This window comes from Rattus norvegicus, chromosome 5 (genome assembly GCF_036323735.1).
Source record: "Rattus norvegicus strain BN/NHsdMcwi chromosome 5, GRCr8, whole genome shotgun sequence".
Lineage (NCBI taxonomy): Eukaryota > Metazoa > Chordata > Mammalia > Rodentia > Muridae > Rattus > Rattus norvegicus.
Genome location: NC_086023.1, coordinates 26,995,422 through 27,067,510, shown reverse-complemented (window position 1 = coordinate 27,067,510; position 72,089 = coordinate 26,995,422). Strand labels below are relative to the sequence as shown.

The 72,089-nt window shown below is 44.8% G+C and overlaps 1 long non-coding RNA gene across 2 annotated transcripts; it reads right to left on the bottom strand.

Moving 5' to 3' along the window:
- Positions 1–21,910: 21,910 nt before the first annotated feature.
- LOC108350931 (uncharacterized) lies at positions 21,911–46,431 on the bottom strand. 2 transcript variants are annotated; one of them, XR_005504626.2, is made up of 3 exons: positions 42,090–46,428; positions 36,624–36,684; positions 34,189–35,642 (listed from the first exon to the last, which is right to left on the bottom strand). It is a non-coding gene; the product is annotated as an uncharacterized LOC108350931 (long non-coding RNA). The 2 variants fall into 2 exon arrangements; XR_010051704.1 differs by lacking the exons at positions 34,189–35,642; positions 36,624–36,684 and adding an exon at positions 21,911–23,709 and having other exon boundaries at positions 42,090–46,431.
- Between the last annotated feature and the right edge of the window lie 25,658 nt (positions 46,432–72,089).

Here is a 72,089-nt window from a genome sequence, read left to right as displayed (position 1 = left end):
CATGTGTCCAAAGGTTTTCCTTCCTGAAGGACTGATGGATGTGGAACAAAGATGACAGACAAGCTCAAATGAGGCCAAGTAGAAAAGAGCGAAGGTGCATAGGGTAGACAGGCCAGACTTGAGGATAAAATACAAACTTATGCTGTCAGTCCCATAAAATCCTCACAATGGGATCCTAACCCTTTCACTCCAGCTAGCCCAACCCACATCACTCCAGTAGTCTTTCTTTTCCCGGGTTTCAATTACCTGACCTCAGCCACATTCGGAAAATGTTAAGTGGAAAGTTCCAGACATAAGAAAGTTGTACGTTTTGAGCTGCATGCTGTTCTAAGTGGCACAGTGAAATCTCGCAGTACTCATCCTATCTGGTATGCAAATCGCACCTTTGTACTGTGTATCCACACCGTATATGCTACCTTCCCGATAGTCAGGTGACCATAGATTGACGGTTGCGGTTTGCGCTCAAGTAAATCAGATTTACTTCTGTGACAGCCCCTTCGAGCAAGAGAGGCAATGCTAGAAATTTGGGCGTGCCGGAAATAAGCTGTAAAATGCTTTTTATAAGTGGAAAACTGTTGGGTTAATAAGAAAAAAAATCTAGTAACATTGTTAAGATCTACACTTCCCGTAAGACATTTTGGAAAAAGAGAAAGTGACTATTAGAGTTTGTTGTAATTTTTTGCTTTTATATTACCTTTTTACTGAACCTTATTATAGGTTGATTTACAGATTTAACGTATTAATTTATAAATTAAATTCTGTCATGGTGTGTATATATAGAAATATATCAAGTATACATAAGGATATATGCATCAATATGATGAGTAGCTTCAGGCATCCTCTGAGGGTCTTAGAATGTAGCCTTCATGAATAAAGGGGGGGATGCTCTATTCTCTCTGCCTCCATTGGAACTGGGCTGTGGGAAAATCTCAGCTCCTCTCCCTCTCCATTCCATACCTAATCATAGCCACAGCTGATGGCTGCTAGGTGTCCCTGCCTTCAGTCGTGCCTTCTCGGACCCATGCTTCACATCATGGCGAAGAGATCTGTGCTGAACAAGTGAACTGACGGCATGTTCTTAATGTGACATTGGAGAAAGACTACATTTAATTAAATCTGTTTACCCAGTGAGTGCTTTTAAGGATTCCCAATGGGCTGAATAAGATGTCAACAGGGTATGGTGGCACATGCCTGTAACAATGGAACTCGGGCAGGAGAGGCCTGAGACAACTCAAGGTTGGCTCAGCTTCATAGCAACTTAGAGGCTGGCCTGGGCTAGTTGTAAACATGTCTAACAAAGGAGAAAACAATTACAAGTGAAAATCATGCCTCTGAGTGATTTGATGTCAGCCTCATTTTAAACACTCCCAACCCTACAAATCAGGTATTTTTCCTCTTCTTGTGCCTTGTTTGGTTTCATTTTGCTTCTGTAAGGTCTCAAGATGTAGCCCTGGTTATCCTGGAACCCAGTCTGGAGTCCAGGCTGGCCTTGAACTCACAAAGATCTGCCTGTATCTGCCTCCTAATGGCTGGGATTCAAGTCATTTGTGTCACCACACTCGTCTCTGTTGCTGCGATAAAACCAAGACCTAAAGACTGATGGAAGAAAGGGTTCATCTTGTCTTCTACAGTTCCAGAGGGATGTGAGTTCTTCACGGTGGGGAGGTATGGCTGCAAGCAGCCAGCATTCTGGATAGGTGACAGCTTCTACCACAAGCATGAACCAGAGAAAGCAAAGTATAAATGGGTCCAGGCTGTAAATACTCACCACCTGCCCCCAACCATACCCTCCTCCAGCAAGGCCACACCTCCCCAAATAGCATTGTCAGCTGGGGACCAAGAGTTCAAAGATCCCAGGCTATGAGAAATCCCCATTCAAAGCAGCAGGCTGGCATTATGGCTTTCTGAGTTTCCAAAGTATATCTGTGTCTGAATCTCCGCTGTTAATAATGCTGCCCTTGCCTTGAGCTGGCCCTCTCATACCTCACATAAGAGTTTGTCTTTCAGGACTTTCCCCAAAGCATCTTCCCTATGAGTCCCATTGATTTAGATGTCTACTCTGCATGTCCCCAATACCCTATTCTTCCTTACAACCTCTTTGCGGAGTTGCTTAATAGTCTGTGTGTCCATCTGCTCTCCTCCTCTGAGCTTCCGGAGCGTCAGCACCATCTGATTCACCTTCATGTCTCCTGTAACTAGCACAGAACATGAGTCACACCTGAGTAATCTCTTCCTCTTCATCACTCGAGTAAATAAAGGCAGGAGGAAATGTTTCCTAAGAGGAAGTCTCAGATGTACCCTCTAGCCCCAGCCGTCTGCTTCCTCCTACCTGCTGAAGCCTACTGGGCTCCACTGGGAGTTAGAAGGGGCAAAGCAATTAAACTTGGAAGTCTCTGGCCTGTCAGGTTCACCTAGAGCATCAAGCTTTAATTAGATGGCAAGGTAGCATTGAGCTTAGCGCTGAAAAAGAAGGCTATCATTGGAGGAGAGGGGAGAGCAATTCCAGAGGCTTGGGACTGCGGCAGAGATCCAAACTGACAGGTCAGCAATACTGAAGACCCAGGAGGGCCACATCAGTGCACTGGGCACACAAGAGAAGGATATTGCAGAAGTTAATGATAGCTCGGGAAAAGGAAAACTCACCTGAGTGTATTTTGTGTACTAACATCTTGCATTGTGTTTCAGACTCATTTTGTTGCTATCACAGAATAGGACAGAATGGATAACTGATAAACAGCAAAAAAAAATCGTTTCTTGAAGTTCTAGAAGCCAGGAAGTCCAATGTCAAAGTGCCAGCATTTGGTAAGGACTGTCTTGCTTCCAACGTAGCAGAGGAACCCACAAGGCAAAAGAACGCAATATTGCTCACAGGAGGGCCTTCCCACCACTAGATCCTTCCTTTTGTTCCCATTTCACCTTAATTCCCTCCCAAAGACCTCACATCTAAAGACTATCAGCATGTGAAATTAGGGAGTGAGCTTCTAACACGTGACCTTTGGAAGACAAAGTCCAGCTGGCATGTATTCCTTCTGAGGCCCTGTGACAAACTAGAAAGACAGGCAACCTCTGAACACAGCTGCTCAGATGAATCTCATTCTGTATCTTGTGCCACCACCTCTACTGGCACAAGAGGGTGTGCATGCGTTCATGTGTGTGTATGTGTGTGTGTGTCTGTATGTGTATGTGTATGTGTGTGTATATATGTGTATGTGTGTGTATGCGTGTGTGTCTGTATGTGTGCATGTGCACATGTGTTCATATATGTGTGTATGTATGCATGTATATATGTCTGTGTGTATGTGTGTATGTATGTGTTTGTGTGTGTATGTGTGTGTTTGTGTGTGTATGTGTGTGCATGCATGTGTGTCTATATGTGTGCATGTGCACATGTGTGCGTATATGTGTGTATATGTGTGTATGTATGCTTGTATATATGTCTGTGTGTATGTGTGTATGTGTGTATGTGTGTATGTGTGTGTATGTGTGTACATGTGTGTATGTGTGTGTATGTGTGTGTATGTGTGTATGTGTATGTGTGTGTGTATGTGTGTATGTGTGTATGTGTGTATGTATGTGTATATGTGTGTACATGTGTGTATGTATGTGTATATGTATGTGTATGTGTGTATGTGTGTATGTGTGTATGTATGTGTATATGTGTGTACATGTGTGTGTATGTGTGTATGTGTGTATGTGTATATGTATGTGTATGTGTGTATGTGTGTGTATGTGTGTATATATGTGTATATGTGTGTATGTGTGTATGTGTGTGTGTGTGTATGTGTGTGTGTGTCTCTCTGTGTGTGTTGCTATAGTGATTAAGGAGACCTGATAGACAAACTTTAACTTCTAGAAAAAGGGGGAGTGCGTCTTAACCTACACCACAGAGTCAAGTTCTTGCAGTTGCAGGGTGAAGCAAGCCCTGGAAACTGAGTACCAGTGTTGATAGTTTTCAATAGGGAGATTACATCTCAGCTCTATCTTGACCTCAAAATCCACTCGATTTCACGAGCATCCCATGAAACCTGTTGACAGTGCTTGATCTAGAAATAGTCAGAAAAGGCAGCCTAGAGCCGTGGTTCTCAAGCTCTTGACTGTAGTGCAGCATGAGGGGGACTTCTTTTAAAACCACAGAGGCTGTGGTATCTCATGACAAAACTTCCCATTTCAGAGCAGTTCCCAAGTGATCCTGAAACTGCTGGTCCAGGGCTCCGAAACTCCAAAGCAACCTTTTCTCTTTTCTTCACATACGCCATGAGAGCCTGTTAGAGTCCTTCAAGTTATCCCAGACCTGTGGCCTGAGCTTCAATCCTGCCTTCCTCGGCGAGGCTGTCCACTGAGGTGGCTCCCAAACCAAGCTTGAAAATTGCAATTTCCATATTGCCAATTTTGCCAACTCATTTTTTTAGCACTGCCACGGGTCTGACAGAGGTCGTTCTTTACCCTGCTGCCTCCGAGGTAGTGTTTCCAGCTGCTTAGCAGGGTAACAAAGTCCCTCAGAACCTAGCCATGCCTGGCTGGCCAATTCCTACAGCTCCCTCCTCACAGCCTATGGCTAGTAAGGGGCTATGGTTGCTTTCACTATGCATGGCTGGTTAATGCCAGGTCCTCCACCAATACCAACTGCACAGGGTCTCCAACCCTTATGTAATACTGTAGTGTTCGCAAGTGACCTGCACACACCCTCCCACAGGCTTTCAATCACCTAAAAATAAGCTATCTATGTTTGACACAGTGTAAATGCATTCTGGTTATTACACTGTGCTGGTTAAGGAGGGGGACATCTCTGTGTATTCAGTATAGATGCACATTTTAAAGTATCTTTTGTCCTAATGGTTGGATCCAGGTATGCGTGCAAAGGTACCACAACATTCACCGCATTCAACCACTTCAATATTATTCACAGCGGCTTCCTCCTGGACTTGGGCAGATAATTGCTTATGTGGCTAATTTACGCTCATTCTTCAAGACCCTGTGGAGAAGCCTGTGGATACAGTGCAGTGGGAGAACTCTTATCTAGCGTTCAGGAGGCCCTAGGTTCGGTGGCTGGCGCCATAAAAATAGAACACTATGGGAATACATCCCTGGTCCTAACTCCTCTGCAGGCAGAATGAATGGTTCCACTCTTTGGGCACAAGAGGGCATGTTGTGTGTTGCATTTAACTTACGTTTTATAGCTTAGTGTCTGACTCCACTGAAATGGTTTTCTCTCCTGTCTGCCTTCCCAGTAGGCTGGGAGACTCTTGAGAACTATGCATGGTGGTTGTCCCCGGGTCATCAAAGCCCTGCCCTTTCAAGAATGCTTCTCTGACATGTGTTAATGATATACGCTGTGGACTCACAGAAGCGCCCTCAATACAGTCAGGGAAGAACTCTGGCTTTTGCATGTCTCAGACGCTGTCACATTATGTCCTCTATCCAGATCAGTGCTGTTTTGCATCATGAAGAGACAACTGTTAGCCAAGTTTGCAGATAAGGGAAGTTTCTCCCTATGGGGCCTTCCTCATTAAAGACTCCATACCATGCTTGGTTACAGTGAAGCAGCAGGCTGATACCTGGTCCTGTCAGACAGAGGAAACCAAACACCCTGTGTCACCTTACAAGGTGACATGCTGTGTGCATTCTAAACCATCCCTTTGGTATTGTTTACTCATGAACATGAGCATAGGGTCCCAGTAGGGACACCAGAGTCCCCATCACTCACCAGCTAAATCAGCCCACACCCTGCTGTAAGGGCATCTGAGGTTCTGCAGGACTGAACAGCTTTGAGCTTCAGGGCAGCACTGAGTCAGTCACACAAGGTTCATTACTCATTAATCCCAAGAGAAAGGCTGCTCCCCTGAAGAAAACAGGAAAGAAAAAAGAGAAAACCCTGAATTCTGAGACACAGAAGGGCAGATGCTACAGGAACTGAAATATATGGCTGAAGGAGGAGGGGGGCAGAACATTAGACAGAATTCTTCTTCCAGCTTTGTGAAATTTGAGGGTTGTATCTTAGGGGCAGGTGCCAACAGTTCTGAAGGCCCGTCCTGACCCCTAAGCTCAGTCTTCAGGGGTCCTGCCCTCATCTTCAGCCTAGGAATCCCTGGGGAGCATCCTTCTGGCCACTGGAGGTCTTAGAAATCCCTCCAAACCCTGTTAGCTGTTTACGATTCCTGTATCTTCTCTGGTTTCCCATCGATACACTCCCCTGCCTACTGACAGTGTTCCCTCCCCCGCACTGAATCTCCTCTCTGGCCATATTTTAACCCTCCCTCCAAAAAAGTATTAGCTAAGATTGGACCAGTTCAGGGTTTTTATATCTTGGTCTTGCTAATTCAAAAAAAAAATTGCAATAAATCTTCCTATTACTTAAGGGATCCCAACAATGGTCTCAAGAGGGGGGTTCATTTGGTCAAGTCTGCCCTGTTCTTTCTCCATTGGCAAGTGCAACGGGTCTTCATGAGTGGCCAGATCACTTGTTATCTAAGATAAGCTGACAACACTCTCAGCCAGTCACTGTGGCAAACTCATGACCCATTCACTTCTCTAGGCACCCTGTAGTGTGCTAGGGGAGCTCCCTTCCCTTAAAACGAAGCCCATGTGGTTTTGAAATCTCCACGTCATAGTCACATGCATTTCTTCTGGCTGAGCAAAATTTGACCTACCCATGAAAAGTAAACTCTTCGTGTCCCGACTTCTCCCTTCGTTCTCACCTTCTAAGGTGGTTCTGTTAGCCAGGACCACACCATGGTTGTAAAGTCCCTCCGCTTTGCATAAGCTGTGACAATTTCCAAAACTAAAGTGATTTGGTTTTTGCCACCTGTGTAGTAAGTTTTCTCTCTAGATTATTGTCTTCGCTCCATTTCACCTTCCAGGAACGAGCAGCCAGAAGAAATGCTTATCCATCACCCGACACAATAGAACTCACCATTCCCTGGTTATGCCTGGCAACAGAGTCAACTGCACACCGAAAGAAACCGTCCCATCTCCTTCTACCCCCACACCCATTCTGCAATATGGGTACCATTGTCTGTAAGCAGAGCTTGGCATACCCTGATTTTTTTCATCAGCAGAATTTTACCCCAAACTAAAATTTGTATTGAAGCTAGATCACCCATTTTCTATCTTTCTTCCCCAACACCTTTATAAAGTCTTCATTTTAAAAAGGAAAATATCAGGACCAGAAAAGACTATTTAATAAAAAACAAAAAAAAAAAAAACAATACCAGGCATGAGAAGCCCTCTTCTGAGTTCTTGGTGGGTTGTCCAAGAGACTCCCAAAATACTGTTATCGCCCCAAGAGGCAGAAGGTAAGTCCCTATTGCTGAATACACCTCTCACTTCAGAAGCAGGGCCTAAAGAGCCTTGAACTAAACCTGATCTGAAAGTCTCCAGGCTAAGAACCAGCTTTCGTGTCACCAAAAGGCACTGTGCAAACTTCCAAAGGCAGGAGGCAGCTAGCAGTCCTACCCAGATACGATGTCTGTGAACTGCAACAACCGCCAGCCTAGCACAGTAACTCCCATGGCACATTAGTAATATTCATATCTTGGCAGTGACCACAGCTCTCTAAATGGAGTTCAGACCTGCTCACCAAGAGGGAAACCATGTATGGTGTTGGAAACCAACCAACTACCCAGGACTAAGGAAATCATAGATCCTGAAGGAGAACCTACCACCACTGATGAACTAAGCCATCATAATCCCAACCACATTCTAAATATTTGTCCTTATACCCAGAAATACCTGCAGTCCTCAGCCCTCATAAAGGGACCTTCTCTTTGCAACAGACGGAGATCATTAAGGAAAACCATAGCCAATCTGAACACAGAGTGGTGGGCCCCGGTCCTAATGTACACATCTACCAAACACTGTCACAACTAAAGCTCAGGGAACACCTCAGAAGTGAGAATAAAAAAAGATTGTACAAGCCAGAGGATCTGGGAATTTTCTGTAAGATTGTGTCTCCTAGGGATGTCAGATGCTACACCCACAGAGTCTCACCAACATGGCTGCCCAAACATGAGCTGTACACAGAGAAGAGCAGTGATCATGCTTACATGGATAGGGAAAAAAAAAAACCACAAAATCCTACACAAAGAATTCCAGGTCACTCAGGAGCTCTGAGAGTGGGAGAAATAGTCTTCCCTGGGGAAGGGTATACCAATGGGTTACCCAACACCAAATTGTCAGCCCTGGGAATGTACATACGGTAAGCATTCTACAGACCAAGTAGGTTCTATGTACAAATATATATATTCTGCCTCACTCAAAGAGAAACACTGTCAGATCTCTCCCCAACCAGCCGTGTCCCTCTCTGCCCCAAGTAATGGATATCACTTCAAAATTGACCCACAAACTTCACTATATGGGCACTGTTGGCCACCTACAGAATCAATGCCACCTGGATTCTACTGTAGTGACTCTACCTGTGGTGACAATGTATCATCCGTCCCATCTCCAAGCTCTCCCCACTGCTTCCAGAGAAATTTACCTGAAGTGTCAAATGTGTTCGGTAGCAAAGTCTTTTCATATATAGGACTGTAACTCAAGTTGAGAACACAGTTGTGAAGATATCCCTAGAGACCAATGTGGGTGTCTTCAGACAGGGACATAATAGTAAGGACCAACCATTGGGAGCCCAGACACCGGACCCTTGCATATATAGAGCATTCCCTGGTGTGGCACTTGGAAGTCCTAAGAATAACCTGAGTGTAGAAAAAAACCCAGGATAACGATGTGTAAATGGGGCCAGACTTTAAAAGAAATCCCTCTAAAACCCCTTTGAACCTTAGGGCCAATGAAAATAGTGTGTTATATGTCTAGAAATTTAATAACTCTGTAGTCTTCTGCTCTTGACATCAATTTTGCAGAGAAGGAAGAAGCACATGGGGAACCCCCATGAAACCTACAACATTATCAGTATTGCAAGCTTCCCTCCCTCACGGTGGGAGGGCTGCAGCCCGCGCACTACAGATCCTTGCCAGGAAGCCTCCAAATGCTCTTCAGGAGATATTCTCTTCCCTCGTGTCTCTCATCAAACCAGACAGTTACTTGAGTGTGTATATTTAACTGCCTTTTAGCTAAATTACATGTGCAAATAAAACAAAACAAAGTAAAACAAATGCTACACTAATTATGTTTTAGAGACATATTTTTTTCACCCAAGGTGCCAAGTTATAATTCATTCTTGCTGGCTTCTAACCTATTCTGCTTAAAGCTCCGTTTGATTGATGGCAGATGTGTGAACTCATTCATTACATATTCATTCATTCATTCATTTGGTTACTTTTCGCTAACTGTCCACAGAGTGTCTGACGTGGAAATATTCAGAAAGGATCAGCAATCCTCATGCCGTGCCCCTGACCTGCCATCCTGCAATGGAACCTTACAGTAAGAGTGTGCTTTTAAAAAAAAAAAAAACTCTTTAAATCAAACGATCCACTGGGATCTTTTTTAAAGGAGGAGCTGTTGACATATAGACTAAAGTGAAAAGAACAGGGCCAGTGAGGTGGCTCAGTGGGTAGTCACGGCAGGATGGGAGTACAAGCCTACAACCTGAGTTCAATCCCTGCATCCCACAAGGTGGCAGGAGAGAACAGGTTCTCCAGCATTCTCCTCTGATCTCCACATGGGCACCTTGGCCCGGGGCACCTGCATCGTCATCTGTAAGCGTGGGTGCGTGCTCACGCTCACAGACACACACACACACACACACACACACACACACACCACACCACACCACACCACACCACAAGCACACACATGGGGACACACGCGCACACACACACACACACACACACACACACACCACAAGCACACACACACACACACCACACCACAAACACACACATGGGGACACACGCACACACACACACACCACAAGCACACACACACACACACATGCACACACACACACACACACACATGCACACTATTTAAACTAGATGTACTGTCTGGTTTTGTATCAACTTGTCACAATTAAAAGTCATCAGAGAGGAAGGAGCCTGCATGAGGAAATGTCTGCATGAAATCCAGCTGCAAGGAGTTTTCTCAATTAGTGATCAGTAAGTGGTTTCTCAATTAGTGACTAGGGAGGGCCCAGCCCATTCTGGATGGTGCCATCCCTGGGCTGGTGGACCTGGGTTCTGTCAGAATGCAGGCTGAGCAAGCCAGGGGAAGCAATCCAGTAAGCAGCACCCCTCCATGGATTCTGCATCAGCTCCTGCCTCCAGGATCCTGCCCTGCCTAGGTCCCTAGCCTGACTTACCCTCAGTAACGAACAGCAATATGGAAGTGTAAGACAAATAAACCCTTTCCTCTCCCACTTGCTTTTTGGTCATGAGGTTTTAGTCACAGCAACAGGAACCCTAAGACACGTATGAACGTTGTGTTAGAGAGGTTGGGTACTTTTCACATACCTCTGCAAACTCTTTCTGAGACTGAGAACTGAGAGATTGACAGTTCCCCCTACAGCCTGACCCACTGTCGGCTTGCATGACTGGTCAATAGGTTAGGGCGGAAATTGCACTTGGTCTTGGGAGGCTTAGAAAGCAGTAGGTTCTAGGTGACCCCTGGAGCACTCACTAGGTGTCCACTTAATAATTCTAGCAACCCCAAAGCCACTGTGCTATAGGGGGACTCAAGCTGACCTATACAGCCAGGCTACATGGGAGTCTCTGAAACTGCCCCAAGGGAGAGAAACGAAAGAGGTTAGCCCTGGCAATCCCCCCACCCCGCCGTCCAGCTCCCCAGGGTTCTAGTTCCAGCTTTGGTCTACCAGTGGCTGGGCCAGGTTTACAAATGGAGTCATCCTGAACCTTGACCTTTATGACCGGTGATTGCTTATAAGGTGATTATTGTCAGAAGCCATTAAGTTTGGGAGTGGCTTGTCACATGGAAATCTACACGAGAGACCAGGGAGGGGGTGGGGCTAACTAAGACTTTCCTGAGATCAGCAGGATTGATCCAGAAAGTGTTTTCTCTCAACTGCAGCAAAACCTATACCACCTTTCTCTTCTAGTATTTGATCAACTCTTCTCTGAGTAAAAGCTCTTTGCTCCTTAGGTAACACGGGGTCTCTATTTATTAATTCTTGAGGCTAAGAAAAATGTTCACAGCAGGGAGATTCTGTTGAGCTCTACATGCTTGTGTTGTCCTTAAATTCAAATGCTGAAACCGGATGCCTGGGATGGTGGTAAGAAGAGGTGGGACCTTCAGAAACTGAGGTCACCAGGGTGGGGCCTTGATGCACAGAATTAATGCCCTATAAAATGTCCAAGGAGTATTGCTTGGCCTTGAGAGTAAGGCTGCGGGTGAAAGTGTCCTCCCTCCTTGAAGAGCAGACCCTCACGGGGCACACACCCTGTTGGCGATGGGATCCTGGGCTTGCAGCCTCCACAACTGGGAGGAAATTGTTTCTGTTTCTTTACAAGCCACTCAATTCTAAGTCTGGAAGATCATTGCAGCAACTCGATGGGCCGGGAGCAGGTTCCAACCTGCTTGCATTTTAAGGAGAGACAGATTGGGAGGAAGATGCAGTAGCTGCAATTCTGGCCAGCAAGTTCCTGCCGGACCAGAACAGAGATGGGGTTATGGGGTGGGGGGGAGTACAGGGGGGAGTACAGGGAGGGGAGAGGGGAGGAGGAGGGGGAGAGAGGGAGTAGGGGGAGGGAGAGGAAGAGGGAGAGAGAGAGAGAGAGAGAGAGAGAGAGAGAGAGAAAGAGAGAGAGAGAGAGAGCATGGAGTGCTTTGTCCTCCACAGAACAGCAGCACAGCAGGCACAGAAATCAATGCTCACTAATCACTGCACAACCTGCATGGCCAACCTTCATTCTCCACTACACACACACACACACACACACACACACACACACACACACACACAGAGGAAACACTTCGCTCTGCCTCTCCTCTTCAAAGGCAGAGTGACTGACTTGACAAATGGCTGTTAAGGTGTCTGGGCCACAACAGCCATGAGTTACTATCAGTGCAGTTCCATTTAGCTGGAGACAATTCCATCTCACCAGATGACTTGCCTGTGGCGCGCCTACCAACAAACGAGCGGGCTGAAGGCCATCAGTCTTAGGAAATCTGATGTGCCTCAGAAACGGCAACTTCTTGGTGCAGAAATACAAGCGGATAAGGAGTGTCCCGGAAAAGGCTGGAACTGTGTCCAGTGCAATAAAAAAAAGTCTCAAAGGCATCAGAAATACTGATAACAACCAAGAAAAGCAATGGGGAGAGCTGTGGGCTTAGTCTCTGATAAAGAGAGCATAGGAAGACTGAAGGCCTGTCTTTCGCAGTGACGCTAGGAGCAGACCAATTTGCTGCCGTAGGAAACAAACGACCCCACCGAACAGCTTGAGAGGAAAGGCACTGGTTTGGCATCGTAGTTTTCAGGGGTTGGGCTGGAGAATGGAAAGAGCTGTGTTGCAGAAACTCTAGGCATATTTGCCTCTAAGTGAAGCTTCAAAATGTCCAGCCTAACCTAAGCACTGGAACAGGCTGAGAACACAGATGGAGAAGACCACGCCAGCACCTGCCCTGGCAGGAAGCCTGGTCTGATCTTGTCCAGAGCCCTGGACGTCATGCCGTGTTACATAACTTCCTAACCGGGCTCCTTACTGCAGGTGCCTACAACAGACTCTAACAATAGCTAAGGCAAAAGGGATACACGCAGAACAGTAGCCTCATGTGGGGGACATATTTTCAGGGAAAATAAAAGGCAGAGATGATGAAAGGGAAGTGAAGCCAACTGGGGAACCAGTTCCAACTACGAGACATTTATAAAATACAGATGCTCCCTCCCACGTCATAGCTGCACACGTGGCTTTTTACTCTTCGGTGATGTGACCACACACCCATGAGGCCGTTCCCCTCACTCCGTCCAGCAGTCAATTGATCAAGATAGTCACGCTTCATTCTGACGCAGGCTCTGTGTCACGTGATTCAGCCTAGCGGTCGACTAGCAAAAGTGTTCTGAGAGTGTTGGACACAGGCTAGGAAAAGCCAGGATGTGCAGTCGACTAAGTAAACTAGACATATTTTCTTTCCAAAGTAAGATATTTTCATCTTTCAGTGGGTTGATGGGGATGTGACCCCACCGTAAATCCAGGAGCACCTATCATTCATTTGAAAGGAAGTGGAAGACCGTCCGTGGCGAGTGAACACTGATGCACGTGAACACTAAGTGATCAGTTTAGGCCTCACCTTCTATGCCCAAGTGATTTTGCAACAATTTCCAGACCAGATGTGTTCATACATAAGCCCCTGACATCACTACCAGGGAATAGCTTTCAGAATACTCAACTTAGTGGTATTCTGCAGTACTCGCCAGGAACTCAAAATACACGAGATTGGCTATGTTGACACCAAAAATGGTGTCAGTTGCTAAGTAAAAAATTTTAAAAACACAGTGAAATCAATCATGTTAAATGAACAGTCTATGGCAGCTGGTTAGTGTCTTTAAAAATATATTCTTTCCTTATTGCTTCTTTCTGTCACTTCCAAGGGCAGTGAAACCCACCCCACGAGCAGCCAATTGGCCCTGAGGTTGAGATCCTAAAGAACAAATGTCTCCTAGCTCGATGGACAGATGGGGACAATGGACATTTGTGAAAAATGATGACACCTAGGCTTCCACAAGCTAGGTTTCATAACCCTCCCACCTGCTACCATGGCTTACAGAAAAACTGGTGAGAAGAAGCTGTGATTTTCTGGACTGGGCAAAGGCACTTTCTGCAAACGAATAGCCAGTTGGACTGCGTATAAAGTCTCCAGAGTTGGGTAGCTCACCGAGTTACCAATTCAGCTGAAAATAGTCAGTAGATTATCAAGCGTGAAGGTAGCCTTCTAGACGAAAGCCAGTGTTCCACAATTAAAAATCATTATTTCCCTTCACTTCATAAACATCTTTTTTATTGTAAAGCAGGTCAACCTGAAATGTAATCCTAAATTGAATCCACTTAAGAAAAACTCTTCAGGGCATAGTTCATTGTTTAGCCCATGGACCTGCAAGTCTTCTCTCTTGGTTCCTGTGGAGAAAATCTCTACTGTGGCAAAGTCATTGTTAGGTAATGGAGGACCACCAGCAGCCAACACCTGCCCGTCAGGAAGATAGAGTCTTTAGCTAATGTCAGAACCATACTCAGAAAGCAGGATTAGTCCAGAGTGGACGGCGACCTCAGCTAGTCAGCTTTCCACATTGCTAGGAAGTTGCCTCCTCTCTCTTGGGTCCTAGAAGGCACGGCTATCAGCCCTCAGCAATGTAGGGGAAGGGAAAAGGAAGCATGAGACACGGAAGGATAAATCTAACGAGTAAAACAAAGACACAGAAACAAGTAGAGATGGGAAATGGGAGGAAGAGACAGACAGGAGGGGATCTGTAGGAGGCGATGCCATTGGACGAGCAGAAGAGTGAACCTTCCTCTGGACTTCAGGCTAGAGCGATCAGCAAGCCCTCTGCCATGATAACATTGTTTGAAGTTGTGTTTCTGGCTACTATAATACAAAAGTCAATACGGCTTATATGAGTGTTACATGACTATTCTACTTCACCGCTTCTAAGAACCGTCAGTTTCACTGGACGCAAAACTAGTTATCGTCTATGACCTCAATATTTGAAAAAATGATGCTGTATGTAACAGGTTGGATGACATTGATAAATTATTGACTATTTGATCTGTGCTAATGGTGTGTGCTCTCATGAGAGAGGGATAAAGAAAAGGAGGAAGGAGAGATGGGGAGATGGAAATGGAGGATAGTCTCTGTCAGTAGGGGAGGGCAAACTTCCACAGAGCTCACAAAGCCTCAGAGCAGGTAATCTCTAATTCCTTGTGTGCTTACTGAAATTCATGGCTGAATCTTAATCTGCGTTACACTTGGAGTCAGAGAGGGGAAAAAAATTCATGCCCTTGAAAAACAGGCTGCTCCATTTATCAAGCCTACAGGGTTGTTTCCCCATTAATTGTTGTTTTAATATTAATTAAGAACATTTATATAGTGTTGAAAATTCAAACTGAAATATATTATCTGTCACCATATTTCATCCTGTGTGGCTCGGAGCTGTGTCTGCACCGTATTTGCATATCCCCTGTTAAGATGCCCTCTTAGCAAGCCTTGTGGGTACTAAGTCGGAACTTGTTCTGACCCTGAAATAAAACAATGACCCAATGAAGCCTTTCTCATTAGGAAAAAAAATCCCTCTGGACTAAGTTAAATGAGTGCTAAAAAAAAAAAATTGCTGACTGTTTATTTCAGACCCAGTAACAAGAGAGGCATTTGCCTGTTTTGAGAGCCACTGTACTTGGGATGTTGGACTTCTAAAGGGACTTGAGAGAAAAGCTCAGTGATGTCTCTTTCCATTAGAACTTAGTAAGGAAAGAAACATATCTGAAACAAACAAGCCAAAATGTGGGGTTAAACAGCTATTGCCTTCCTACCTCTAGTTTTGAATAACACTTTCTGCATAAGTCTTGTTGAGTGGGACTCTCTGAGCCTAGCCGCCAGGAAATGTCCTGCTCCCACTTTGTCCCAGCACCCTGACAACCACAAAGGTCACTGGAGTGCTTTTAAGGGCTTAAGGGGAGGGCAGCAAACAGAACAGGCTGCAGAAGAGAGCTCCTGCTTTCTATTGGTCCAGCTTGACCCTATGACCCCTCGGGGGTTGCTTCATCTCGGTAGGCTTCCTCATCCACGTCAACAGTTTGGAGATGTTATGTTAGCTGCCGAGAGGCATTCTGGAGAACTGGGATGCAATGTCCCTGAAATGCCCGGCACACCACTTCTGTCACAGTGAGCCAGCATTTCACCCACATCTGTCCCTGTTCACTGTCAGCTTTTGCTGAAGCTCAGCTTGGTCCTGCTTACTTGGGAGTGGGGCATTCTACGAGCCAGAGTCTGGGTGTTCTCCAAAAGATCTCCATAAATAAAATTAATTCACCTGGAATCCTAGAGAAAACGGACAAATCTAAGAGAAAAAAAGATCAACAGTTAAAAGCGATGATTTTTTTAAAAGATAAAAACAATTAAGTTTGATCAGATATGGGGACGGAGCAGTGTTCCATGTACAAGCAAGAAAGTTCCTATCAAGACAGGACCTGCGGTCTTGAAGATAATGAACGGCAGTCTTGGCCAATCAGACAAGGACTACCTCCCCCCTCCCCTGCCCTCACCCCCCGCCCCCGAAGACAGTTCACCCTGTTCCACAGAACACCAGCATCGGGTCCTGTAATCTATGAGGTGCTCACCGTTAGTTAGAATCACGGTTTTAAAACTTAGTCAGTGACCAAGGGTTTTCCAGTGTTGTTAAATTTCCAGATTTAAATGTGGAAAGGTAGCCCCCAGGGGAAAGTCATCCTGCTTGCTACTAGCGATGGAGATATTTTACTGGCTTAGTGTTTTTTAATGACTGCCTTGTATCCATTTCTGTTAAGGTAAGTAACCTTTGCACTTTGTGCTTTCATTGTCAGAACAAGATGTTTTTAAAACCCGTCTCTGAGAATCAAACCGAAGTCCATTCTTTCTTCTTATTATGTTTGGAGTGAAGAAAAAAATCGCCATTGCCCCCCATCTCCCACACCCACACCCAATCCCCCACACCCACACCCCCCTCACTGCACCCCACCCCTGCCCTGCTCCAACTTGCTTTTTGTCTGGTGTGGTCATGGGGCCACTCCAGCACCAGGGTAAAGCTCTAGTGTAAACACGGATCAAAAGACTAGAATCCCCGGCTGGCCAAAATACAGCTGTGGTTGCTACCACGCACTGGACTGTTCTCTGTTTGGCTTTAATCCCTGGGCGTTATTGGGTCCAGAGGAGCAGAAAGTCTGCGGTGAGCTTGTGCCTCCTAGAAATGACACGGAAACTTCATAATGATACCTCAACAATATGGCTGTAAAAATGAGACCCGAAGAACAATAAATATCAATAGACCCGGTAAGTGGAAAGGGGAAATCTGTGTGTCACCCCTAGACAAAGAACTCCAGGCAACTCGTGACTGTGAAGAGAGGGAGAAGTAACCGCTAGGATGAGCTTCTTAGTGGGATATATATATATAGATATAGATATAGATATAGATATAGATATAGATATAGATATAGATATAGATATAGATATAGATATAGATATAGATATAGATATATATAGATATATATAGATATATATAGATATATATAGATATATATAGATATATATAGATATATATATATATATATAGAGAGAGAGAGAGAGAGAGAGCGCCATCAATTTGAAATGAAGTGGGAGGGGAAATGGGAGAAATTGGAGGGAGGATAGGGATAAAGTAAAGTGATGTAATTGCATTTGAATTTATTTTTTAAATAAAGTTGAAATAATAAAATCCAGATATTCTGCAAAGGAATGATCAAATCACCCTGGCAGATACTTCGTCGATTTGAAAGTGTAAAAATCTTTGTTAAACTAATAATGGATTATTTCCAGTGATTTCAGAACCGTACAATTAAAAAAATTAAAATGTAAGGCTGGAGAGATGGCTCAGCGGTTAAGAGCACTGACTGCTCTTCCAGCGGTCCTGAGTTCAAATCCCAGCAACCACATGGTGGCTCACAACCATCTGTAATGAGGTCTGATGCCCTCTTCTAATGTGTCTGAAGACAGCTACAGTGCACTCACATACATTAAATAAGTAAATAAATCTTTTTTAAAAACTAAAATGTATTTTTTTCTTTGAAACATTGTTCATTAGAAGTGAAAGTTTGAGGAATGGTTTAAAACATTACTATTTATACTTTTTTTAGCTTGCAATAATAAAAATCTATTTGTTGCAATTTTCTGGTCATAAAATGTCAATGACTTTTGCTCTTTATCAGGAGCAAGAGATTTAAGGAAGTTACCATTTTTTTCCAGACAAAGAGGTCTGAATTATAAACTTCTTAAAACATCACATGTCTCTGGCTTTTACTAATTTGTGAAAAGCAAACAAACTTGTAAAGCTAGAAGAAACCACAAACGTTAATAGGGAAGACGGGGACATTTCGATGCTTCAGAACAGTCAGAGTATTTTTTCAGAAAGGGCAACAGATGCGGGGGAGGGGACGTGGCTCCTCTCAAGAGCCTTCCCTGGATGACTAATCCCGTCTAATCGCATTCTTTCTGAACTGCCCCTTCCTCTGGTGGGAAAGCCTTATCATGTTCACAGCCTTCTGAGAAGTCACGAGATCAAGCTCTCCATCACCGCCGTTCATTTCCTAGTTTGCGGTTCTTCGGTTCTTCGTTCCTCTTCCCCGCCCCGCGCCTCCACCTAAGGTGTCATTCTGTAGCTCAGGCTGGCCTCAAACTTGCTGCTGCCGCCCGCCCGCCTGCCGAGTGTCAGCCTACTCAGGGCTGAGTTTGCAGGTGTGAACCAGGACATCTGACTTCTTCCGACTCAATATAGGTCAATATTCTTTCCTTGTAAGAAATCCATAAGTAAGATTCAGGAGACAAGGGAGCAAACTGATGGATGGATTTGGAAAGATTGTCACTAAGTTGCTAGAAAAAAAAATAATGCATTTGACAGGCGAGTTCTACTCCCAGCCCTGAGCACCTGGAAACAATCTGAATTTTGCCACAACTCTGGGACCATGAGCACAGATCTTACTTACTCCCCTGCAGCATCAGTGGCTGTGCCTACTTTGCATATGAGACCGTCCTGGTGTGTTGCACGTGAGTTCTGAGTGACAGGAACTTGTGACAGAGCCCCCATAATCTTTCCCACAGTCTTTCTGCTTCCTCTGCTCGGTCCTTAGGAGGAGACACAGATTAAGAGTAACTCAAATTATCTCCCTTTACCTGGGTCATCTCTGAAACTTGATTCAGTCCCGCTAGAGCCAGTAGACATCAGATACCGGAACCTGGAAAGTGTCGCCGGAGGCCTCAGCCTGTGCGTGGCACTGTTGGGAGGTGGTAGAACTTGTAAGAGTGGAGCCTGGAGGACGTCAGCTCACTGGGGATGCGAGCCCCTTGCCCTCTCTCGTGAGGGGACCCACCTTATTCAACACGTGCTCCTGCATGCTAGGAAGTCAGGAACTCCAAACAAAAACAAATGCCAAATGGCCTTACATGGAACCCTCCAAGAGTGGAATTCAGAATGACATTCTTCCACGTGGCAAGCTGATTATCACTCCACTATGAATGGCTTCGGTCTCTTCTGAGGTTCTTAGCGTTTAACCTAGAAGGGATCTGTACCAAGGGTAAACGCTCACTTCTCGTGGGCACTGCAGTGTCTTCGTTTCGATTCCTCACCGTTCACTGTATCAAGTAGTCCTTTTTGCTGCTGCATTCCGATGACTCTATGTCCCCAGCCTTCTCCCAGAAGGCAAGTTTTCCAATCTGAGTACACTCCATATATTTGTGCATTTCTACTTCACCATAAACCTCAAGAAATTCCATGCTGTGCAGCCTTAAACGACAGAAGCACAGAGTCAACTTCCAACTCCATTAGTATACGTGAATGGATGGCATGGTTTCCGCCACAGTGGCTCGGACACTTCTGTATGCAGTCTGACAGAAAAGAACATGCTTGAAACACTCCCTTCTTTCTTGGATCCCACAGGCCACGTGTCTGGTCACTCAAATCCTGACTCTTCACAGATGTCATGGAGCCTTTATGAGAGTCTTATTTCCCAGAGTGGTTCTGTATTTGTTTAAGGGTCACAAGTTTCAAGTCTCAATGATTTTTGGGGGACATATTCTGACACATGTATGAATGTACACATACACAGAGGCACACATACATGGACACACAGGCATGGTTGTACATAGTAAATGCAATCATCGAAATGATCAGAGCTATCATTTTTACCAGGTACCAGACACTGTACTAATTATCTTCACTAAATATCTCATAGTGTTTAGCCATATTGGTAAGAGACAGCTATCGGCCTGTCGGCCTCATTTCACTCGTGAGAGCACCGTGGTTTAACTAGTCCTAGTGCCTAAGTGCTACGTAACAGGACTGTTTTTAGGAAAACATTCTGTCCTGCCAGCTCCTGTGTCCTTGTGCCTTAATATGTTTCCTACCAAGGGCTGAGGTGTTTCCAAAATTGTCTACTGGGGGAAATGTGCAGTTCTTTTGGAAGGTTACAACTGTCGAAGTTCTTTAAAGCCATCTATGATAAAAAAAAAATGGCAACCCAGAAGACTGCATAATGCTTTTTTGGAGCTCAAAAAGTACCTTCTGGCTTCTCAGCACCATATATACTCATAAAGGCACCAGAACTTCTGTTCTTTTGCTTTTGATTTTTTTTAATGAAGAATGACTTAATCGAATAACTAACTCTCAAAGCGCAGAGATGAAATGTTTCTAGGGTGCTCTCTATGTCAGGAATTCTTTGGGTGATTCCTGAACCTCTTGGTAGATATGTTTCATTCACAACTATTTCCTAAGACCTCAGAACGATGCATGAGGGGGTCACCGTCTTTCTCAAAGGGAAAGAAGTGTTGTTTAGCAAGTAGCTTGTTAAAGAGCGGTTTCATCCATACCCCAGGCAACTGAGAGGTGATATGGTTCACTGGTAGCTGCACAAGGCTCAGTAGATGTGATCTACAACACCACAAAACAAAACCAGAAGATGAATGGTGGTTTCTTTGTCTTCTCTTTCGATCCATTCTCTGACTGCAAAGTGGCTCGGGCGTTGGTCATTTCTGTGAAGTCGTTCCCTGTGAGCAACTGTGTAGAAGGTCTGGTTGGCTCAGAGTGGGGGAGATTTCCTGGCAACTTGCCATCAGTGGTGCTTTGCTGGATTTGCATCAAGATCTTCAGCCAATGAGTTTTACATCCGTGAGTACAGTCGATTCTACCAAGGAATTGTGTAGTGGCTGCTAAAGTGGGGATCAACAAGAGTGTGTTCCAACATCTATTGTTGCATGGCCTACAAGCTACAAGTGGCTTTCGACCCCCTATATAATGATTGAAGGAGGCAAGTATAGATTTCATGACATGAAAATTATCCACATTGCAGTATCCATAAAGTTTTCTTCAGCCTGAGGACAGAGGTGAATGTCTCCTAAAGGTCACAAAACCAAATATTTACTACCTAGCCCTTTTCACAGAGAGTGAGCTGACACCTGGTGTAAATAACACACACACACACACACACACACACACACACACACACACACACAGAGACTTATATGAACATCTCTTTTTATAATCTGGAGCCTTGAGTTCTTTGTGTTTGAGAGTCTTTAAGGGTGTCTTTATTATTTCATATGTATGTGCTGTGTACTTAAGTGTGCAGATGTGCTCCACATGTGTGCAGTGTCGGTCTATAAGGACCAGAAGGGGCATAATCTCTTCTAGAACTGGAGTTATAAGCAATTGTGAGCTACTCAATGTGGCATGTCCTCTTCAAACACAGCAAGTGCCCCTAACCACTTTGCCATCAAAGTACACACTTTGGCATTGCTCACCTTTATCTATGGCTAAGTGGCTAAAATTTTAGGATACAAACTGTTATACAAATTCCAGAGGAGTAAACTCTGAGATTAGAAAAAACTCCAACGTCTGTTGTCATACGTGATGTGCATCCTTGTCTTCTGTCTTAGTTTGCTATAGCACCTGTAGGGTAGTGTTTGGGAGATGTTCCCATGGCCCAGAGATGCTCTGGGTGTTATAACAGTCAGTACACACGGATGCAGGGATGGGTACCAGAGACTGTCAGATGAACGTCGTGTTCAGATGAGGCTGGGTACACTTTGTTGAAGGATGTGGCTCCTGGCAGGTCTCACGTGCTCCAGTGGATGATCACACACCCAAGAGTACATGGGCAGCATCGGTTAGACTGGATGGATTAAAAACAAGCAACAAATAAATGAAAAAGGAGAAGAATGAGGACATGGAGTTGGGTGACCACAGAGGGGTGGATCTGGGAGGAGACGAGGGAAAGAACGGAAGTGGTCAAGATGCAATGCGTGAAATTCTCAAAGATTTAATAACAATATGTTTTTAAACCAGCTTGTTTGGTTATCACTTGCTTCTGTGGGCTACCCCCATTCCTCTTGCTGTGACCCAGGGCTGGGCCTGGTGCCTGCATTTGCTAGGTGAATGCTACCCACTGACAGCACCTCCAACCTTGCCATGTGTGCCGGTTCCATGGCTGTCCCCACTTTACAGATTAAAACGAGCTCCTCACAGAAGCGAGCCAAGTCATCTGGCAACGGTAGACCCCAAACCAGATCCAGAACGCACCAGGCCTGCTGCCTCTCCAGTCTCAGACACTTCTCTATCCTTTAAATCTGTGAGAAGCCGATCTCTGCCCTGAGTCTTCTAGAAAGTGAGGCAGCCAGCCAGGGTGTTGGTTGTCATTTACAGTCTGTGTGCGCTGTTCTATCTACAGGGCTTCGCTTGGCTAAGTACTTCAAGCCTTTAAAGAAAATGCAGTCTGATCTCTCTGCCTACTTGAATTATCCCAAAGCTTTCCAAATGGTAGAAATGTTCATTACTGCGGAACCAGCACAGCAAACTCTAATAAACTATCTTACAAATACCGAGAGAGCAAACGATAGGCGGACTCTTACCTGCAACAGAAAAGAAGAAATTGCACACAGTGTTAGCAAATTTAATAGTGAAATGTGGCAAATTTAATAAAAGAACGTAGCAATGAATCTAATACAGCAAGTTCCTGGGTTTGTCTGGGAACATTCTTATGATTAGAGCAGAGATTCACTAGCGTGTGTTTGCAAACGGTGTCTGCACACGTGAGTGTGTATTTGGGGAGGACTTTTAATAGCAGTAGTCATCTTGTAATGGAATACGACTGTATAATATCAATTTCTTTTTCTTGTTCCTCTAAAAGAAAGCAATTTGAAGCATAATGACATTTCAGTCGTAAAAGGCAAGAGAGTGACAAACATTCTGGTGTACTCCTAATCCCACCCACCATATGAGAGTCAGAGGTAGGAAGATTAAGGGTTCAAGACCAACCTCAGCTCCATAGGGAGTTTGAAACTAGTCTCATCTGCATGAGATCCTACCTGAAAAGAAAAGGAGCAAAGAAGACTGGTCTAGCAAGTGTTAGGGCCTGGGTTTAGCCCCAGCATGGCGGAGAAGTAAGAACAATCAAAAACACAAAACGCCTAGGTGGTACTCAATAAGAAATCTGCAGGGCTCACCTTAAGGGACTCCTGTGGTAACTTATAGCAAAATTCATTACCAAGTCTCTTTTAAAGTCTATAAATTTAATGTAACTTCAATCAAAATTCCATATAAATACTTTAATAGCTGTAATATCTTATGGCTGTACTTATGCAAGGCACTTAGAGTGGCCAAGTTCCTAAAGATGCAAAGCAGTTAGGGTGGTTGCCAGCCCATGGGGGAGGCAGGAAATAGAGAGGCTTGCCTAATGGGTCCGGAGAAACAGTTTTGCAAGCTAAAAACCGTCTAGACGCTGGTTGCACAACACCGTCAATACACATAACACAACTGAACTTAACATTTAAGAAATGGTTAACAAGAGAAATTTGAGCTGTGCTGTCTTAATGTTTGTAAATTAAAAACAATAATGCCATCGAAGGTTTTTAAACCTTAGGAATTTTTCTTTTAATCACAAAAAGGGGGATTCCGCCTCCATTGATGATTGGGTTTAGTTGGCCTTCATGGCATACTGAAGCTTGACATGGAGATTCTGTGAGCAGGAGAGTTGGGAGGAAGTCGTCTTAGTGGAGTATGCTGGCAGCCTGAGAGAGTTATTTCCCCTTCCCTGGAGGCTTGAAGAGAACGGAGCAACAGAGAATCACTAGCAGCAAACACTGTCCCCCACCCCAGGACAGCCAACGGAGGCAGTGAGGCTCCAGTGTCTTTTGAAACATAGATTTTAAGTAAACAATAGAGTAATTTTTTGTAGATGTGTGTCCCCACGTAATATTTATACTTAAGCATCTACACCTATACAGATATGTACTTTGTATTTGATTTTACATTCTAATATATATATATTACTTGTTGCTCATCTAACATCGAGAGTTCAGTTGATGACATATCCTCAGGTTCCAAATTAGAAGGATTAGAAGGAAGCCTAGAGCCAGTTGCTATAATCAGTCCCAGGCGCCAGGCACTTTTAAGGAAGTATCTTAGGTTGGATCTTGAAAGTAGTGTTTCACTGTGTTGCAAAAGAGAACAGCAGAGCCTCATAGAAGTTACTAAAAGAAGTAATGAGAATCAGATACGGCCTTCCCTCTACTCCATCATAGCAGCTCCTCAGACTATGGTCTCATCCAGAAGAAATCCCAAGTGGAAAAGGATGTGTGCCAATCCGAGGGAGGCAGGGGGATTCCTCCTCACCCTGCTCCTCCTTCAGGCACCTGCTGGAGCAGACCACCATCTGCATTTGCTGGATACACCCTGATCCTGCTTAAGGCAACATGGACTCAACGGAGATGAGCGCTTTGAAATAAGAAGTTGACTTGGGTCATGCTCACCCCCTAACACAATGGTACTTCCTGCCCAGTGGAGAAGAAAGGTCATTCTAACAAATTAAGCCCAGACTGGGCTTGAAATAAACAGACAGAGGCAGACATGTTACAGGAAAGGATTACAAACAGAAAAATGGGAGCACTAAAATTAGGACAAAGTAGCAATCACTGGATCATTGGATGAAGATTTGTATCTAATCTGGTTAAATCTTTATTAGGTTTGAGGTTCCAACAGCTTCACCTGGGCCTACACAGGAATGCATAGCCAAAGATATTTTGTATAAGCAGCCCACAGCAATTGAGTCCTCACAGACTAAGAACCAAATGATTAAATTTGGTTTGGAAGTTAAAAAAAAGAAGTTTCTGACAACAATCCTGCCTAATCTTCATATTTTCTTCCAGATATTCTTAGGAAGGTACGTATCACCTGATGATAGACAGATCGTGAGGAAGATGGGGAGGAGGAAGCAGATGCTAAGACAAACAAAGACCTTGAGATTGAAAGGAACTGCGGTAGAAGTCTGTGGAGTCATCTTATTCTAGAATTACAAGAGCAACAATCATGATGGCTTAGAAAAGTTTCAGACACTGTCTCTTTCATAGGAAAAGAGAAATTTAGAGTTTATTCATCAGCTAACACTGCAAATTTCTTTGTACTGAATATTGGGCTGTATTGTTGCCTGATAAGTTCCAAATGCCTGAAGGAGGGTTTACTATAGACCCTCAATAACTGTTCAATGAATGACATAAACTCCAGCTTATAAGGCAAAAGAACGTAAAAGCATGCTGGTTCGCAACGATGCTCAATTCAAAGGAACGAGCTAAGGAGTTAAACTCTGAACCTGCAAAAAGTGGGAAAATTCCTGCACGAGTCCCCTGCTAAAATGTCGGCACCAACTCACGTCATTGGGAAAAAGGGTCTATTTGTCTTCAAAGAAAACATGCCCATCTCTGGGTTGGACTTTGCTACACTTTGTTTACAAGCCTCCAAACTCATGTGTTGAAACTAAGCCCCAAGGTGATGACACTGGGGCAGGGCCTTTAGAACAAGATTAGATCAAGTAGGGGCGACCAACATGGACAAAGTTGCTGTCCTTCCAAGAGAGGATGGAAAGACGCCATCACTTCCACCAGGAGAAAAAGTCTTCTTCTCCCAACCATGAGCCTTCATCACAGATGCTTTCTGTGTCTTCACACAGGACTCCCAAGACTTCTGACCGTGTGAGCAGCAATTTCTGACGTTCACCAATTACTCACAGAGATATTTTGGATAAGTGGCCCAAAGCAACTGAGAGTCTTCATTGACTAAGAACCAAAACATTAAATTTAATTTGGTTTGGACAATAAAAAGTTTCTGACAACAATCCTGTCTAACTTTCAGCCTTTAACTTGCTAGTCAGTGACTAGAGTTTTGAACTGTCCTAAAATGTATCTGTACTGCTTTATGGAAATAACAGATTTAGCAGCAGTGTCTAAAGCCTATCGGGACAATTTCTGAGAGGAGATTCAACCCCTGATTTCAGGGGCCATCTGAGGTCACTTTCTCTGAAATGAGCTTCAGTTGAGGCCTGAGTTTTCCTGCCTGGTGTGTTATCACAGGTAACCACGGAGCCACAAGCCAGCTTTTCACCCGTTCCTTCCAATGAGCCCTGGGAACCTGGCCCTCTGCTCCGCGACAGGTTTCCAAACCCCAAAGCCCGTCTTTTCTTCTCACCGCAATGGAGAAGCCCAGAGAGCAGAGAGGGGCTGATGCTTATCTCTGAGCTCCACAGTACCTGTAGTAGTTTAGCCAAGAAAACTTCCACGGTCTAGTCTCCGAAGAATAGAGAGGAACGAAACCCAGCTCTCCCTGCGGGTTTCTGTCCAAGCCATCTGCACCTGAGTTGCTTGTCATCCTGCCCGGAGCTCAGAGCTGCCACCATCCGACGCCTACTCAGGTTCTGGCACCTGCTTCCCGGTCTAAGGCACAGGCCCGAACTCAGGGCTTTTTGTCCAGGTGCCTAATCCTCCTGCAGTTCTGCCTTTTGTAGGCTTCCAAACCACACTTCAACCTTGTGAAGTCAAGCCCTTTCTAAACAGTTTGTTCTTTCCCAGGAACCCACCTTTCGGTTTTATCGGAGATGCTTCTCTTGGCTGTTGAAGCACTAGTCACCCCCTATGGTGGCACCTACGGGTTGACGGAATTGCGTTACTTTTTCACTGAGTGCTCTTTATGCTCCCACCATTACTGTTTGTCAGCCCCGGTATTGGCCTCATGTTTGAACACAGTTCAACGAAACAAACCCTCACCAGCCGAGGACCCACGAAGGCCTTTCTCCAGCACACTCTTCCACTCAGCTGCTAAAGGGAGGGGCCTAAGAAGGGAGAAGAGGCAGAACAAACGGTGCTAGCCTTTTTTTTTTTTTTTTTTTTTTTGGTTCTTTTTTTCGGAGCTGGGGACCGAACCCAGGGACGGTGCTAGAAGGCCAGCTCACCTGCAGGAACTGCAACGGGAGCAGGAAAGGATCCCAGGTTTCAGGTGGAAGAACCTAAAACTCCAAGAGGAGACATAATTGAGTTTGTGTAGCTGACGGTCATACACCATGGCTGCCGTTTGTGCTTTGTCCTGTAGTGTCGTCCTGTAGTTGCTAATCCCAAAGTGTTTGGAGTTTGAAGATCTCTCTCTGTCTCTGCCTCTCTGCCTCTCTGTCTCTGCCTCTTTGCCTCTCTTTCTCTCTCATTCTCTGTGTGTGTGTGTGTGTGTGTGTGTGTGTGTGTGTGTGTGTGTGTGTGTATCTCCTCTCTGTCTCTCTCTCTCTCTCTCTCTGTCTCTCTCTCTCTCTCTCTCTCTCTCTCTCTCTCTGTGTGTGTCTCCTCTCTGTCTCTCATTCGCTCTGTCTCTCTGTCTCTCTATCTCTGTCTCTCCCTCTCTCAAAATAAGATAAAGCTTTGTTTTGTTTTTGTTTCTTTGTTTTGATTTTTTGTTTTGTTTTTTCTTGTCTTTTTGTTTTGTTTAAAACAGGGTCTCACTGGGTAGCCCTTGGCTGACTTGAAACTTTCTCTGTAGACAAAGCTTATCTCAAACTCACAGAAATCTGCCTGCCTCTGCCTCCCAGGCACTGGGATTAAAGGTATTTGTTATACATTTAGGAATATACACAACAACAACAGCAACTAAAGAAAAAAAAAGGCCATGAATTTGACAGAAAGTGGATGGGGTGTGTGTATGGAAGGATTTGAAGATCGGAGAAGGTAGGGGAAATAATATAATTGTATTACAATCTAAGAATTTGTAAATACTTTTTTAAAAATAGCAATATATTTTTATTGAGGTGTCACTGAAAGCTTAACGCTTTCCCATAAAATAAAGAACCATACATTTCCAAACAGTGTTCACCACTAAGAGACCCTACTGGAACTGCATAGAATCCCTTCTTACTGAATAGACACCTACCTGAGGAAAGAGGAAGAGAACACTATGTCTATGATGCTTTCTCCTCATCTTCATAGTGTTATTGTTATTTGTCTGACGATGTGGATGGCTGTGTGTTTGTGTGCATCCTCTGGCATATAATAAACTGATACCTTGCTCTTATATCCTTCTCATAGATGCTTAAAGAATCCTAATGAGATTTTTTTTTCCTTGAATAAACTCACACTTCAGATACAACTTAAAAGTTCAACATGAAGTGTTTTAGACCGGGGAGGGAGGGCATATGCTGGCACACCTTGCAAAATATACTTTTAGATACGCCTTGAGGCATGTTTCAGTTGGTCACTTGCAAGTTGCATTCTCTGGCAAAGGGGTCAGTGTATGAGACTGCACATGGTCACCTTGGTCCCCTCCTCCACTCCGACTGCCTAAATGCTTGGGATCGTCACCTCACTAGGGTCTCCATTCAGGCAGGATTCAGACACATCTTCTGCCTTAAGGAGTCCTTTCTGTCAGATATGAAAAATGGGCTGAGAGAGAAAGGACTGAGGACAGAAAAGTCAGCCAGGAAGCCACTGAAGACCCATGACAGCATCTGTCTGGGAAACCTATGGGTAGGCATAAACTACACAGGGCTGCTCTGTAGATGCAAGCTGTTCGTCATTCCTTCCCATAAGTGCTGGCAAAAGCGTGTGTACCTCTTAAATCTATTACAACTATTCTTTTAGTACAAAAAAAATTAAAGCTTTATCTAATCTTAAAAAAAAACCTCATTTAAAAACTGTATTCTGTGGGGCGAGGTAAGTGTCCAGATGGTGACTAGAATGGACATCATGACTCAGCAAGACGGCTGGAGCTAACGACATTAAGCAACGTGAGTCCTTTGTAATCTAGGTGTGGCTTTTCTTCTATGACAATCACATCTACTTGAGTCAAGGACTACATGACATTCCCTAGGGTTTCCCATCACTTCCTCCCAACGCCAAAGAGCTGTGCACACTGCCCGTCCCTTTGAAGTGCCTCAGTTTAAATCTGTCGGAACAACTGTTTAACCCTCTTTTCAGCTCAGAGGCTTTGAAGTTGGCCAAACGAGGAATCCAATCTGACTTCCTTTTATATGGTCCAGGTTTCTCCCTTCTGTTGCCTGCAGCCTGGGTTTTTATTATCTATATAAGACATCTTCGGAAAAGAAGAAAATTCGCAGGGATGATTTTGTTCTGCAAGAAGGATGATAAACTGATTTTGCTGGCATTCATGCCTGACTTTATGCAAAGCAAGAGACGAATAAAAGTATCAGACTTTACGATATGTGTCAATTTTGTCTGCTGTGTCCTGACCCTGGATAAAAAGCCTGAGGACTTAGTTGTTGGTGTTCTGTTGCCTCTGGAAGGGGTGCAGAGGAGGGATGGTGGCATAAGGAGATATCCTCTCCACTCAACACCACCCAGCAGCGAGAAAAGACTCCTGATGTTTGCACTCTTCAAGCCAGCCCTCGCCTAAAGTTCACCCTTCCTGGAATCCAGCTCAACTGTTTAGCACATGTCGGCCCTGCAGTAATGAATCGGCAGAAGCCTAATTCTCACGATGATTAATGGAGCTCCTCAGATGCAGCCCATTATTCCATCCAAAGTTAAAAGAGTGATTCATCATTAATCACTGTAAGAAACGGGCTCCGTGATTCATAATTCTGAGCCAGCCTATTTCCTTAAGGGTCCTTCTCGCCTTTTGTTATTCCAGAGGTAACACGGTCTACAGCCTCATGCTGCCTGCATCCAGACACGTTCATTTGCTGATGAATTTTCTTTAGAAGTCATATACCTCAAGGATACTCACTTAAACCTCAAACCCTCTGAAGAATCTTGCTTCTTTCACATGCCAGGATACAACTGGCCTCAGTTCATCCAAGTTAAAATAAGCACGCTCACTCAGGGACTAACAAATCCATCCCAAGTCAGCAGCTATGGCCTCACCACACCACAACACTGGGGGTGGGGGGACTTGAAATGAGCTCTTGCTCCTTACTTACATCTATACTCCTACACCTCATTCCACTTGGGCCCTCACAAGAAACCAGGGAAACCAAGCAGTGATGTGTTCAATGTCATTTCCAAAGGCCCATTGACAAACCGGTGTCACCACTTTCTATGTGGGACTTTACATTACATGGCTTACTGTGCATTTTCTCTGATGCTGCCTGAAGAAGTTACCTTTCTTGTGGCTGTGACCAAATACCTGACAAGAGGCCACTTTAGGGATGAAGGATGTTACTTTCCGCCCAAAGCTTGAGGGACCATTGTCACTGTGGTGGGGAACTCATGGAGCTAAGGAGAGCACAGTAGGTGGTTAAGAAGAAGAGAGCAGACAGAATGTCCGGCTGGATTATGAAACATCAAGTCCTAGCCCCAGTGACCTAATTCCTGCAGCAAAGCTCCACCTTCTAAAAGTTCTACAACCTTTTTAAAACAATGCCACCAATCAGAGATGAAGTGTTAAAACAAATGAGTTTATTTGTACGCTGACCAAAGCAGGGCCTATCCTGAATTAGGGAGATAAACACCTCTGACAGCATAAAGGGGATGAAAGCCTTATATGGTGAATAAGGATGGCCCCCATGGGCTCGTTTATTTTAATACTTAGCAATGCTATTTGAAAGGATTAGAAGGATCAGGAGGTGTGGCCTTGTTGAAGGAAGTGTGTCACTGGGGGTGGGCTTTGAGGTCTCAAAGGCCCATGCCAAGCCTAGAGGCTCCTTCTCCCTGCCTGTGTATCAGGATGTAGCCCTCAGCGACTGCTCCAGCACCTGCCTGCGTCACAAACCATCATGATAATGATGGCCTCAATAACTGAAACTCTGAGCAATGCCCGCAGTTAAATGCCTTCTTTCATAAGAGTTGCCTTGCTCGCTGTATCTCCTCACAGCAACAGAGCATCGACTAAGACACTTTTACTCTGTCACACCACCATGGCCGTGCGAGGAGCTGGAACACCTAAGCTCTTACCGTAGTAGCAGGGGCACCACACGTAAGAGCTGACAGCTTCCTTGTTTGCATTCCACCTTCTCATCCTCTTCCCTGCCACTTCAGTCCTTTCTCCTTTCATTCTTCCCTCTTCGCCCTCCCATTCTCCCCTTCACACACCTCAACAGTCTAGCAGTTGGTGCCAGGGTCATAGCTTAGCACGTTCATCAGTCACATTAGCAGCAGATAGCTTGGGAGGGGCATAGAGCTTTTCACTGTAGACCACAACATCTCTCAAGATACCGTGATTCCTAGCTAGAGCAATTAGACAAACACTGAAGTAAAAGCAGTCGTGTTGGACTGCGGTCTAGGGGAGGAGGACAGTAGCTGAGAACTGGTCTAGCATGCATGGAACCTCAGATCCCTAGGTTCAAGACTAATACCGTCCATTCACAATAGCAGTGGCATAGCCTCCGAAACAGAGCAGACTAGAAGAAGTGCAATTGCTTCGATTCCCAGATGTCTTGGCCTGGCATAGAAATCCTGAGAGATCCCATGTTTTAAAAATTCCCATTAGAACTAATAAATGAGTTCTAAGGAGTTAGTAAGTCTTTAGGATATTCAAAATATGATATTTTAAAAAGCCAATTGTGTCTGTAGGACACAAACTACGAAAGGAAATTAAGAAAGGAATGGCCCAGGTCAGTAAGTAAAACAATTGTTGTCAGGCTGATGACTTGAGCTCATTCTTCAGGATCCACATGATAGAAAACGAGAAATTACTCTTGTAGGTTGTCCTCTGACTTCCATAGCAAACTGGTTTGTTTGTTTTTTCAAAAAGAATTCTACTTACAAGAGCACCAACAAAAACAAAATGCTTAGAAATAAATCTAAGAAAGTAACTATACAACTTTTACTCAGACAGTTACGGTTAAAGTCACTAATTAAAGATAAATTAATAATAAGGCTTTGTTCACAGACTGGAAGACTTAAAACTATCGTTGGTATGGAAAGTCTTCCCTGAATGATCTACAGCTTCTTTGTAATCCCTACTCCCAGATAGCTCGTTTCTTCGCAGAATTGTCTGTGGTAAGATGATTCAAAAGTTCACATGGGAAGTCAAAGGGACCTAGAATGGTCAAAACAATCTTGGTGGTGGGAAGGCAGAGAACCAAGATGGAGAACTCACATGTCCCAATTTCCAAACTTATTACAAAGCTACACTCATCAAAATAACATGGCATTAGTATAAGATGAACATAATAATGTCAACTTGATCAAGAGCTCTAAAAAAAAGTCCACATATGCCCAATAATTGATTTTTTGCATAATTTAATTAAAAGATGAAAAGATTGTCATTTCTCAAAAGGCATTGAATTAGATAACTACCAGTAGGTATAGAGAAGGCTTCCATGATGGGGTCCATGACTTTGTAAGGCAAAGATGAAGGCACCAGTGGGCACACTCTGTGTCTCTTGTCATCATTTTATGACAGAGAAATCGGGCCCACACTAATGCTATATTAGTTTAGATTTCCTAGCCCCCAGAGCTGAGAGAAATGCATCTCTCTTCTTTATCAAGTTACCCAGTTTGTTATATTTTGTCACAGTAACAGAATATAGCCCAAAGCAGGAGGCCCAAGTTGATTTCTGTTTCTCCCAGAATTGTGCTCAACTCTAGAATTCTAACTTACCGTCCCCTTTCCTCTGGATTTCTGTTTTCCTTACTGTGCATGTTTAAGTGGTAATAACTGCATGTCAAACTATATTACTACGTGTCCTTTTAAGTTTATCCTGCTTTTTGTAACACGTTATAATTTGCTCGAAGACCAGCCCCATTTCTGATATATCTGTGTATTCCAGCCAAGAATAATTTGCTCATACATACTGCAAACAATATCGGTTCTGCTGCTGGAGATCAATCGCATCAATGTGAAAGGTTTCTCCAAACAGACAACCCTTGAAGTTTAGTCATGAAACCCTTCCCTCCTTCAGACTTGCCTCCAATGCCCAAAACCTACCTTTTGGAAGAGTTTAGTATGCATGCAAGCCAATCACCCTGACTACACCTAGGGAATATTTCCACAAGTGATAGCTGCTCTTTCTAACTAGTCCCATGCTTGGCCCATTGATGACACATTACTGAAGGACGGTCATTCCATATTGGTCACCTCAGGGCTGCTTCGCACCTAGCCAGTAGCTACACGCAAACGTTTGTGAAATAAACATCATAAAATGAAAGAGAAGGCACAGGAAGACTCACGACTTCTCTCTGGATACTGCTTCGCTGCCCTCTGACCCCGGGTGTCAGGCTTTTAGTCGTTCCACCGCCATAAACAGGAACACCCTTTGACTCCCATCCCCCATCACGCCAAGGCCCTGGCCCTAAACTCCACAACAAACCAGCAGCGATGTTCACTTGAAGACCGCTCGCACTGAAGTGAAGCCAAGGAGAAACGGTCGTTTGTCAAACTTAAAAGACAAACATGAGTGTGCCTCCATTTAGACGGAGTTCTGAGACTTGTAAAGTCCAAGTTTCATTTCTGCTTGGCCAAGTGGAATTTCCTGGTTTAATGTAGGAAAAGTTTTAAGGGCCCTCTACGAGAAGATGCCAAGGTCTTTGGGAGACTCCGTTTTATTTCAGTGATTATCATCACAACCGTTTCCCTTGAAAGGTATAGGTGTTTTTTTTTTAATCTTGGCATTGATTTCGGTATGATGTCCTGAATATTGCTCAACACTGCACACAGCCAGGCAGAGAATGATTCCCAGGGTCTGAGGGTGACTATTTCTGTGATGGGGGAAGGAAGGCTCTGAGAAGCAGACTGGGGGTGGAACATGAGTGGGTTCTGTTGTCTACCTAACTCTGATTCATGTAACATTAGGACAGTTACTGACACCCTCTGTGCCTCTATGTCCCCATCTGGAAAATGGGTTAATCGCCTCGCCTCCCAGGGGTGTTGCAAGGTTTAATGAGTTAATGATGTTTGAGCTCTTTGAGCTTCAGATGAAAGTGATAGCCCAGAACAAAGCCCGCTGGTGATTATGCATAATTAAAACTCTGGTGGAAAGGTTGGTCTGAGTTACCCCCCAAAGCCACCGCAAAAGAACACAGACTTAGAATAGATCCAACGTGCAAACCCCTGGGAGTTTTCACCCCCACCATGCAATTCTACTAAACTGTCATGTTTCACGTTCCATGAGCAGAGCCCTCTGAGTCAGTGTGGGGAAACACGACACGGTCACCCCCAGCTGACGTCTACTGCCCTGATCCTTGAGATATGTTAATCAAAGGGCGATCAATGCTCACCCACCCAGTGAATCCCTTTACCTTTCTATACAATTTTAAGGACATCAAGCAGAACCACTTCGTTCAGTCTCCCACCCACACCCCATCCCCGTGTGATCACAAACCCCCTACAGTTCATTTAGAAGAGGAAACCCTTTTAAAGTACAGAGTAAAGAAAAATATTGGTTGCGCAAATTGGCACCACAAGGACGTTAATGAACACAGGTTGCAGCTTCCACCCAGCACAGTTCAATCTAAAAGGGAAGAGGAGATTGAATTCAGTAACGCAGATGAGGACTTCCCAGACACCCAAAAAGTTGAGATCCAAACCCCAAAGCTAAAGCCTTGTGCCACACTCCGCCAGACAGAGAGCCCTTTCTTCCCCGGCCAGAAAGCAGTCTGTGTTTGCACCATCCTACCGACATGCACAAGCCACAGGTCCCAGAATCTCTCCAGAGTGAAACAGCGCAGCCTGTGTCACCCGGCTAGCTCCAGAGGCTTAGGTTGTGGCATGCCTAGCATGCCCACCTCCTCCGTCATGCTCTACCTGATGACCCAATACACTGCTTTTTGTCAGGTAGCTGAGGAGCACTTTGCGTGAAGTGCTCTTTCCCATTCAACCCAAATCTGAGTTGGGGAGAACCGTGTGCAGAATCCACAGAGTCCTCAAGTCCGAGAACAGATGTCTGTCTGTGCTAGACATGAGAATGGATGGAGCACGTGTGGGCAGCATGAGAAAAGGACAAAGATCTAGGCTGCCAGGGCCTTCAGAGGAAAGGAGGAGCCTCTGTCAGGACGCAAAGGAAGCAGCAACCTGCATGGTCAATCTGAGAACCACAGTTGGCAACTTCACAGAAGCGCAGCGCTGTGCTTTCCGGGCGTCGCAGTGGGTGGGGGGTAGCTTTAAGCCAATAGAAAGGCCTCTTTTTTGTTTTTTCCCTTTTGGACAGACTTTCCTTGTGTGGCCAGGAAGGCTTGAAGCTGGAATTCATTCCAAGAGAAGCCCACTTCTAACAGCATTAACCAGAGAGGAATGGACCGGCTTCCCAGGCATGAGCAAAGAGGCGACTGTGTCGGGTTTTAACCTTGGCCTTTTACAGGGAGAAGTGTTGCGGGCTCATATTCTGCTGTAAGGCGGAGATAATACTAAGGACTCGTGCCTTCGCACCATCGCTTCAGAAGCTGCGTGTGAAGCACACCCTCTCGGGGCTCCTCTTTTAAGTCTCTGTCTCTCCCTCCTAGACACTCATCTGGGGGAATTTAAACGATCACTTATAAAGAACAATTTCCCTAAAGACTACAAAAACTTCCACTTCGTATTTCAAAGCAAACAATCTGTAAAGTCAAACATAGATTCCGATGTGAATCACGTGGAGAAGGGACAGAAGGAAAAGGCAGGAGACCTGGGTTCCAGAAGTCCTGAGAATACCAGCTGGAGAGGAGGCGGTATACCCACGCTGTCCTCTAGGTGGCAGCATTTAGTTATAGCTGCGCGTCCACGTCCCCTTTCAATGGCGGCTGGAGGGCGACTGGGTTGACTGAGTTTGACTTGGTCCGCTTCAATTTTCAAACTATGGAGCATAATCAATGAAAATTTTAATATCATTAAATGAATGCCTCTGCTGGGGGAAAATAGTTGGGATTCAGCTCTGCCTGACAAAGAGGAAGCGGCCTATTGATCACACTCAAGGTCATAGCTGGCTCAGAATTGCCAACCGTATCACATTCCCTCCCTTACCGCCTCAGAATCGTTCACCCCATCTGCCTGGAAACCTATGTTAAAGCTGGTTGTGACGATTCTCTTCTCATTCCCAGGTAGTTTTTAAAGATTTAAAGATTGACGGAGCTGCTAAATGTATCCAGTAAAAATAAAATTTTTAATTTTTTTTAAAGTATGTACTGTGCTTACAGCTAAACATCAGGGCACTTTGCTAATGCTTCATTTTATTATAAACTAGGAAAAAGACAAAAAAAATCTTTTATAGGCCAAGTATGCCTACAAAGGCCAAACAATCAGGTCTCTGTGCAGGGGAGCCAGCCACTATAATTTATTGAGAGGAAGGCTCGTCTAGATGAACTTCCAAGTGCCATGTGATTCTGTCCGTAGGAAAACAGTCTATGGAGTTGCGAAAGATCCTCTAGGGCAGACATTCCCAACCGGTAGATCAGGGTCAACCAGCCAGGCGCCTAGCTTACCTGGGGAGCTGCCAAAGCAGAGCTGCCCATGCCCCCTCTGGATCAGCAGGTTTCTAGCCTGTGCTTCCAGTTAGGAAGAGAAAGTGCACAGTCTCTGTACTTGCCTCTAACGGGGCCATCCACACTGGGCTGGCCCAGGCCTGAGACCTGACTATGTGTTCTACTTCTCTGAGGCAGAAAGTCCCACTCACAGGGCCATTTCCAACTCTTCCTGTTGTTTGGCTTCCTGAAACCTTCCTTCTGCCTCTAAAACCAAAAGCTATTTTGCATAGGTACTGGTTGGGGGTTTTGTTGTTTTTTTTTTTTCTTTAATTAAAAAAAAGGCAAGAGTAAACTTAAAAAACTCCATAGCTCACCTGAAAAATAACGAGGCAGCCAGGAAACTGTGAAGGAGTCCGAAAGCAATCACTTCAGAGTCTGTCAATAAGTAGAAACAAGGCGGAGGGAGACTTCAACAAGGAGCGCTCTCCATAGCAAGCTAAGGTTTACAGTATCAGTGGTGAAGATGAGCCATGGGGCTTACATAGTCCGGCTTCCCCATTTCAGTGCCGCTCGGGGGACTCTTAAGTGTTTGCTCAGCTGCCATGACAAAGTGCTACAGCTGATAGCTTACATACGAGACATTTCCGAACTCACAACTCCGGATGCCGGAATCAAGATGCAGCTGTCCGAGGAGCCGGTTTTGTTTCCTTGTGTTGTTTTTGTTTTTGTAAGAGCAAGCTCCTTTTGGCTTGAGGACAGATCTCTGACTTCTTGCACTTCTGCATCTTTCCTGCTGCGTGCGTCTGTGTCTGAATCTTTTCCAATGAGGACAGGCGTCCATACACAATTCACCCATATGGCTTGGCCTTGGCTCAAGGATCATGTCGTCCAGTACAGCCCAGTCTGACGTCAGGACATCAGCACATAATGCTCATGAGAAACGTAACTCAGCATGTAAATTACCCAACCTCTTTAGGGTGTGTGTGTGTCTGTGTGTGTGTGCATGCACGCGTGCACACTCGCACTCAGGCACCTGCATGCACATGCGTGTGTGCACATATACGCACATACATGTGAACAAACATATATGATGCCATATATTTGTGCATCCACACATATGTGAACAAACATAACATACATATACTCATATACATCCATACTCACACACACAAACACACGCGCACGCACACACACACACACACACACACACACACACACACACAGATACATGATTGACAACAACAGCCTTGGAGCACTTATGAAGATAGATTACCTGACCAAAAACCATAATTCACATATTCCTGCGTACAACTGAGGGATACTAGACAAAGTCTTTGTCACCCTTACCAAAAGGTCACAGCTACAGGGACATACCTGTAGATCAGAGCCACTCTAGTATGGCAGGAACAGGTGGGGGCTGGGGGGAGGCAAGAGGAGGGATTAAAACCAGCACTCATCACCCTGCCTTGCCTCCCATGCACTGATGGCTTAGAATCAACACTTGTGGAGAGAGGTCACAAGAGAGTCTGACAGAAAGGGTTCATTCACAGGCCTGACTTCATGGACTCAAATCAAACTCGGGTTCAGAATGGAAGCAAGAGGAGCCCTGGGATCCAGTTCCTCCTAACAGAGTTAGTGGCACTGCAGAGGAGGAGTGGTGGCCAAACAACCGAACCCCAGGGGTCCCAGCACATTGTCTGGGACAAAGTTTTAAATTCAGACATCTCTCAGAACAGACAAAGGCAAGCCTGTCTGTCACTGCTTCTCTGGGGAAAATGCCTCGGCCATTAACCCAGTCACCCTAGCAGTTGTGACACCTGATGCTGGGCCTTGCAGTAAGCTGCAGAAACAGCATTTCTAAGGTGGTGGCCCAAGGAGCTGAAGCAGGCCAGGACGCACAGAAGCAGTGGCTCCTTGCTGGGGGAGGGGCGAGGGGGCAATGAGCCGGGAGCAGCCAAGCATGTGTGTTCCAGAAAGAAAAGCAAACACAGACCCACCTGGCATTTCCCTGTGTCCCTTTCACCGAGCCTTCTCACTGGTACTTGCTTTTAATTTATGACACAAGGCACTAAAGGGACCATCTATAGATTTAACATTGACATTTCCTTCATGCTGTAATCCTCCGAATCCCATTTGCTGTAAATCTCAACCAAATGGCAGAAAAATGACTCCTCCCGCTCCCCACCCTCGAGGACGTTATAATGAACTATCCCTTTTCAGAATTTGAGGAGGACTGAAGGAGACCCACAGGCTTTGGACGCCCACATTCGCCTCCTGTAGCCTGTCTTTGGGAAGGAGGCAATCACTGAAGAGTCTGGTCCACGAGCCATCACTCTGTGAACCCCCTAGGAAAGCTTTGTGCTCTAACCACAAGATTTTCCCACCAAAATAACTCTGGCTATCACACAGGCCAGGAGATAGACTGTTATGTGGTCCAGACGCCCACTTCAGTAGAGCGGGTCTTTTTCTGACTGTTTTACTTTAATCGACCTATGCATAGTTGTTATGCATTTGGTGAGGTACACACAGAGGAGAAACATGCTACCCAGCGTGTCCTTAGAAGGATGTCGAGATTTTTTTTTTGATGAGCAAAAGAGTTGGATTGTACTAAACCAAGTGTGCCCATGTCCCTTCCACGTGCTCCAGTGAGACGCGTAGGTGTTTCTCCTTCCATACTCACTCAGACTTCTTGTCAGGCACTTACTTCTCCATCCATTGCTGTAACCCCTACTGGCTCTGCTTCCGCCGGGTCTCACTGGTTTTCCCGCCCCATGATGCTACTTCCAACACCAGCACTACCACTTGGGCAGCAGAATAATATTCTCCCAAAGATGCCAAAGCCTGGATCCCTGAAAACTGAATTAGTTATATGTAGAAATGAGGCTTTTGATCAGCGGGCTTTGACATGGGGGGGTCTATTCCAGATTTTACAGATAATCACAGAGGACCTCAGATGTGGGAGAGAAGATGGAAGGGTCAGGCTTAGCGTGTCTGATAGAAGAAACCCTTAACCTGTGGTTTCTGGCCTTAAATGTGAAGAAGGGCCCATAAGGCATCGCTTTCAAGATTAGAAAAAGGAAATAGCACACTTTCTCTTAGAACGTCCAGGAAAGACAAAAATCTTACCAGCCGGGGAAGGGGAGGAGTAGGGGGTGCTACAGGTTGAATTCTAACTCTGGAACTAAGCACACAATCATACACCAGAACAATCACAACAGCAGAAAGAAGCAGACGTTTCTCTGCCTGTCCAGCTCAGAGCATAGATAGATAGATAGATGGATGGATAGATAGATAGATAGATAGATAGATAGATAGATAGATAGATAGATAGATAGATAGATAGATAGATAGAATGTATGTATCCGGTCTCTTCTCTAGACCCCCTCACACACAACACATCTCATAACTACATCCATTGTCCAACTAGAAACCAAAGAACCTGAAACAATGGTGCCCGTTAGTCACATCTCGAGCATCAGTACTACAACGGTTCCATAGAATTTCCAAGCAAAACCATTCACAAGGGTATCCATCCTCTTTAAGGACAGATGACTCAGACACTGTTTCCAGCACATCTGATTCAACCAAGGAGGAAGCACGCAGGACTTCCGTGTAAGATGTACGTGGATTTCTGAGGGACAGAGCGTAGACCACAGGCTGAAGGGTTTCCACACGCCCCAAAACCAAAAGCTCACACACTTTCCTTGTCATGATAAAACCCCAAGCTCATTTTATGGACATAGCCCTGTCAAAGACTTGCCTCCAGGGTCATGCCAGCCATCTTGTCCTAGGATGTTAATGACACATCTTTGCCAATTTGATAAAGAACATTTTGTCCCTCTTGGTTACTTTCTTTCTTACAAACTTGGACTTTCTTGGAAGAAATGTCTGTCTGTTTCTGTCAATTGAGTTCATTTAATACTTTAATAGAGTTAGAAGTATTCTATCCCAGAGAGTAAATTGAAAATACTTTTTATGAGGACTTTAAACAACCCAGCTTCTCTTTTCCTTTTGTGTAAGGCATTATTTTGTGTAAGACAGTGAACGCTGAATACTATACATCAGACACACAGTATCAGATGAAATGAATCCAACTGGGGAAAGGTTTCTTTCTCACTCACTCCTCACCTCTGGCTATATTTCTTGAAGGTATAGAAACATTTCATGAACTTGGTTCAGTGTCTGACTGCTGCTCTAACAAATTTCCAAGAAAAAAAGCACAAATATATTGCCTTCTGGAAGTCAGAAGAACAAAATTAATCTTGGAAGGCTGAAATCAAGACAGGCTACTTCAGAAAGATTGTAAGAGTTTTCTCTGAGACTGTGTCTCCTAGTAACATCAGATGCTATCACCAGCATGACTATCCAAATGGGAGCCAAACAAGGCTACCACCAATGGACATGCCAAAGCGGATACTGAAAAGCCCATGAGTCCCCAAGCCTATACAAGAACTATAGGCAACCAAGGAAATCTGGGAGTGGAGCGGTGGTCCTCCCCGGAGAAGAGCACACAAATTGGTTGTCCAGTGACAAATGGTCAGCACTAAACACACACACACACACACACACACACACACACACAATGGACTGATCAAATTATATTTATATATCTTATATATCTTATTTACATTTATCACATATGCTTATATAATATATATTTATAATACATTACTAATATATAATATGTAACTGTATATTTACATATACACATATGTAGAATATATTATATATATATACATATATATATATATATGGAGAGAGAGAGAGAGAGAGAGAGAGAGAGAGAGAGAGAGAGAGAATACATAAACAAACAAGAACCCTGGTTACTTCTGAAGACTCCAAGGAGGTTTCTTATCTCTTCCACATTCTAGAGAGGATCCAAAGATAATTTGGCTCCTAGCCACATCATTCCGATCTCTCTTCGACTCCTTCAACTTTTTTCTCATAAGGACCATTTCTATCACATCGGTCCCATCTAAATAATTCCAGATAGCCTCTAAGGCCTTTAATGTAGTTACATCTGCAAAGTCTCTTTTCCCATGGGAGGGAGCTAACAGTAATGGCTTCCGAGATGAGGTCTGAGCATTTTCATTATTTGGTCCACAGTCTACCCTCTGGCTCTCGGGGAGTCCTACCTATCCTACAAGCCCAGAATGCTCACCGTGCTGCCGTGTTCCAGTCGGAACCCATTACAACTTCAAGACTGAAACATATCCAACTCTCCCAACTTAAATATTCCAGATCTCCTCATCTAAATTGAGAGTAGATGAATCTCCACATGTAATCCACGCGAGGGGGAGAATTCTCCTCTGTACGTGAAACTGTACAATTTCAGAACAGTGTACCTGCCTTAAATGGGGGAACAGACAGTAGAACAGATAGAGGACAACAGTCCTGAATGCCACCGTCCGAGCAGGAGAAATCAAAGGGAAAAGGGAACCTCTGGTCCCAGTTTCTGAGCAGAGCAGACTGTCTGTACTCAGTTCTAGGGATGGAATGAATCTCAGAGTCACCCCCATTTTCTAACAGGGCAGCGTGTGTTTGCAGCTGAACAGCTTGCGCAGTCTACTTCCTGTCTATAGAACTTAAGGAATCTGACAGCGTGCTTTCATTCATCCTTTCTGGGTCCTTTTAGGTCCAAGTTGGCAGTTTTTCTGGTGGTATAACTCTCTCAGAAACCTTAACAGGTTATTACTCAGCCCAACACGGGCGTGCGCAGAGTAGCCGGTCAAGGAACGCGAACATGATTTTTGAAGGTTGAACTTGACCTCGCACAGAATACAATTATTCAGGTTGTTAAATGTGCATTAAACACGTGTAAGGTCTTCATATGATCTTACCTGAGAGGCCTTTTATCTGTGACCCTTACAGAGATAAATCAGAATGAATGTTAAAAGGGGAAAGTGCTTCCAGAAGGGTACTGGTGCTGGCCAGAGGGAGCAGAAACAGCAGGGGAGGCCTTCAAATCTCTGCTGCAGGGACAGCTTCATCATCAAACTCACGTCAGAATGGTATCATTCATTTAAACAGATTCTAAGCAACATGCTTTCCTCAGGGACAGCTCCCATTCCTGGCAAGACGAACTGGGAAGAAGCTACAGCCAAGCCACCCAGGCCCAGAAACTGTAGAAAAAACTCTGGGTAGAGATACAGGCCGGTGTAGGGCCAGCAGAGCGCTAACTATGGCTTCTGCGTCGTCGTCTGTGTTCCAGAATCCATAGGCTGACTTCGCCACCTAAGAATTTGTCGTGTTCCACAAGAGAAGAAAGTGCCAGAAGTCCAAACATTTACAGACGTGAAAAATCAACCATCGCAGTGCCACATGCTCCCACCGTGAAATAGTATGTTGCGGTGGGTATGAAGAAGCTGCAGCTGTAGGTTTCACGGACGACATTGGCAGTTTCGTGCTGAGTGAAATGTGTCAACCCTAGGGAGGTGAATGGTTCGATACCACTTACTGAAGTGCTGGTTGAGCCGATGAAACACGCTGAGGAGTATTTAGCATATGTCACTGTCCCGCGCGCGACCTCCCGCCGGCAAGGAGCACGCGGACATCAGAAATCCTTACTGTGACCACTTTATTAATCTTAGAAGAGGAAAAGCCACGCCGCGCCAACATGGGGCGCTTATAAAACCCTCGTGCGGCGCACCCACACCTGATTGGTTGTTACCCATGATCTCATAAGGCACGCCCCGGAGTGGGCAAAGACCTGGAACGAAGGCACTCTTGCACATGCGCACAGTTAATTTCCTGAAAGGGGGGCCGGCTGGGGCGGCGAAGGTTGGCGCCATCTTGCAATGGCGGAGTCTATCCTGACCTACCACGTGGGGCGCAGTGGAAGACAGCGCCAACTAGTGGTTGCGAATGTCACCACTACATGTCACAGAACCATAGTCTTAAAAATGGAAACGAGAAGTATTTGGTACTGAGGGACTGAGGATCAGATACAAGACTGCAGGTCAATGATCCATCGTGAAAATCTGTAATCGGGTGAAACAAGAGGGTGCCTTCCATCTTTGCTCAATGCCTTTTGCCTCAGTTCCCTCGATAGCAACATCACAGACGTGTTCCCAGAGGTCAACTTCCTGTATCTCCATCACCCTTAAATTTCCCTGACTTAGACCAGTAGGAAGAGGGACTGGAAAATGAACGTTCTTATATATGAGTTAGATCAAAGCATCCTAAAACAACTCACATAACAACAGCTTTTTTGTCAAAGAAGTTCTTATATGACCCCAACATATAAAATGGGCATACAAAGGGTTGGGGATTTAGCTCAGTGGTAGAGCGCTTGCCTAGAAGGCGCAAGGCCCTGGGTTCGGTCCTCAGCTCCGAAAAATAGAAAGAAAAAAAATGGGCATACAAAGTCAATGTTTACTGATATTACATCATAAAGAAATTTATTGTATTTTCTAATAATGTTTTCATTTTTACTCATTCTGAACATATTTATTTAAGCCCTCAAGTGAAAATCCCTTAAATACCTAAAAAAAATGTTTTAACACAATTTTTGCGTGCATATATAATTTTATCATTTATTAAAATTTAAAGCAAGCTTGCACACTAATGAGATAAAGGTGACCGCTAGTTCTTACACACAGAATTCATTCTTGACCGGATATTTGATACTGAAGGACACAGGGTAATTTCAATGTCATTTGGAGCTGGTCGGTATTTTCATTTATAATTGTCAATGCTAAGAATGTGACACTCAAATAGCGTGTAGTATAACTCAGGAGATACATGTTACGGGGAACTTCAGAAGTTCCTAGTAATTCTGTCACAATCTCAAAGACAGAAATCAGTGAATGAACTCAGTTCGCAAGTAATTTCTGAAATCAGACGTTCTAACATAACACAACACACAGATATTCTAATTTGATGTATGCTGAAGGCTGCTCAAATTCTCTGTGTTCTATTAAAATGCTATGCTTTGTGAGAACAAGAGACTTTACATATAGGAAGGGAAACACTGCCATCATTAAGAACAATAACTTGAATCTGAACCAAACTGGTTGAGGAGGCATTCACTGGTGGTGACCGCCACGATGGCCTACTTGTCGAAAGCTGTGTGTTGTACATCCCAACTCAGGTTCGCAATGATGTCATGCTCTGCACCATGGGAGAGGACTTCCAGAAACTCTTTGGATTCACTACATGTTTGATGTTGACTCAATTTTTGGTTTCTGCATGTTAGGAAATGCTACACTGCTGCCACATTTTTCATGACCTCTACCTTCAGTCAAGTGGCTCTGTCAAGGAGGTCACACAGTGAATAGTTTAAGAGGCCAGGAGTTAGATCAGACATGGCCTGGCTTTGAAATCATTGGGCATTCCAGATTGTAGCATGGATGCTCTGATGGATCTTTCTGGTAGTCCTCATGAAGAGTTGTCATCCGAGTGGTAGGCTCTACATTTTATTCTTTCAGCCTCCTGTACGGCCTCGGGTTTCTTACACACCCATCCTATGCAAGGTCTCTGGAGCAATCCTTTCACTCTTGCAGAACCTGACTGGCTTGGTGATTACTGCAGTCTACATCTACTCCACGGGAAACACGAATGTGCCCCATCACCACCAAAGGCAGTGCAAGCTCAACCACTTCTGCTGTTCTCTGCCCCCGGGAATCCAGCCCTGCTTTATTTCACTTCTATTTATGTATTTTTTAATGTATGTGTGGTCTACCTGCGTGTACAACTGCATGCCAGAAGAGGATCGTGAGCCACCATGTGGTTGCTGGGAATTGAACTCAGGACCTCTGGAGGAACAGTCAGTGCTCTTAACCAGCTGAGCCATCTCTCCAGCCCCGTATTTCACTTTTGATTCTTAGTCCTGAATCTCCTCAAATGCATCATGCTAGCACGGCGACCATCAGAAGGCCAGTGTCACTGAGATCTCTTAGGAGATGGGCTGCTGACTGTAAGGAGCATTAGAGGGACACAGAGGGGACAGCACTGTGTGAATATAACTCACCTTTGCCACTCTGATTGAAGCTCCCTGACCATGTGGAGGTTGGCTTTCCGAGAATGGCTGTGGAAGGCAGGATCAAGGCCCCTTAGAGAAGACAGATTCGAGTAAAATAAACTACAGTTAAACTGCATGTGAATAAAAATCTTAGAAGATACTTGTACTGAAACCTAAGAAGGTTTGTATTTGAGTAACTCAAGTGAGAGGAAGTAACCCTTTGTCTGATATTCTTCTTATCATATGGGGTAGGGTGGAAGTGTCCAGGAAAATGCAGGATTTCCATTGAAACTGAAACCTCAGATTAACCATGAATATTCTTTTAGTAAAAGTATATTCTTTACAACTTGAGGGATATTCATGTGCAAAAAAAAAGGAAAAAAAAATGAAACGAGTGTCCAGATCTCAGAGTTAACCAGGTGTCCTGTTTTCTGCTTTGCTAAATCTCCCAACTCTAGTCTTAGGAAGCCATTTCTTCCCAAGGCTTTGTGTTCCGCAGTTGTAGGTCAGGTTTAAGCCGGCCTCTGCGGGTTAGCCAGGCTTTTCCACTTCAGCCTTACACTCTGTGTTTCTTCTCCAGCTAGACTGCAGGAAAGTATACAGCTTCCTGGAGTGTTCGAGTTCTCTGCTGCCAAGAGCTCTCTTATCTTCAAAGCTAGTCTCTAATTATAGACTAAGAGGCTGTTGCTTATGTTTATGCAGTAACGATGCATGGGTCAAGGGCAATGAGGTCATCACTGAGAAAGAAAAAAGTCGACTCTTACCCTCAAGAAGATTTGGTTCTGTTGGGAGAGACAGATCTGAACAGAACTATGCCTAGAGGTCTACTTGCTTGATTCAGGAGAGGGAATGTGATTAACTATGTTGTACTTGCTCATTAAAGATCTTCAACTAAACCACATGTATTTTTGTTGTCTTCTTCACCTGTCTTATTGCTGGGACAAAATTCCCAACAAGAAATGAACAGAAGGAAGGGCTTATTTTGGCTCGCAGTTTGCAGGTTCAGTCCTTTGTGACACGGGATCGGCAGCAGCTGGAGCTTGAGAGAGCTGGTCACGCTGTACCCACAGTCAGAGAGCATCAAATGATGAGTGCTGGGAGCTCAGCTAGACTTCTCCTCATACAGCTCAGAATCCTAGCTTAGGGAATAGTTCTGCCCAGTTGGGGTGGATCTTCCCACCTCCACTAAGTGTGGTTGGAGATGATATTATGTTGATAGTATTAACCATCACACGTATTAAAAGGCTATGGATTTTGATCCTTTAATAACACATAGAAAAAAAACTGTAACATTCTACTGTCTAAAATCCCCAGTTGGCTATGGTAGACAAGAGGCAGCTGCTGTCCCATAACCTGCATTGTTCTCTGACTTTCACAGGTCCCATCAAGTGGCTACCGAATGCCTTGCAATCTTGGTAGTATGGGAGTTTGGATATGCCTTTGCGTTCTACCATCAGCCTCTCCCGGCAGTTATTGTCATGGCTGCTTCCCATTCTCAAAGGAAAACAAAATACATAGCTCCATTCCATTACACTGAATAGAGACCTTTTAAAAAAGTTTCAATGCCACATCGGTCTCTGTCACTCTCCTGTCCCTGCCACCGTGACTAGGTTATAGGGACAGGTTCACATCTTCAGCTCTTTAAGGTTTACAGTGTTCCTTCCACTTCATAAGCTTCAGTAAGCCCTTACCACTCAAAACAATCTTTCAGCAGCTCTTACATTTAAAGGTTATATATGCAAATCACCACGGTTTGTAGTATATCGCTCTTCCTACCCCTCATTAACTTCCCAAATTCGGGATTTCTCAGTGTTAGCACCATTGACATTTGGGGGAAGCTAACACTCACTTTTAGAGGATTTTTTTCCAATGAGCTGTAGGGTGTATAGCAGCATTTCTGGCTTCTACATACTAAATACAAGTAGCTGAAACCTCAGCCTAACCCAAGTGAAGCTGTAAAAACCATCTCAAGACATTGGTAAATTCTCTAAAGCAGAGCACACGGGGAAGAAAAGCAAAACCCCCAGTGTAAGAGCCTCCTCGTCAAAGCATCTACTGTGTTTCACCTCAGGTTTCTTCATATAAGGTATATTTAGGATGACCATTTGTCTTAGCTTGCCCGATACTAAGGAATTGCCCAGATAACAGAACATTTGGTGCGAAATTAGACAACGTTCTGGGAAATCCAGGACAAGCTAGCTGCTATGGTGGGCAATATAGCCTTAAATTCCCATAACTCACTGATATACTTCCTTCGTTCCATCAGATTATCCAGTCCAATATCACCCAGACAGGGTACTGTACTATAAATTATGAGATATCTCACAGTACTCTAGGTCATGGGACAAAATCCTAGCCTAGTCTGATTATATTTTCTTTCATGGTTATTTTTTCTCCCTAACTGTGCTGGCTCATTTCATGTCAACTTGACACCATCTATAGTCATCTGAGAAAATACCTCTCTAAGACTGGACTATACACAACCCTGAGGAGCACTGTAATTAGTGATTGACGGGGATGGACCGGTGCATTGTGGGTAGAACCATTGCAGGGCTAGTGGTCCAGGGTTCTACAAGACAGCTGAGCAAACCCCAGGGGATTAGTGATTGATGGGGATGGACCGGTGCATTGTGGGTAGTACCACCGCAGGGCTAGTGGTCCAGGGTTCTACAAGACAGCTGAGCAAACCCCAGGGGATAAAGCAGTAAGCAGCACCTTCCATGGCCTCTGCATCAGCCCCTGCATCCAGGTTCCTGCCTTGTTTGAGTTCTATTCCTGACTTCCTTCAATGATGAACAGTGATATGGATATGTAGGTCAAATAAAACCTTTCCTCCTCAAATCACTTTAGTTGCAGGGTTCCATCCCAGCAATAGAAATGCTATGCAAGATGTTAACTGAAAACTAAAATGCTAATACTTGAAAATTGAAATTAAGAATTCTTTTCAGGAATCTATTAATACACTGATAATATTGTTCATTTCCCCTCATCAGTCCCAACTGGACTCATTTCATTCTATTGAACAGCAGACTCCGTGTGTGTGTGTGTGTTGGTGTGTGTGTGTGTGTGTGTGTGTGTGTATGTGTGTGTATGTGTGTGTATGTGTGTGTATGTGTGTATGTGTGTGTATGCATGTGTGTATGCATGTGTGTATGCATGTGTGTATGTGTGTGTATGTACGTGTGTGTATGTGTGTATGTATTTATGTGTGTGTATGTGTGTATGTGTGTGTGTATGTGTGTGTGTATGTGTGTGTGCATGCACAAGCGTGCTCAGGAAACTCTTCTTCCACCCTCCCTTTTCCAATTTTGAAATTCACTTAGTCCAAAGTCTACCTAAGTATTTCCCATTCTGTACCCTGAGTTATTTAACATTTTGATTCTGGTACCCAAAAGGCTTTCTCAGCCTTCCAAGTTCTTATCCATCCTCCTCTGAATCTACAGGTAAGCATCTACAGTCTGTTGTTGTTTCTCTCCTTAGTGAATCTGCAGGTTTCTCTTGCAAGGCTCACCAACCTTCCTTACCTTCCATAGCAGAAGCTTCCCTTTTCTGCCCATGATATTCCCCAGCCATGAGGACAAAATCTATACTGTACAAATCCTCATCTTTCTTCATAATCAGCATCATGATTTGTGGACATTAGTTGCTCAGTAAACATACACTTGTCTTAATTGAAGGCATTCTACTAGGAAAAGGCAACCCATGAGTTTGAGGACACTCATTATGGTTTCAGTGTTTTGAGCGGAATATAATCTGTCTTTGACATGAACATGGGAAATAATGGGTCCCGTTGACAGAATTCGGAAGCACATATGTTTTTCCGTTCTCCTTTATTATATTTCAATCAGTGACTATGTGTTTAGCGGCTTTTCACGTTAACTATGGTTTGTGTTTGACTTTATCCTTTACTTGAATATTTTTGTACCCAAGGGAACCAAATTTTTTATCACTTCATAAATTTACTTATATTACTATTAACACACATGGATATTATATTTTATTTTATGTATACATAATATATTTATATAATTTAGATTCTATAACTAGATAAAGATTACTGGAACTTCTCACCCATTCATTTCTTCCTCCCTCTATTTTTACATTTTCTGTAGATATTTAGGTAAGGTTTCACTATAGCCTCACCTCCTCCCACAGTTTCCTAAGCACTTAGATGGTGAGCACGCACTCTGCTCTCCCCTTAGGATCCAGACATTACAATTACAGTCCACAGCAGCGCTCACACTCACTAAAATAAAATATGCTCCTCCTACCAACTTTCTTACAATAGCAAACAGCCTGTGGATTAGTTTGCTTTCTATGGCTGTGATGAAATGCCGTTACCAAAAGCCATTAAGGAAGAAGTGGTTTGCTTTTGTTTATAGCTCAGAAGGTGAGAGTCTTTGGGAAGCTGGCTGATCATATTGTCAGTCACATGCAGCAGGCGCAGTTTCATTCATGTGGAGTGAGAGAGACAGGGCAAAGACACAAACTATCGAAACTAATCTCATCCGCGAGACATACTTCCCACAGCTGGGAGTCACCTCCTCAAGGTTCAATAAGCTTCTTAAACAGCACCACCAACTGGGACCAAGACTTCAAATGCATGAGTTTATGGGGGAAATTTCTCATTCAAACTACCACGGAGCATACATTTTATTGTTGGTGGTGTTTATAGTAACCCTTCTGCCACTGTTTAAAAAAATACCTAAGTTAAATCAACTTACAAGAAATAAATATTAGTTGGGTGGTAGTACATGCCTTTAATCCCAGAACTCAAGAGGCAGAGGCAAGCAGATCTCTGTGAGTTTGAGGCAAGCCTGATCTACAAAGTGAGTTCCAGGACAGCCAGGGCTACACAGAGAAACCCTATCTCAAAAGGAAAAGGAGGAGGAGGAAGAGGAGGAGGAGTCGGGAGAGAGGGGGGGAGGAAGGGAGGGAGGAAGGGAGGGAGGGAGGGAGGGAGGGAGGGAAGGAAGGAAGGAAGGAAGGAAGGAAGGAAGGAAGGAAGGAAATATTTACCTCAGCATGCAACTGAATAGTTTTGATCTAGGGTTCATGTGGAGAGGCAGCATACCATGACCATGCTTACAAACTTGGAATTCACTTTGTTAGCTGGGAAGTAAGGAGAGACAGGAAGGAATGAGGACCCCAATTGACCCTGTGAGGGGACACACAGAATGACCTAATGCCCCCTAGATTCTACCTTCTAAAGGTTTCATCCTCTAATAGTGCTGAGGACCAAACCTTCAATACAAGGGCCTTTATGCTAATCTAATCTCTAATAGTGACATTTTTCTAGCACACTAGCCACACTAACCAGGATTGCTGTGTGGTCCCAGGTATGCTGGCTTGCTTTTCTTTGGTAAAATTAGTTAGGGTAATTTTTCATAGTACAAGCAGCTATCAACTCTGCAGAAAGAACACGTTAGATCTCTAACACTCAACAGCTTTGAAACTCAAACAAATGTATAACTCAGAAGAAAGAATGACTGCTTGGTGGCTTTGCCAGTCTATGCCTGGCCATTCTGAGAATAAGAGATCCATTCAGCATGGGGCCCTGGGAAGAAGCCTGCTTTTCTGCACCGCCATTGTGTTACTGAAACTATAATAAGCCTGGACGAGGCACAGGAGACCCAAGACCTTGGCACATTTTCACCTAGACCAAGTCACAGCACTGAACCTGTTAGGAAATATCAATAACTTCCGAAAAGTGGATTGCAGCTTAGCGTATTTCCAGCTGTCGACACCTTGAGCACTGAAGGGAATGGCCAGGGAATTGAGATAGGAAAATAAAAGAAAAAAAATCACATGGAGTTTCTTTCAGGTCACCTCTCACATGCCCCTCCAACCTCACCTGACCGCCTTTCCCCAGCCGAGGAAAACATAAATAGTAGAACCAGAGGGGGTGGTTTTACTTCATTGGTCAAGATATGGGGACAGTGAGATTATAAAATTCCAGAAGTATTAATTCCAATGTACCAAAGACCACTTTCCATCCTGTGCTTACATTCATAATCTAACCCAGATGGTTTGAATTTTTCCCAAAGAACTTATTTCGGAGAAATAGCATCTCAGTGTGGCACGGCTTTCGGTCTTAGACACATCTTTCCTACCTAGCTTTCCTCCTCTTCACAAGTGGCAGAAGGTTCTAAAAGTGATTCTCCTGTCATTAAGCTGATTTTTCAGGCTTCATGTTAACACAGAAATACCACACACCAGAGTGGTGACTATTTACCAAAGTGCAGGCTGTCTCTAAGCTCACGTAGTACTGGAGAGGACTCTTCTCAGCTCTTCCAACCCTGCCCCTACCCTAAACTTCTCCAGTTTATGGGCTTCCCTTCCCCCAGCTTCTGGTTCCTGTAAAGCCCTGACATTTCAGTCATGCACTCTCTTGGTCCTCCCTTTATCTTCTTCCCTCGGTCCTCCCCTCTCCTTGTTCCCACTCTCTCTCCTCTCATGGCCTGATTCAGTCTACTGGACATGTTTGGTCTTCCACTTTCTCTCCATGCTCCGGACTCTTCCAGGGCCTCTGACTATACTCTCCCTCATATCCTCAATGAAAACAGCTTTCTCTGTAACTATACCTTGGAGGAGGAGCGGCCATCTCCTCACTTTATACCCTAGGGTGAGATTTTGTTTCTCGTTGGCATTTAATTTTAAAATGCATTTATACAATTCCCAATGCTTTGAGCTCTTTAAAAATGACTTGGGAAGTCATCAAGTCTAGAAAAGGAGAGGCTCAAAACACACAGAAAGGCTCAAAACACACAGAAAGCCCAAGGCCTCCAAAGGGGCCTTATTAGCACCAAAGGGGAAGGAGGGACTCACTGAGTTCAAAATGCCTGTCCTACACACTTGTTCCATGTGTGATTAGAGAGAAAAAAAAATTGCCCAGTTTCAGGATGATGAATTAAACGTTATAAAGTTTCACTCTGAATCACACAGTTTGCACGTTCCAGACTCATGGCAAACCCAATAAAGATGGTCATAAAAATAGATGGAAGTGGAAACTAGAAATTTCCACACTTCTCCATCACGTTGACATGTGACCACACCTGGCCTCCTGCCCTGCATCGATCACCAAACTTGGCAGATAAACAAACACTCTAAGTAACCAAGTGTCCTCATCCACACTGACCCCGATTTAGCAAACAGAGGAAGAACTAAGCCCCTCCCACGTCCCAGAGCCAGGCTGTCAAGGTCATACAGACAGCTTAGCACATCGCACTGCAGAATGCAGAGCAAATACGACTGACTCCCTATTCCCACTGCCTGCACAACATGGCTTTCTTTCATCTAAGCCTTAACGTAGCCCCTTGCTGCTACTGCCGGATCCAAGCAGACAGCCTGCCTAGAGATCGCCTTGGAGACTGTCTTGGAGAAGCTGCCTGGGTTTCTGCTTACTTTAGATCAGCCCTCCCTGAGGCTTCCCTAAGTCCACTACTACTTATTAAGACAATAGGACAGCAGGAGAGGTAAGGTCAGCTCAGTCCATCTTAAGAAAACAAAGGCTACCCAGGGAGTTAGGGCGCCATCCTGCCCACTGCATGGCAACAAGATAGTTCTCACGTCACAAGCTTGCAGACCAGCCTGCCCACTGAACTACCTCGGATCCTAGCAGATGGCTCCAGTGTGGCCTTGCCTTTGCTCACACCAACCCTGAGTTCTGCGGCCCTGTCCACAACAAAGCATGTCCTCTCCTCCCTCCCAGCATCTAATGTGGGCGTGACGCACTGGTAAAGCCTTCAGCCCAGTATTGAGCTGATGAGAGCTTGGGGGTAGTTGGTTGGTTCAGACTGCAAGAAAAGCAGATCACCTTGTCTGTAGGTAAAGGCTTCCCCAAGCACCACAGTACATTCTGGGTGAACATTTCAAGAATCAAATAAAGAACATAAAATAGGGTAGTGTCCTAGCTTTGAAACAAAACATAATATCACACCTAGGGAGATGCAAGTCACCTGTAACAGCAGAGAGGAAGAAAATCGGCATAGAAATATACCTTTGTCAATGGGGGGGAGGGGATGGACTGGATTTTGGTGTGGGGCCCTTGGCCTCTTTCCAGTGAAATATATCAAAAGCAGTATCAGGAATGGGACAGCCGGGGCTGCAGGCATGACTCATTCTCCTGACGAATAGCCACCCAAACATTTGGCAAGGTGCCCTGCCCTGCCTCTCTTCATGATCTCACCACATGTAAGCATCTGGGGGCATTCATCACCTTCTCCGGAGCATGAATGAGTACTTAAGGATGTAGATAATTTAGCCGAAATATATGTGCGTATTATCATGCAGATAAGATAATTATTTCATAATAGACACGGAGCCTGAACCATCTCTGCTGACTCCTGATCCTGGCAGCGTGGCAGAAAAAGCACACGCGGATACGTTAGAGAGCCAGGAAATGGAGGCACAGACGGAGAGGGAGATTACAGGCCACTGGGCATCGGCTAACACACGCTGTGTGCAGTCTTAGTCCTGTCTTGTGAGTACCTGACTTCACAGGGAAAGGCAAAGTGGAAGCAGGGAGTCCCCACCCAGCATGTACCACTTCCCCCTCACTAGGATACTAGTGAAAAAATAAATACCAAACAGCCCAAAGGTTATAAAACGGCTTCAAACAAAAAGAATAAATGAATGAGAGAAGTTTACAGTCCTGACTCTCATGACAAGACAATAGCGTTGGAGTTGGACCGGGCTACTTCCCTTGAATCACCCCAAGTGAGTTCATGCACCGACGTCAGTAGCAGTAGTGATTTTTCTGCTTTAGATCTCCACATAGGAAGGGTCAGCGCCCCCCTGCTCACTGCACGACACAGCACTGAACTTTTGGTAGGAAAAGGTCCTGTTAATGTTTTGATTTAGTTGGGCAGTAGCTGGAAGGGGTAGGAGACAAACAAGGAAGAGGGAGAGGGGGTGTGAGGAAAAGATAGACTGAGCCCGAGTGGCCCTGAGGAAGCCATGGCTCTGCTGCCCTGCACTCTGGCCAGAAGGCTCGTTCGTCATGAGTTTAGGGTTTACCGTCAGACTCTTCTTTATCCGTGTCATGGATTACCCGTGTCGTAGAGACTAGTCTCAGTCCCAGTTGAAGATTAAGAAGACCCGAGCGGTCCAAGAGCTACTCCACTTTAATCCAGACCTGTGCACGTTTAAGCAGCCTCATTGCCCTCCATGCTCAGCTCCGAGTCTCCCCCTCAGCCTTCACAGCCAGCACAGCTTCGTCAACACTGAACGGTGCTTGTGCGTTGTTATTCAGATAAACTCAAAGGTGCTGGGCTCATCTGTCATAATTCCTTTGAACTTTCGGTCCTGCCTCGGATCAGCCCATTACTCTTTCAGCTGGAGAGAAATGAATGGCCTCTGGGGACAAAGATACCCACACACCTCTTTCAGTTGCCACTAACTGCTGAGTGAACATAGCCACCTGCCACCGTCTGGCATCAATTCCCCCTGCTCCCCTTGAGCAGGTCATGGTTCCTCCCACTCCTCAAGCTTGAAGACTTCTGGAAAGCCCGACACGGCTGCCCAGGTCAGGATGACATGCTGTCTTTGTAAGAGGTGTGAGTAAAGATTACACAGGAAGTGTGGATGTCACTTTAGTAGGTGGAGGAGGCAGAGACCACCTGGGGGTGGAGTGGGGCTTTCTATTCCAAATATGTGCTACCATTCAGACTCTCCAAGACCATACAGTCTCTCTGGGTGTCCTTGGTGAACAGTCAACCTGGAAATCATTGCTTTTCCCTTCTGGACTCCCATGGTACTTTAATGCATTTAACGTTGGGTAATTTGTCAGACACACAGGTGGCAGACACTTTATACACACTATACCTTCACAAGTAACCTGGAAGGTAGATAACCTATTACGCTTCCCAAACACACTACTACCACCATCACCATTTTCAAGAGGAAGGAGTCAGGGCAGAACAGGATGCATGGCTTGGTCATACCCTCATGCCAACTGGCAGAAGAGTCCAGGCTTAAGCCAAGAACATGGCAGAAGAGTCCAGGCTTAAGCCAAGAGTTCCTGCTTTTGAAGAGGAAGTCTCGGCCATCAGTTGTCCATTTTCTTACAAATACAGCTTCATATTAAGTGTGGTTCAAACGGAGTCATAGTGTGGAAGCTACTAAGAAAAAAAGCCAATGAAAGGAAATCTGACAGTCCACAGCAGATTTGGCCCTAAATCTTGTCCTATTTCACTCTACAGGGTACATTAATTTCCATAAACGCAGAGCATTACAGATAGTTGGTCAAGATTCTTCTCAAGAAATTTTAAGGCAGAAGTATAATGTGTGTAATAGACGCAGTTCTACATAGATATTCTGCAACTTACAAGGAACAAAATAAAAAATTATTTCTAAGGTGAGATTTAATAACAAGGAATTATTCTCATTCCTTAGCATAATTACACAAAATATTCAAATCAAACCAAGGATCCCTCTACTCACGGTATGTGTGAAAAAGACAGAGGCCTAGTGTATAATGATAGCCCAATAGTGCCCTCCCCAAAGGGTACAGACTTGAGAACAGGGAAGCCAGAATATTTCAGCTGCAATGGATCAATCCATCTCGCTGAGCTCGATTTCCCTAGACTGGACAGTGGGAGCTGCAGGTCAGAACTAAAGGCAAGCACGTACTTATGGTGTGCTGTGTTATTTTACATCTCTGAAGGTAGGAGCTGGAAGTGCAATTCTATTCGCTGCACAAGTGCTCTCAACAAACCCTTTTGATACTCTAAGTGGAAGGCCATGAATGAGGCTGTTAACTGTGCTGAGATCTGTGTTCTTAACCCTAATACTCTAAATTGAGGTTTCATTAGTGTAATTTGTCACAGAGATAAATGTATCTCTCCGGTTTACCTCTCCTCTTAAGTAAATTAGACAACCCAACTAAATCGAGTTCGATTGTTTCGAGAGTACATTTTGTAATATCATTATTTACTATGCCAAATATCCGGCCAAAATCGCCATTAAAATTTATGACATCAACAAATTGAAATATAGCTATCCAATGTAAATATAACTAAAATGTTAAATGTTATAACCAAGAGAGCTAGTAGAGGGGCTTAAAAACTATCAAAGAAATGTTGTTAGTTTTAGTGTTTTATTCTCAAAGCATGAGTCTGCCCAGATGAAAGTTGAAATCATCGGAGTAGATAAAATTGCAAAAGAAAGAAAAGAGATTGTCAGAATCAGAGAGGATGGATGGCACCAAGGAAACAGTGTCTTCTATTCATAATAGGACTGATGCTCACACAAACTCACAGAGGCTGTGGCAGCATGCACAGGGCCTGCACAGGTCAAGCCAGACAGGGTCCCAGCGCCAGAGGGAAGTGGACAAGATCTCCCTTCTCTAGCCTTCTCCAACTGACAACCACTCGGAAAGGAACAATCCGTTTTCTCCAATGGCGTCTCACCGAGTGTCCTAACTACACCGAAGGGTAGGCCCCACGCGCAACAGTAGACAATAGGTGGCCAGCATAAAATTAACTCACTGGTGGTTTCGTAGACTTCTCCTCTCACAATGCTTTGCTTGTATTATATGATTTGGTGTTTCTAGTGGTGTGTGTGTGTGTGTGTGTGTGTTTTCTGCGACGTTTTTGATGTTTGTTTATTTATTCTGACTTGTTTGCTTTTCTTTTTTTTGATTCTTTTTTTTTTTTTCGGAGCTGGGGACCGAACCCAGGATCTTGTGCTTCCTAGGCAAGCGCTCTACCACTGAGCTAAATCCCCAACCCCTTGTTTGCTTTTCTGTTTGCATGTTTTCTAAAGAGAGAGGGTTGTATGGGTCCAGGAGAAGGAGGGAAGGAATTTAGAGGAACCGGGAGAGGAAATCATCATCAGAACATACTGGATGGATTTCCAATAATTTCTTTTTAAAAAGAAAGGAAGGCAGAGAGGGAACACAGGACGAATGCTAAATGCAAACATCTTTGCGAGATGCACCTTTCTTTGCATACCCTGAAGGCCCATGTGCTGAAGGCCTGGTTCCCAGTTTGGGAACAGAAAGATGGTCCAGCCCTTAAGATGCTAGGTCTAGTAGGAAACCATGTGGCCCCTGGAAGATGGGTCTTGAAGGAGACACTAGGACCCAGGTCCATCCCTGTCACTTCCCAGTCTCAGAGTTAATGTGTTTGTCCAGGCAGCTCCCTAGGTCACCCACTGCTGGGCCACCATTAAACAGGAGCCAGCAAAGGACACCCAAGTGTGAGCCAAGAAACCTTTTCTCTTACAACTTCCTTTCTTCTGGTGCTTGTTTCAGTAACAGCTGGCGAGCACAAGCTCCAGGGAGCAGCCAATAGCAAGAGCACAACCAAGGAAACCAGCAAGAAAAGGGAATGGGGGTGGTGGGGGAGGGGGGAAATGGAGGGGAAGGAGGAGGGGTGGGGAGGGGGAGGGGAGGGGAGGGGAGGGGGCGTGGCAGGGGCGGGGGCGGGGGCGGGGCGGGCAAACAGTGCTGGCAAACAGGTCACCGTAGGCTTTTTTTTTTAGGATAGTAGAAATAGGTGTTACAACAGACTGGCACATGAGTAAGTAACTCAAACATCTCCCGCCACACATTTACCCATCCTCTCGGTCACTCTCTGTCACCTGGAGAGAAGTGAGTATTGGAAGAAAGAAAGAAAGAAAGAAAGAAAGAAAGAAAGAAAGAAAGAAAGAAAGAAAGAAAGAAAGAAAGAGTTGTTGTTTTCTTGTGAAGTTAAACACAAAAATTCACCACAGAGTATCCACGCGGCTACATTTCTATTAAAGACCTGTGTGCACACCTTGAAGACGAACATCAAAATCAGCGTCCGTGTACACAGATGCTCAACTTACAATGGTGCTGCTGCTGGATAAACCACGGTGCATTTCCTGCACCCACCCGTGGACAATCGGTGACCCACCTAGAGGAGGATCCCTGGCCAATCCTTGAGATCTGGTGGCTGACCTGGGGATCCACCTCACTGACTGCCCAGTGTTTCTTGTAACACACACCATGCTTCCGTTCTCAGGGAAAAAGTAGATCTGGTGCACGGTTTCCACTGAACACGCGGCATTTTATACCGCATTAATTTATTTTTTAAAAATAATGGACTGGAACTATCTGTGTATAGATGCATTTGAAAGGAAATACCTTATTCAGCAGCATCCTATGACCATAATAAAATCCAAGAAAATGTAATAGAACCATAGAGCTGAGTAGGCACGAATTAAGTGAGATACTACGTACACAAAGAGCTCACCCAATGGCATTCTCTCTGAGGTTCCCCCCAACCACTGCTCCATACTCCAGAAAGATGTTTGCAGAAGTGACATAGACCTGAGAAGAATGCCCTGCCTTAGCTGGAGCTGATGTGTTGTGTGAGAGCCTTTTAAGAGGTGGGGAGGGGGGCAGACGGTGCTTTGACTACAAAAGAGGAAGCAAGAGTTGTGATAAAATAAGAGGTGGGGGAGGGGAATGCACCGGAGAAAGGGGCTGCAAGTCAAATGTTGCCGGCTCTTCCAGAACATAGGGGAAAAAAATGGTTACAGTTAGAGTGAGAGCTTGGCTCCCTGAGCACAGGTGGGAACAACTAGATGTGAACAAGCTTGCTGGTGGCCACAGGAGAGTGATAAAGCCACCTATCAGATCAAAGGAGATCACGGTGCTGGGACACCCCTCACCTACCCCTCGAAGGCCCCCTGCAGGCCCCCTGCAGCCCCCCCCCCCCTCCAGGCCTCTGAGAATCTGAGAAGAGCATGTTTGCTTCAGCAACCAGTGGGGTGAAGACCGTGAGAACAGCTGAATCCTTAAAGCTTTGAGAATATGTGCCGCTTGTTGAAGAAATGTCCTCAAAGGAAGGCAGTTCCCAGAAACAGCTATGGCAGCAAGACAAAGCAAAACCAAACATCTACATTTAGTAAAAACCAAGGTGTACTCTAATTTGGACTAAAACCTTAGAGACCTGGGTGTCAGACACAACTGCTCTGGGAAACGTAGAGGGTGATGCTAACACAACTGAGGGATAGCACTCGCAGTGAGAAGGGCACGTGTTGAGGGCACGTGTTGAGCACACGTGGCAGCAAGTGGCCAGAGAAAGCTGTGATGCTGGAGAAAAGTCCGAGGCAGAGGTGAGCACCCTAGGACACAGCACTCCCAGCTAGCAGAGCAGGAAGTAGCCAAAGAGGGGTGGAAGGAAGTCCTGGTGCTGTAAGAGAAGCTGGGGGAGCAATGGTTATGAAAGCCAGGGCTCGAAAGGCAGTCAAAGGACAGGAAGGGACTGAACAAATGTTGACTCCTGGCTACACGGAGGTCACAGGGCTAGGAAGGAGCCCAGAGGGCGGGGACTTGTCAATGAACTAAGCAAGAGAGCAGAGACCCCCGAGGGGCCAGGTCAAGCTGTTGCCCCACTTTGTCCTGCTGCCTCCAGGGTGTGAATACTTCGTGTACGAACTGTTTACTTCCACACAAAAGGGAAGGAAATAGAGGAAGGGGAGAAAGGAAGGCAGAAGGGCTTAACATGGCTCTAACCACTCTTGCCCTGTTTAGGGTTTTGGAAAATTACACCAAGTGAAAGGACTGGCTCTCCAGCCGTGCAGGGTGAATAGCACCCAGCTCCCCCACCCAGTGTGAAAGGCACAGGTGTGCCATTTCAAACGAATGACCTGGTGTGCACACCGTAGGAGAGGGGATCAGGGAATGGAATGAACAGGAGACAGACCAGCAGGCTGTAACGGGACCACAGGAGAATGATGGTAGAGAAAGGTACCCCACGGGTTGATCCTTATAGGAGTTTAATTAAGGAATTAGGGAGTCTCTCGAGAGGTCTGTGATGTGAAGGGAGTAGGGGGTAATAGAGGAGACCCTGGATGGGACTTGCTGAAACCCGAGAAGGCTGGCCTTTCTTTCCCAGCTGGTACGATGCAGCTAAACGGCAGAGCAATCAAAAGGGTACCAGAAGGCACACTGATGAACGACCTAATTTTTCTCTGCGACTCAGGAGGTGAGGTCTGTGGGACATGACGGAAACAGCAACGGAGACAAGGTCTTCAGCAGAGTAATGAGGTCTAAACAAGCCGGTGAACTGAGCAGCACCAAAGGTCAGAGCACAGTTGTACCTGAACGCACTGGAAGCTCAAGGGCTGCCTATTTATTGGTGGTTGCCGGACCCGGCGCTGGGAGAGCCCGCAGGTATCCTCTGTGAAGGTCAACATGCCCGGCCGCACTACTGCCCAAACACTGAAGCACCAGCCATGTTTAAATCACGACATGGCCTTGAAGTCGTCGTGGATTCTGAAGTGGTAGCGTTTATTAAACGACACTGGTTATGTTGGCTCTTGTTTACGCTCGTGTAGCATATAGCGTGTACATATACGTACTTGCAATGCGTATAATTTAGTGATCATCACTCAACTCGTATTTGCTGAGTACAATTTTGTGTCAAGAACTGTGCTAGAAACAGTAGAAAAGAGACCCAAGAAACAGGAAGTGTCTGCCAGTATGGAACGAGTGGTCTGATGGGTAATCTGAGGAAATGATATAAAATTATAATATAATTTTTTTCTGCAATGGGTTGTCTACAGAGCAGTAAGAGTATTCCATTAACAGAGGCTAGGAGGCGGGAAAGGATTTTCACCCCACAGCATGCCCTTACTACCTCGCATATCCCTTGGAAGGGTGAACATCATGGCCTGCTTTTACCACACCTCACATACGACCATGCACACAGTGTGTGTTGGAGAACTAGACCCATGTCCTGAAGTCCATGTTTGTCATAAGGGCTGGTTAAGCCATCAGTCCTGCTTTCACCAAACAACTACAGACAGGTATAGTAATGATGGAATCTTCCTGGCCAGGAAGTGCGTATGACCGGGACAAGTCATTCCAATGCTACTGTTGAGACTGAGCCCCTAAAACACAGGGTGCCATTGGCATTTCTTTTTTCCTAAACCCAGATGAGAGCTCTTTTGCACTAACGTACACTAGACTCTGTATAGCCAATTCCACTTGTGTTTCCGGAGCGGATGCTGCCCTTCAGCTGGCCTCTGGATAAAAGCGCTCACACTGCCAAGCTTTTAGAGGAGGGATAGCCATGAGATAAGCTGGGCTGGGAATAACACAGGTACAGGAACTAACAGACGAGGACTGAGGAAAGACACAGGTGCAGGAGCTTACAAGGAAGCACTTAAGGCTGTCAGTGTCATGGAATCTTCAGTCCTTTTATCGATAGCCAGCATATGGCACCTTCATGTTCTTATTACAAAGCCAAGTTAAGGTGCTGCGGACAATATAACACAAAACCACTTCTGTTTCTGCCCAATTTCCTTCCGTCGCCTTTGTCCTGTGTTTATACATGCATATCTATATGACCTGTGGGATGTTCAGATATGTTCTGGCCTGAAAGTTGGTGTTCCTCCAAAACGCCTATGTCGAAATCATATCCCCTGAGGTTTTGGCATTTAAGGTGTGGGGCCTCCGTGAGATCGTTAGGTCATGAAGCTGCTCCCATGGGTGGAGTTGGTGGCCTTATAAAAGGACCAAGGGACCACATTTGCAGCTGGCTGCCCTTTCTGCTGAAAAGTTTCTGGTCTGGGGTTCAAGAGAGACCCTGAAGCTGGTTATGGTTTGGGGTAAGAGTCATTTACAGACAGCCAGGTGTGGGTTCTGAGCAGAGGTCAGGCCCACGAGGCCAAAGGAAGGTTCCTTCTTCGAGGTCTCTGGGGAAAGGAGAAGTTTCCTGTGGTGTGGTTGGTGAGCGGTCCACACAAGCCTGCATTAGAGGGGAAATGTGCCACCAGGAGGGCGCGCCTAGCTGAGGTATACCTATTGTGGGCTAGATTCTGGCAAACTGCAGCTGCAAACTTCATTGGTATCTTTATTATTGTTCCTTGTTGGGTTTTCGACCTGGGACAAGGGGCTGAGGTGCATATTTAATGTACCAAAGTGGACCTGGCCTCCAGGTTCTCCCAGCATCCCTCAGTCCTTACTTGGCATACTCAGCCTGCTACTCTGAACTTCGCAGCCCAGAGGCTGATCTTCCCCTCTCCCAGAGATTCCTATACAATCCAAAAATCTCCCCTCTCCTATCTCCCCTCTCCCCTCTGCCCTCTCCCCTCCCTCCTCTGCCCTCCACCCTCTGCCCTCTACCCTCTTCCTGCACATGCTCTTTCTCTCTTTCTCTTCTCCCTCCCCTCTATCTCCCTCCCCATAGTGACTTCCCTGACCTACTTCCTTGGGACCAGTAAACATACTCCCCGATAGACCTGCCTTTACATATCCCAATTTGCCTTGAATTAGCTCATTTCGCGATGGGGAATAACATATCTGTTCCTATTGCTGTTGTAAAACACCATGACCAAAAAGTAATCTGGGGAGGAAAAGGTGTATTTTATCTCTTCCAACACTGAGGGAGATGAGGCAGGATCTCAAAGCAGGAGCAGAGTCAGGAGCTGACGCAGAGGCTGTGGAGAAGTGAGTGCTGCTGACCATCTCGCTTCTCACGGGCGGTTAGCTCACTTTGCTTTCTTATTCCACCCAGGATCACCTGCCAGAGCTGCCACCACCCAAAATGGCGGGGTCCTCCCACATCAGTAATAACAACAATGATAACCATTCACAGTGGTGGTGTTTATTTGTTTGTTTGTTTATTTTGGGTTTTTTTCAAGACAAGGTTTCTCTTTGTAGCCTTGCCTGTCCTGGAACTCACTCTGTAGACCAGGTTGGCCTTGAACTCACAAAGATCTGCCTGCCTCTGCCTCCTGAGCGCTGAGATTAAAGGCGTGGCCACCACAACCGGGTCTACATCAATCACCCATCAAGGCAATGTGACAAGCGGACAGTGCAGAGCCTCCTTATCTTGTAGATACACTTACTGAGGCTACTTTAGTCTTAACTAAAATTTGATCCCCTTGACGGAAAAGTGGGTGGAAAACTATCCAATTCTGTTCAAGATGCCCGAGATAACTTATTTTAGCTTTTACTAAACTGCTTGCTTACACAACACGCCCCCCCCCAGCTTCTGAGAGAGATACTAGAATGTTGTTTTTTTGTCTTAAAAGCCACCTATTCTAAATATGAAGCATCGCGCTTGGATTCTGAATTCTGAGTGTTGTCCCACCCGGTAGGAATGCAGGATTTCAATTGCCTGTAAGCTGTGTGTGAGTGGTCACGTCTGGTGATGTCCTATAACAACACCACCCCCCAGATTTGTCTACACCCAGGTCTTACCAAGGCATTTTCTCACTCAGAAATCGCCTCTTCCTGGTTGTCTAGGTTTGTGTCAGGTTGACAAAAACAACCAGTGAAATTGATCCCGTGTCAACTCGCCACAAAAAAAATGTTACTTATTAAACTATAACCTTTCCTTTATTGTTCATCCACAAGATCACATATTAATATAAACATCATAATACAAAAGGTTCCAACTTTTGAAATTTCCATGGTCTTTTTAAAAAATTAAACATTTTAAAGGTTCAAGCTATTTGCAACATCCAGTCCTTTTTCAAAGTTCAAGCCTCTCTAAATATCCAGTCCCTCTAAAACATCCAAAATGCAGAAGTCTCTCAACTCTGGGCTCTTGTAGAAGCAAAACTACCTTAAATACTTTCGTATTCAAAGAGGAAAGAACCAGGACACAGTCGATCAGACCAAAGCAAAACCGAAGACCAATAGAATAAAGATCTGTGTTACAGTTCTAGAAGTCATGGCCTTCCAGGTTCCAAAGAGCCTGCCACAGTACCCATAAGCAGGCTGGCTTCTCACCACAGTCACTGCTGTTCTTGGTGGTGATTTTCATCCCATAGTCCTGTTCTCCAACATGCTGGGATCTCCACCACAACTAAGGCTGCATCCTCACAAATGGCCCAGGCTTTCTTTAAAAACTGCACTTGCCACATGGTGCCAAGCCTCAACTTCTTCCCTGCATGGCTCTTCAGGCCTGGACCTTGTGCTGCAACTGACGTTACACCTTCTTCGCCGAAGGCTCCTCCCAACCTTTCACAGTACCGAGGCCTTAGCTGCCCTCTGTGACCCTTCCACGCCTTCAAAACCAATAGCATCTGGGTGATCCTTATACACCATCAACTTTGGCTGCCAGCACAAGGTATAGCCGTGGCCCCTTTCAGAGCGCAGCTCCCGGATGCTGACCTTGAGTAAACACTTCTTAGAAGGTTTTACATCAGCCATGTTTCTGTTTGCTTGTTTGTTCGAGGCAGGTTTTCTCTCTGTAGCCCTTCCTGACTGTCCTGGACCTCGGTTTGTTGAAGTCCTGCCTTTGTTTCCCAAGTGCTGTGATCAAAAGTGTAGGCCACCACACCCAGCATGATCTTTTCTTAATCACAACTATTCCTGGGCCCCAGATGACCAGTATCAATTGTCCCAGCAAAACGACTTTTTTTTTTTTTTTTTTGGAGCTGGGGACCGAACCCAGGGCCTTGCGCTTGCTAGGCAAGCTCTCTACCACTGAGCTAAATCCCCAGCCCCAAAACGACGTTTTTTAATTTAGAGGTTCTGGCCTCTCATTCTTCGCCTCCAGACGACCAGAATCATATATTCTTAAAGCACAGAAAAGACCCCACATAGTTGTCGCTTCCCTCCGAAACTTCACAAGCCACCATCTTCACCAATCCTGCTATTCTTGTCTTCCCCACAGAAGAGCCCTCTGCGCTCTGACCGGACAGCTTTTCTAGCTCAAAGGTCCAACCTTTCCCGACACAACCGGAGCAGGCCTGTCACGGCAATAGTCCAGTCTCTGCATGCTTGGAACCAGACTGGGTCCTCTCATGAGAGGTGCGTGCTCTCAGTCACTGAACCAACTCCCTACCTCTGTATCTTCTTGCCACAGCTTCTCAGCTTGCTGAAAAGCTCACCCGCTGCTCTGACATTTGTAAAACAAACTTTACTCGGGTTAAAATGAGAGCAAAAATGAGGTCTTTTAATTCATTTGGTTCAAGCGCTTAAAAGTGATAAGAACAACATAATAATAAAATTAGTGATGTAGTGACATAATCACTAGTAAACAGAATCGAAACCACATCTCCCCTTCGTCACAGCCCTGTTGTGTTTGGTCATTCCATTCCCCACCATGGATTAGCTGTGTTAAAGTCTTTACCACCTCAGACACAGTTTGAATAGAATTTTTCTTTTCCTTTCCTTCTCCTTCTCCTCCTTCTTCTCCTTCACCTCCTCCTCCCCTTCTTTCTCCTCTTCCTCCTCTTCTTCCTCTTCTTCATCTTCTTCTTGAGGCAGGGCCTTACTATGTATCTCTGACTGACATGCCAGTCTCTGGGGTGTATGCTTAGCTCACATAGGCCAGCCCTTGGGATGTCACATAGGCCAGTCCTTGGGATGCACGGTCAACACACACCATCCATCTGGGACACCTTCTCATGGACCTTAGCTCAGCCTGCTCCAAGGACTTCAACAGTCACTTTGCCACCACCTCAGTGAGGGAAATGGCAGCTCTCTCTATCCTGCTTCCTTACTTTCCCTTACCAAGCTCAATACTATGGACAATATAACATCTAGCACACTATTTTTAGGCATGCCTTCCTGTGCTTTACTGGGGTGAACAACGGAAAGCCTTTGTCTTATTTGTATAGCAAGTATTTTCAGACCCCCGGTTCAAACTGGGTGAATTTGACACATAGCTAAACAATTTTAGGTCTAGGCTTCACCCTGGAAACAATGGGACTAAGAATAATCTCTGTGTCATTGATGAGGAATGAGGAGTAAATGAAGTCACGGACTCAGCAGAGACTCTGGTACATAGTAAACAGTGAAATGCCTTCAGAAAGGAAGCATGGATCCAGAACAATTGTTCACTGGTTCAAAGGTTGAGCATTTGCATCGACACTTTGCAGTAGAAAAAGTAACCGGGTCACAGACATTAATTCAGAAGGACAAATGGACAAAGAGCACGACCAGATGCAAGGATGTGATAAGTCACTTCTTTAAGTCTGGGGACCAAAACGCCATCAAAGTACTTTTAAAGTCTTACTGGGTTCCAAGGTTTTCTCATTTTTTTACCTTTCTTTCTCTCTTTCTCTCTTGTTTGCTTGCTTGCTCGTGTGTGTGTGTGTGTGTGTGTGTGTGTGTGTGTGTGTGTGTGTGTATATACGCACACTTATGTCATGGTGCACATGTGACAGTTGGAAGACATCCTTGGGTGTCAGTCCTCACTGTCTACCTTGTTTGAGAAGGGTTCCTGCTCACTGCTGTCTATGGCTGCCTGGCTACTGGCTTTCTCTGTGCATGCTGGGAGTCTTATGCATTGGTGCCTTCCAATCACACTCCCCTCATTTCCTTGAGACAGTCCCTCCCTCAGTAGGAAGCTTGCTGTTTCCCTAGGCTGGCTCACCATTGAGCTCCTGGTGCACACCTGTCCTCTTTACCCTGAATTCAGGGGTTCCTAGCATGATCTAGATTTCACATGAGTGCTGAAAACTCAAGGCCGTGTCTGCATACTTGCATAGCCACAAACTTTACAGTTTTCCATGGTCCAATTCCCAGAAGAACCAGAGGCTGTGGAGGCAGATCATGAGGTAGAGGTTCTACAGTATCATATACTAACAAGCACAGCTTCTTAAAATAATTTCTAAACCAAAAAGTAGGTTAAACTGACAAGAAAGGCCTGTTGCAATAGGCGTCAGTGTCAAATCAGCAACATATCTTCCCATGTGAAGAATGAACTATGGGTCTTCCACAGACTTGGAAGGGAGTCTGGAGTCAGTGTTACATGTTAATGCATTTATACACTTCAAGAGGCTACCTTTGCGCCTAGAAGTGACATCTGTGGGTACTCTTTCTTTAAGAATGTCTGGCTTTGGGGTTGGGGATTTAGCTCAGTGGTAGAGCGCTTGCCTAGGAAGCGCAAGGCCCTGGGTTCGGTCCCCAGCTCCGGAAAAAAAGAACCAAAAAAAAAAAAAAAAAAAAAAAAGAATGTCTGGCTTTATTGTGAATTCCTATATTCTGCTCAAGAGGGCAGTGGAGATGAATATTGGATTGTATACCCAAACCTTTTCTAAAGCAAAAACTCACCGTGGTCCAAGTCCTCCTAGTTGTCATGGAGTGCCATTAAATTGTCTCCACATCCAGCCCCAGGGTAACGCTTGTATCCCAGTCTCAGTCATCAGCATAGACCACAAAGAGCAGAGGCCACATCAGTAAGACTCGGGGACATTCTTTACTCCATGCTCTGAAAAGAGGTGACTGAGACTGAACGTAGACAGTGCACTGGTTCTCAAGAGACTCTTTCGGTGCACATAGGATTCCATGCTGAAGACGACACAATCGAAGGCTTTGACGCAACGAAAGAAATGGCCAGGTGTTACTGATAGGCAGAGCCTAAATGGTGTGCCAGAGCTAGCCTACTCCTCTCAGCTTCTGTGAGTCAATAAATCCCTTTGGTGACTAAGCCAGTTTGGGTGGGTTTTTTTTTCCCCTGGGGCTGCAACTAAGTAATCCCACAGACATCCATCAAAGCACCCTTCCCAAATGGGAGCCTCACGCTTTGAGTCTGTGAAAAAGATAACTGGTTTCTTTAGCCAGATCCAGTGCGAACGAATCAGGCATGATTCCAAAGCACTGTGTGGGTAAGGGGACGCTGTCTTTCCTTTGGGGATGCCTGTGGTTCACATTTCTGAATGGGCCAGAGACTCCTATAAATTTCACCTGTTGACATATTTTCTTTGCAGGCATTTGAACTACTTCAAGGGGAGGAACCGGAAAGAGAGGTGGAGAAGGGAAGGCATGAGGCAGAATATGACTATGCAGGAAGCAATATAGCTAGTGGCCTTTTAGCAAAAGCCTGGCATGTGGGCACATGTGGTGTGAATTCTCAGTAGAGGAACTAATCGGGCAGTGTTATCTGATCTGGAACGGCAAGAAAAAAAAAATAAGCCTTCTCTTCTCCGTGCCCCTGTTTGCTGTGACTGAAAGTGTTTTGGTGTAGAGCTGGCACTGGAGCGTCCACAACTGAACCCTGACGACAGGCTGGGCTCAGTGGGAGGCTGGCGTGTTTTCCAGTTGCCAACAGTCAGTTCATGAAAGTGGCCTTTTGTTTTGTGAAATCCAGGGCAGGCTTTGATTGAAAACTCCAGTGAAGCATGCTGGAGCTTGACGTTGAAGAGGTAGGGAGTTTCTCAAGCCCTTCTGAGTAATAGAGGTTTGCTTGCCATCGCATCCAAGCAGAGGAGGCTGTAGAGGCAGACGTGAACAGGGTCTGTGGACTGGGATTTTACTAATCAACTGGCTCAAAGATTGCCTCCTGCTTTTACCTGGCCTTTGCAGCCTTGGATACAAGAGTTGACCTCTTTGAACCTCATCTATTCATCTGTTCTTGACATTGGTGAGTAGTTAAATCATACTGACTAGTAGAATCCATGGTCCATAATAACAAATCAAATCAGATAGTTCCCTGGCCCATGTTTCACTTCCTACAGCTTCGGCGACCCACAGTCAACGGCAGTCAGGAAAGATCCTATGGAGATTTCAGAAACAAACAACTCCTAGGACGAAAGTGCACACTGTTCTGAGAAGGATGGGGATAGCCTGCAGGCTCCTTTCTGCTCAGGTCTGAGTCAGCACGCTTACACTGTCTGCCCTCTGTGTCCCTTAGTCTCCCAGGTGAGCGGGCATATATCCACAGGTGAGTGACATTCTATAACTGTTTATTTACAGTAGCAGGTCTGTGTACCCATGTGTATGACCATCATACTCGTCTGATGATCACACTGAGCTGCACACACACATGCATACATGCACACATGCACACGTGTACACATGCATACACGTGCCACACATGCATGCCTGCACCAGCCACAGTTAAAGACTAGCTATTGAACTCAAAGGAGGCCTGGACAACAATAGCAGCATGCTATAATTACGTTGCCAGCATCAATACTGTTTTACATTGGGGTCATTGCTAAGAAAAATAAAGATTACTTAAATTTGAGCATTTCAATATTGATATAGTCTATCTGAAAGTCGAGATGTCTCTTGGGAGACTAAGGGACACAGAGAGCAGACAGTGTAAGCGTGCTGACTCAGACCTGAGCAGAAAGGAGCCTGCAGGCTATCCCCATCCTTCTCAGAACGGTGTGCACTTTCGTCCTAGGAGTTGTTTGTTTCTGAAATCTCCATAGGATCTTTCCTGACTGCCGTTGACTGTGGGTCGCCGAAGCTGTAGGAAGTGAAACATGGGCCAGGGAACTATCTGATTTGATTTGTTATTATGGACCATGGATTCTACTAGTCAGTATAATTTAACTAGTCACCAATGTCGAGAACAGATGAACAGATGAGGGTGTGAGTTCAAAGAAATCCTGGCTAGGAGGGTGGTGTGTTCCTAAACATGGGAACTTTGTTCTTATTTGGCAAAGACAAAAGACAACATTTATATTGGTGTGATTTTGTGCATAGTATCAAAAACAAAAATTAGAGGCTAACTTTTATATTCACCAGATTTTGTTCTATTCAGTAAAATTCTAAACTGCTCAACAACCACCTGTTTATCAGACTAAGTGGATGTTAACTAAACCCAAAGATTTTCACTGGACCACCATTTCCTCAAGGAATTGGTTTAGTTCTTTATTCTCATCAAGGTTTAGTTCTTAATTCTCTGTGTATTTAAACCATATAGCACAAAACTAGTACCCAAAGTATGTTTTATAAATCCCCCAACACTCAGTAATGGGAAAACAAACAATTACAAACAGTAGATGAAAGATTTGAATGTATACCAAGAAGGAATGAGAAGTAGTGTACACAAGAGAAAGGATGCTTATCCCAAGATAACAAGAATATTTATGCTAATAATATGACATTATAAATCACTAACCATTAGGGAGATCCAAAATACCATAACACACCTATGAGAACTGTAAAACATGGGGCTGGAGTGATAGTTTAGCACCTAAGAGGACCCAAGTTCCATTTCTAGCACCCACATGGTGGCTCACAGCCATTCTTCTGTAATTCCAGTTCATAGGATCTGATACTTTCTTCAGTCCTTTGTGGGCATCAGTCATATGTGTGGTGTATATACATACACGTAGGCAAAACACTAACACACAATGAAAACAAACCATAGAACGGTAAAAATTACCAAGTATTACAGAGGAATCAGGACTGTCACATGCCCATAGTGTATGATCCTAAAAAGCTATGACCATGTGAAGGACAATTCACGACTTACTGAAAGCTTGAGTGTTTATCTACCTGCTGGTGAAGGCTTCCTATCTCTATATTTTTTCCTAACAAAAAGAAAAAGAAAGAAAGCAGAAGTCTGCCTAAAAATTTATGGACGAATGCCTAGTGAGGTTTGTTTGTAGTATTCAGAACCCAGAGATAAAACTCCACAAAGAAGTTCACTGGAAAAGATAGATAGATAGATAGATAGATAGATAGATAGATAGATAGATAGATAGATAGATAGATAGATAGAGTGTATGTGTGTTATGACACTAATCATCTATGAAAATGAATTATCTCTTTAAATATAGAAAAGGCATTGGTGAATCTCAAAAGAGACAAGATGAGTTGCAGAAACTAGACTGAAAAATGAAAAACATGGTGTTCAAATCTATGGCCATCAAATCCATGGCTATCAACTCCATGACCATCAACTCTATGGCTATCAATTCCATGGCTATCAACTCCAAGACCATGAATTCCATGACCATCAAATCCATGACTATCAAATTTATGGCCATCAAATCTGTGGCCATCAGCTTCATGGTCATCAACTTCATGGCCATCAACTTCATGACCATCAACTCCATGACCATCAACTCCATGATCTTCAACTCTATGACCATCAAACCTATGATCATCAACTCTATAACCATTAAATTCATCATAAAATCCATGGCCACCAATTCCATGACCATGAAATCCATGATGATCAAATCCTAATGAATGCAAGTGACTATTGCAGAACACTGACCAATGGTTGGCTGGAGAAAAGGGGACAGGGCAGAAAGTGACAGAGGGAGGGAGGTCAAGCACTCAAGACAAAAACTTCTTAGACTAATGAGTAGACTCACCTTATTTTTTTCTTATTTATCTCTCTTTTTCTTTTTTTATTATTTGTTTACTCATTGTCTTTTGATATGAGAATCTCAGGAAGACCAGGTTGATCTTGAACTCACTACACAGCCAAGACTAACTTTGAACTCCTGATCCTCCTGCCTCTACCTCTGAAGTGCTGAGATTACAGGTATGGGCCACTACACCCAGCTGGTTTCATTTTCCTGTTTGTGATACTAGTTTCAAGGCTATGTGAGTACATATCAATTTGCTCTTTATTAAAATTTTCAGTTTATTTTGTATAAATAAAGAACTTCAATATATATCTTCTATTTTACGGATAAACAGTTTATTCATGTCTGAACTATTCCCCATTGATGGCAATTTTCTAAATAGTTTACTATTCCTAGAATTCAGGCGTGTCTTGGATATAGTTTGTCCCACAAAGTTCATTTGAAGTTTACCCCTTAGTATGGTAGGCAGTGTTGGATGGTAGAAACTTAAGAACTGGCTTAGTGTGCATTTATGGATGAAGGGACAGTTAAGGCTGAAAGTTAGTTCATGAGAGCGTGGTCTGTCGTGAGGCAAGGCTATGGCGTGCCCCCTTGGCTTCTACAAGCTGCTGTATCCCTTCTGCCTCTGTGCCATAATATGACCTAATGGGAGAAATCTTCACCAGTGGTTCAAAGAATGGGACCACCCAGTCTTGGATGTTGAGTGGGCAAAATTGCCAGCTACTTAATCTCCTTTTGTTTATCGAGAACACAGCTCCCATTATCTTGTTACAGAAAGAGAAAACGATCCGAGAGATTCTAAGCAAGAAAGATACAGACTCCGAAAGGAAGTGTGTTGAATGTGAGTGGGATTTCAGAGTGATCTGTGACGCCTACCCCA